Here is a 69,500-nt window from a genome sequence, read left to right on the forward strand (position 1 = left end):
TTTTCAAACAAGACAGTCATAAACCCAGATACCGATAGGTGAAAGAAGCAATGGGAGGAACCATAAATTCCATAGGGATTCCTCTAACGGACACAGACTATTGCTCACCCAAGGCCGTGCTAAATTCCTGGACTTAGAGAAAAAGGACAGAGACACAAGAAACAGAAGCGGGTGGGGGGAATGCACATTAGAAGGGGGTCTGTATTAGGCAATTCGGGAAGTCTGTACCTCTCAAGTACCTCTGCCCATGGGGAAGAGAAAGGGAAATGCGGCCGAGAAATTAGGATAAAAAAGGAAGCTGCGTCCTCCATCAGCTTGAGAAACCCCATGGGAAATGCCCCATGGCCTCTCCCTTTATTCGAATAAAGTTACAGAACTCCTCTGACTCCTTTTTGGATATAAACCTCTGGTAGTTGTGGATTAATTTTCCTGACAGTGCGATGGCCGGGCCGCCCGCGGGACGGGACAGCGGGAAAGCACCGAGCTCTGGGGGTTTAACGTGAGGCGGCCGCCGCCTTCCCGCGCGGCGCCTGAGCCCGGCCCGCGCCGCCGAGCGTTGCCGAGTTCAGCCGAACCGGGCCGAATCTAGCCGGGTTCAGCTGAACCGAACCGAAGTCGGCCGAACCAAACCCAGATGGGCCGAACTCATGAGCTCAGCCGAACCCGGCCGAGTCCAGACGAAGCGAGCCGAGCCCAGCCCAGCCGGACCCAGCTGAACCCAGTCGAGCTCAGACGAGCCCAAACGAGCTCAGCTGAACACATTCCAGCCCAGACGAGCCGAGCCGAGCCGAGCCGAGCTCAGCCGCAGGGAGCCAAACCCAGCCGAGCCCGGCCGCACCACAGCAGCTGCGGCCTGCTCTGAGGGGCCGAAACGCGGCGCTTCTGTGGCGTGTCGGGACAGCGGTACCCTGCCAGGGGCTTGGGGCAGTGGCAGCGGCTGAGGGCACAAACTTTGCCGGTGCCGCCGTTCTCGCCCCGGCGGCGGGGGTGGCGCTGGCATGGCGCTGGCGCGCGCGCGGAGCGGAGCGATCACGTGGTGCTCGCCATCCCTCCTCCCCAACCTCTCGCGTGGGCCGGGAGGAGGCCCGGGCGATCCCGGCGTGCACCGCGCTTCCCCCCCCCCGCCCGTCGCGCGGTCGGCCCGGGCCGCGCGCTGCCCGCGAGCCCCGCCATGGCCGCCGCCATCATGGCCGCGCCCTGAGGGCACTGACCGGCCCTGCCGCGCCGCCTGCCCGCCCCGCCCGCCGCCTTCCCGCCGCCTTCCCGCCGCCTCCCGCCGCCAGCGCCGACATGGAGGCCGTGAACGCCTTCAACCAAGAGGTGGGAGCCGGGGGGCGGCTGACGAAGCGCGGGCCGCGGCGGGGGGGGACACACGGCGGCCGCCATCGCGTCTCCCCTCTCCCCGCGCTTCCGGCCGGGACTGCTCCCGCCGCCTGCGGCCTACGCGGAGAGCGCCCGGCCCGGGCTTGCCGCCGGCCGGAGAGCGGTACTCCAGGGGAAAATGGAGGCGAGCGGGGCTGGGCCGTTCAGCGGCCGCTCCGCGAGGCCCCGCGCGGGCCGGGTCGGGCCTGCGCGGGCGGGAGGCGTTGAAGGGTTCCTTGGGCCTCCCCGGCAGCCTCCGTTCTCTCGCTGCCCCCCCTTGGTTTCCTCCTGGCGCCTCCGGAGAGCGGGACCCCGGAATCCTGGGCCGGATCCATGTTTCCAGGGGTTCCCAGCCGGGCTCGCTGTCACGCGGCGCCCCCGGCCGTGGGTGGTGTTCGGGAGCTGGGGAAGCCGCGTTTCGGGACTTGCGTTTCCCGGCAGTGGCTTGGCGAGAGAGCCGCGGTGCGAGGCGGCGGCGCGGGCAGAGGCTGCAGAGGGAAGGAGAGCTGGGAGGGGGCTCATCCCTGGATGGGAACGGCGCCTGGGTTGGGAGTCGGGGATCGATCCCAGTTCTGGGACGGGACAGGTTGGAAAGCGTTTACTCGCCTTTCGTACCACACAGAAAGTCCCTCCTTGTCTTCTTCTGATAGGGTTTTTTTTTTTATTATTATTTTTTAGTGTGCTGAGAGGAGTTGGAAGCAAAGCGGACTGTGGTTGTTTTTTGCGTAATGTACAGCAAATCAGTTCGGCTTCTGCTGTATAAAGGTTTTGACACGTGACTTCAATATGCTTATTAATTACTGTTGGTTATACTTCTGCCTCAGTTGGGCAGTGTGGCTTTGCAGACCCTCCATGGACAGAAAGTCACTTAGAGCTGAGCCAGAGCCTGTTCCCAGATTCGTGTTGAAGGCTGGGTGGCTGTGCCTGCCTGTTGAACAGAAACAGGAGAAATGGCAGCTGCTCCGTGTGATGGACTCAGGCTGTGTAAGGTTGACTCTCTGCAGGGGCTTGTCATACATGCACCTGAGAATGCCCTTGTCCTTACCAAAACTGTGCAAGTACAAAGGGAAAAGTGAATAGCAGGCACTTCCTGTTAATGGTTCGTTTATTTGCCTGTGTTTTGGGGGTTTTGTGCAGCTCTGAACCAGTGGTATGGCAGGGTGCAAATCCACCTTCCCAAAAAAATTAAAGCAGCACACATGTGCCATTTTCAGTGTTGATGTAAAGAGGGAGCAACAATTTTCTTAATGACCTGCCTACATATGAACCGTGGTCCTGGCAGAGCACAGCTGCCTGACAAACCTGAGTGGTACAGGCAAGTGCCCAGTGCTTCTCAAACAAGAACCTCACTGCTTGTGCTGAATGGTGACTGCAGAGAAAAAGTGGTGTTTCTTGGGATCCCATGACTAATCCGTGTCTTGGAAACGGGCATGTTTTGATCCGTACCTCTTCCTCTCCCATGTAGGAATGGTGGGATGCTTTGCTTTGATGCAGTTAGAAATACTGGGTGAAATCCTGCTGTCTGGCTGCTGGAAGAGCAAAGCACTGGGTTTCAGTTGGATCTCAGTTCTGGGGGAGAAAACTGTACTTGCTAAAATCCCTGTTCTGCGGTCCTTTGTATGCCTGAGTGCTTCTGTAGAGCTGCTGGTGTGCAAAGCAGCACATGAATAACTTCAGGGGCTGTTTGGTTCTTGCCCTGTTCCCTCTCAGGAGCTGTGTTTGTGGTGTTGTGCAGGACATAAAGTCCAGTTCTCACACCGATTCCTTCCCTCTTCCGCATGTGTTGCCTGGAGCTGTGCATGCAAAGCTGCGCAGGCTGAAATGCAGCGTGGGGAGGGTCAGATTTACAGGCAGGTATTGTTCATTTCTGGGCCTTCTCAGTGAGAGAGCAGTTGTACCAAAGGTCTGGGTGTTGTTCCCAGAGTGGTGGGGATAGCACGGGCTGCTCAGCCTGGGAGGGCTCGTTTGTCTGTACAGCCCTGCGCTGTGAAGCCTTCAGAGGTGCCACTCCCTGGTCACTGAGGAGTTAATTCTGTTATTGGGAGGGAAGCAGCTTCAGCAGTGAAGATGGGGGCAGCCACAGAATACCCTGGAGGCCCGGGATTCCTGCACTTGCTTGCTGTACAATGCCACTGTAGCCAGGGAATTGTGGTTTTACCATGGCAGCTCCAGCTGCAGTTTGGTGCTGCGCTTCCCACGTGTGCTAGAGGTGATTCCCTTCTGGCTTTGCTTCCCTGGAGGTGGCACCTGCCAGCTCTTTGCCACTCTGCCTGAAAGAGGAGATGCCACTAACTCCATCAGGTGGTCCCATCATTTGGGGTTTTTTGGGTGGGTTTGGTGTTTGCGATTTCTCGGGTGATGGGAGACCCAAGTCCAAAGCATGGCTGTAAAACAGGTGTCCTCTAAGCTGTGGGGTTGGTGTCCCCTCTTGGACAGAAGGGCTTGGGGGGGGACAGAAGTGAGTTTGGCTCTGGGAAGGGGTGGGAACTCCTGGGTTGCATAATTCCGTGGTGTTGGATTGTGGTGTCATTCCCAGTCATGTTCTTTGGACCTGCATTTTGAATGCAACTTTGCCAATAAATGTCCTCGTCCAAATGCTCGTGTTTCTCCAGGAGCTAGCAGGGGGTTTGTATTGGCTGCTTTTTTAAAATCCAGCTGTAGTTTGAGCAGGTGCTGCCAGCTGAATAGGTGGGATTTGGCCGGTCTGTAGTGTAGCGTGTTTTCTCTGAGGAGTTTACTTTCACGAGTGAGAATTCATGTGCTGTTAGGTTACAGTAATGGTACAGTATAAATAAATCACAGAAGGTAACTGGGTGATGGGACAGGACTTTTAATGTTTTTAAGAAAACAAGCAAACATTTTTCTTAAAAAAAAAAAAAATTTAGAAATCACACCTCCAAAACACAAGCAAACAAAAAGCCCCCACCAAACCCACACATCTACCATATAAATCCTTGGCATGTTTTAGTTTAGGGGATGGATGTCCTTTTCTTTAATCTGGAAAACTTGAGGCATAGTTTACTGGTTATAAAAGTTAAAAATAAAGATTTTTTTTTTCACAATCTTGCTGCTGGAAGTAGAATAAAGTCAACTTTCCTGTTTTGTAATCTTTTATTTGTATTGAGTAATGCGTATTATTCACTTAGTCCTGTGTCTCAGGTTGATAGTAGTTTATGTGTACTCCTGAAACAATTGATACCCCACCTAAACGTGCCTAGAGACAAACAGATGAGAGGTCCTGGGGGCTGTTTATTTAAAGCTGGAGCTTCACATTCCTTCTGTGCTGTTTGCCCATCCTCTGGGCACTGGACAGTTGGAGTTTGGATCCAGTGTGGCTGTTTTCTGGCAGTGGCAAGATTTTATTTTGCCTGTTTTGTGACAACCTTCCCCTCCATCCTGAGGTGCTATAAATAGAGGTTAGCAGGATATCCTTCCCAGTGGTTCTCCAGCAGTTACTGGAGCTCAGGATCTCCAACGAGTCTCCATGTGCAAGGAAAAGGAGCAAGGACACAACTACCAGCATCTGGCTGGAGTCTCTTGCGTCTGCCCTGAACTTGTTTCCAGGACTACTGGGAGCTGTGACATTCTGGTAGAGATTCCTGGTAAGAGAAATAGTGAGACACACGGCTTTCCAGGAGATGTGCTGGACAAAAAAACCCTGCACTGATCCTGAAAGCTGCCTTTCCAGAACACATGAGTAGAAAACAAAACTCTATTCTGTGCGCTTGCATGATGTCATTTTCATATGAGTATCTTTTGTGAAGATGTTTCTCCCCAGTGATTCAGGATTTGTGAATGGTCTTTCTAGGCCACAGAAGTAGCTTAGTTGATGAAGTGCTATTGAGCTTCATTGCCTGGGGGTCATATCTGGTCAAATTCGAATCTCGCTTCATTTTCCCAAGAATGCAGCCTGACAGCTATGGATGTTATGGTGATCTCTTACCTTCAGCAACACCTAATACTTGGTGTGCTTCACAGCTGGTGGTCAAGCATTTAAAACTTGCGTTGATCCTCTGAGATACGGCTTAGCAACAGATCCTTCTCCTTCCCTTAAGGAAGAACAGGGACCTGCAGAGGAAAGCAAGCAGTGACTTTTATAGGGGAAGGAAAATGTGTAGGGCTGACAGAATTCCTTTTCGTGATCTGGTCATGCATTAACAATAGAGGTGTTTTGTTAACAAAGCAGTGTAATATCTGTGCTTGTTGGTCGTGGCTTCCATCGTCCCTTTGTTTCTGTACAGGAACAAGTAACTGCAGTTACGTCTGTAGGTCACTGGTGGTTGGCTGGGTCGGGTGGCTTCTAAATGCATGAATAAAATACATTCCAAAAGACAGTGAATGAATGTACGGAGTACTGACTGTGCATGGAGCTTGCTTTGGGAAGTGTTGTTGGACACCTAAGGCATGTTGGAATGGTTGAGGGCATGTTAGACTGCTCTGGAAATTGGAGAAGGGGAGGTTGAATGAGATGTCCTGACAATGACCTGGATGCTTGATATCCACTAATCACTAACCACTGTCTGGTTCAGTAGCTCGTGCTCCTCCTCTCTGTGCAGCTGCTGTGCTCTGGGGTATATTTAGTGAGTGTATAAAACGGGCCCATAGCTCTTTATTTGTAAATACAGACACCTTTTTATGGCAGAGACACTTGAGCAAGAGAGCAAAGCCAAGGAAGTCAGTTCAAGTCCTAAAAAGTACTTTCACTGTGTTATCTCACACATAAACCAGATAGACTTAAGATCATGCATCAAGCTTGGTAGATTTTAAAGTAGCAGTTCTCCCCTTTACTTCAAAACCCCCTGGTTCTCAGGTTTCCTTGTAAACTAAACCACCAAAGGGCATTAATTATAGAATGAGAGAAATTAATAATTTGCTGCTCAAAGGACCAAGAAGTAAAGGCCATCACCACCCTGTTCCTTGTGTCATTACCTGCTCCTCCTGCGCCTCCCGGGGCTCCTGGGCTGGAACAGGGGCACAGTGGGAGCTGGAAGGCATCTCTGTTCACCCTGCCACTCCTGTGTTCTCTGTGGAACTTCTGTGCTTCGCACTGAGTTTACGTTTGGGGACAGTCACTCTGTGCTTGGTCTCCCTCTTGCTGTCCTGCCATGGGTTAATAAGTGGCTCGTCTTTGTTATTTAATAGCATTTAGTAGCCTGAAATTGAGCAGGTGAATTTTCTGTCTTGCATCCCTGGCTTTATAAAAGATACTTTACTGTGTACTTCTGTCCTGCTGGGAAAAGCACCCAGAAATACTCTTAAATTCATATTTTGTGTTGTGGCTTGAGTGTAATGGGCTCTTGAATACCTCCACTTCTTTGGTATCAACATCCTGTAAACATGCAGTTAGAGTCAGTAAAAGCAGAAAGTCATTTCTAGCAGGTCAGAGCATTCCAGGGACAGGCTCCTGTTGTGAGGCAGGACTTTGGAAACCTCTCAAGCCGTAAATTTTCTTTGCCTTTGTTACAGTCATCACTTTTTTTTGTAAATAGAATGTAAGTTTTTTGTGTCCAAGTTGTTCCTTGAGCTGATTGTGGTGTCCTTTGAGGAACTGGATGTATTATTGTGAAATAGCCCTCTGAAAATAGGGGCTGGGTGGCTTTTTTTGTTTATTGGTTTGAGAAATGGGTGTGAAAGAAGATCCAAGTGTGATTGAATGAATGCAAGTGGAAGTACCCAGGTGTCTTCTGAGCAGCTCCCGCTTCCGACAGGGAGAAGCCACGAGGAACTAGGAAGGGAGCTAAATTTTAGCTGTACCCATCTCTAAAACATGGTGTTGACACATGTAACTGGTACCGAGAATTACGTAAAAAATTGGCTATAAATAGTCATTTGGTGTTCTAAGGTCTTAGGTAATTAAAAAAAAAGGAGTAAAGTTCCGAGGTAGAATTCCAAGAGATGGTGGCGGGGGTGAAAAGAGAGCAGATAGATAGATAGATATGCACACTCGTGGATACGTGCCTTCGTTCTCCCTGGCAGTTTATTTCTCCTTGGATTTTTATTTTTGCCATGTTTCCCCCAGTTGCAATGTCCTGCTTGGGATACTTTTAAAACACTTCCTTTCATTTTTTTTTGCTGCACTTGTTTCTTGTTCCCTTGGGCCTTACTCTGAGATCTCCCAATTTCCTTGGGGTCTCTTCTTATGTCCCTGAAATACAAATGCCAGAGCAATGCTTTTATGCCAGCTCCTTTGTTCGTGTTCTATGGGACTGGATCCTTTCCTGGAGTACCAGTTGCTTCTTCATGTGTAAAGGAAGGGATATGGAGTGCCTGTCTTACTGCAGGCTCCTTTTCTTCCTTCTCCCTCTCAGTTTTTGAGCCTTCTGGTGGTTTGTTTGTGGGTGTTGGCGTTTTTTTCCCCCCTGCGCTACCTCTTAAAACAGATTTTCCTGAGTTTTAATAATAGCACTTACTTTGTTCATCAAGAGTCTGTGCACTTATTCTGAAGCAATTAAGTCAAAATTGAAAACGAGACTTTTTCTAAAACATCAGCTCACAGACCCCTTTCTCCTTCTGTCTTTTATCTGGCAGTTTTTATTTGTCCATACTGTGGTTTCTCAGTGATGTTAGCTGAAGTATCTCTTACAGCTGAAATGGCTTTAAAACCCCAACATTCTGGCACGAGAACTTGCATTTTGTGGGGATGAATAAGGAAGAGTCATGATCTTGTGTTGGGTGTTGGAAAAGGCATCTGGCTGCCACTGTCTGGAAGGACAGTTTTTCTTCTTTCCTAGTTCCTGGACTAGGAATCAAATTAAGAAAGTAAATACCTTGTTTCCTACTCTTTGTGTTTTCTAGGTGTAAGACTTCCTTTTGTACAGCTGAAAGCCCTGTTAGCACTTCCCTTGTCCTTGAGTATTTGGCCAATTTTATTTTTCCCCCCTTAACTGAGACAGTGGATAAATCTGTGTAAGTTGGTCACTTCACCAGTATCTTGGAACTTTAAATTAATTAGAAAAATAAGAGCGAAATCCTTAAATGACATCTTACTTTCCATTACACTGACAAATGAAGACACTTTGATTCTCTTACTTTGCTTTGTGGCAAATAATTGATGACATTTTTTACTAGTGTTCAGGGCTCACATTTTTCTTTACGGTAAAGAGGAAAATGAAATCATGTAACACAAACCAATTTTTTCCTGTGATTTGTGAGGAATATTTCAAGATAAAAACAATTATGTGTGTGTCCTCAGCTTTCTGTGTTCAGCCCTTCCCCAGCTCTGTGGGCCAGTTCTGGTTTTCCTCAGTTTCTGAAATGTGGAGCTAGTGCTTATTTTCAGTTATGGCCAGTGTCTCCTATAAAGATGACACATAACTTCTGTATACTTCATATACACCTCTATAAACTTAATATGATATCTATAACTTCTGCAAATGTTGTCCTTGAGGAGTGAACTTTTCCCTTGGGTGCCCTTTGGAGGGTAAGGCAGCCAAGTCTCCAGAGCAGCTGGAGCAGTTCTTTTTAGCAATAACCTGGTAAATGCTGGTTTCTGTTGGTTTTGTAAAACAGCCAGTTCTCCCAGGCCATACAGAGTGTGGGATGGCAGTAATCAGGTCACCCACCTGAAAGGTTGTCTTTGCTTAATTGCAGAACTTCACAGTACATTTTTAACGTTTGTTTTCTCTGTTTAGCTCTTCTCACTGATGGAGATGAAACCTCCTATTTCCCGAGCAAAGATGATTCTCATCACAAAAGCTGCCATTAAAGCTATTAAGGTAAAGTACAACAAAACAGAGATGAAACTGTAAGAGCAGCAATGTTTTATTGTTTCACTTGTAAGTAAATACTCAGGATTTCCCAATCTCAGCTTCAGGGATGGTTTATTCTAGTTGCTGTTAAGGCTGTTGTCTAGAAACAAGTGGGTGGTGAATATCATCCCTGGTTTTGGACTAGGAGCAAAATGCCAGCTTGATTTTTTGAGTCGTTGCTTTTTCATGCTACACCCACTAGAGTGTTGTGATTTTTGTGTGATAACACTAAATATTGCAGGATGCAGCTGCACCTTAACACGTGAAACCAGTGTGGATTGCATAGAAAGTGAATCGCTAATACTTGACAAGCTCTGTGCCTTGTGTGCACACTGACACACTTCTGCCTTGGGTCTGGGTTTCCTGCGTGGAATATTTTTCTCCATGCCTGACTAACTCAAGTTTGGGAACATCCTGCTTTTTAGAATGTGACTGCAATGTTCTGTTGCCTTTCTGAAATGTTAGTAAGCACAAAGAGTTAAAATGCTTCTAAAATGATGTGCTGCTGCTGAGTAGATGGTAAATTAATGGATATATTTATTTTCCAGCTCTACAAGCATGTTGTCCAGATTGTGGAGAAATTTATCAAAAAGGTAAAAAGGAATAAAAAAAAGTAGATTTATTGATAAAGGGATCTGTGTGCTTTACTAGATATTACTAATAATGCTAGTAAATAACCACAAAGGCTTCTGTTACTTAGGGATTGAAGGAGGAAATCCTGGTTTGTTAGGATTTCACACTTTTTGGTATCACTTTGTCCATATAATCTCCATATGTGGTTTTCCATAATACATTAGGAGCGGGGGAAAGAAGTAAATTGTGAGATTTCCCATCTTCCCTATGCAGCAGCTGGGGAGGAACCTGGAGGTGCTGAACTTCAGATTGATTGTCACTAAGACAATATGTATTTCCAGAGAATGCAGTGTTCATGCTTGCCTGGGCATGAAGAACAACAGGCTGGAATGCAGAGCTGTGTTTCAGCCTGAGAGCAGATTTCCTGTGAGGCTCTGAGGGGGATGTTACCTTGCGGTGTCCCTGCCTAACGCAGAATTCCCGTGCTGTTTGCAGTGCAAGCCGGAGTACAAAGTCCCGGGCTTGTACGTCATCGACTCCATTGTTCGGCAGTCTCGGCACCAGTTCGGAACAGACAAGGATGTTTTCGGGCCAAGATTCTCTAAGAATATTACTGCCACATTCCAGTATCTGTATCTGTGTCCATCTGAAGACAAGGTAGGACAAGCACGTCTCGAGTGTTGCTGTGCATTGATGTGGTGCTGCCTCGGTGCTTGCACTCCTGTGACGGTGATTTGGGGATTCTCTCTGACCCTGGTAGTGACTGTTGCTGAGAAGGATTATCAAAGGCAATAGTTAAATGCAAGTTCAAGTTCAAAGATGTATTTTGTCTGACCTCATCAGTTTTGTTTTGCCCGTGCAGACACTTCAGCAGTGTGTATTACTGTGCCAAAAGTTTTTCTTCTTGAGGCTCCTTCAGGAAAGCTTCCTCTGGAAGGCGGTGTCTGCCACAAGAAGAAAGTGTTGCAGGAGAAGCTTTGATTTTGTAGGCAGTGGCTGTCCTGCTCAGAAATGTTTTCTAAGAAAATCATCATGTTCTGCTCACAAATGTTTTCTAAGAAAATCATGATGTTGATTTCTTTGGTCTTTCCCAATCCCATACTCGAATTTCATTGGTGCTCTTCACTGTCAGGGCTGGTGTAAGGCCTCATTTTTCCTAGTTCTGCTGTACTTGTTGATAGAACAGAGGCTCAGAAAGTGGTGTGAATTTCTGATGGTCCAGGGAAGATGGTTTATGTGACCTCTGTCAGAACAGTTTTGAGACTCCCAAGATCCGTGTGTTTTAGAAGTTGCCAATTGGTTTCCAGAAAATCACCTGCTCCTTTTTCTTTATAAGAGTGAAATACTCCTTTTCTACCTAACTTCCTCCATAACTCTCTAAATAAGCTTTTGAAAGGCTTGGATGCTCTGTAGTTTTTCTAATGTGGAACATTTAGACCTTCCGCATTGAATCTGATATTCTGGAGCTCCTGGGTTGATAGCCTGTGAAACAGAGTAGTCCCTTCTCCTTCCTGTTTCTGTGTTAGCATTTTGTTCATCTGAACGAATGAGACTGTCCATCTCCTTCATGGCACTACTTGCTACAGGGAATATTATTATTTATAACATGCTTGTTTTAATGAATGTCCAGTTCCTAAACAACCCCTGATCTGCACATACACAGCAAGTGTGGGTAGTATCTGAAAGGGATAACTCTTAACTTTTTTTTTTTTTTTTAAACAGCCTTTCTGTGAAATTAATGTGTGACTGAAAACAAGAGTATTGCATTTGCCCATTTTTTGGCCTTTGTGTAATTTTCAAGTCTTCTGGAGAGATAGAATACCCAAAGCAAGAAAATGCTGGTGTTTTAAAGTTAACTGTTTTTCAGACCAAAACGTTCCTCAAAAATAGGCATTTCAGGTTTCTCTGCAATTGATGTTATTTTAGCAAACATTTTGTAAAATTCTTTAATCATTCAGGTAGAGGTGGATTTACATGGGTGTATATAACTGAGTCACAGTGAAAGAACAGAATCAATTCACTTGAAGTAAAAGGTACTTAAAGCTTATGTATGTGCAAGTGAATGACTAAGTCTGCAAAAAGGACAGCAATACAACGTGTGTTCTGACTTCTACCTTCTTGCATGTTCCAGCTGAAGCAGCACAACTACTGAGACATTTTTGTTTTAATGCTGGGCTAAAGAAGGAAAGGCCGATTTCCAGCTTGTTCCTGGAAGCTGCATTGTTCTTCATGTCAAAAAAAAAAAAAAAGAGCTTAAAATAACAGCTGACAATCAGAGATTCTAAATTAATCTTTCTGCAGTGATCAGTGAGGATGTTTCTCACTTGCTTTCCTCATCTTTTGGATAATGATGGAGATGCAGTTTCTGGCCTCAACACAGAATTGGTTGGGTTAGGAGTAATACCAAGCGAGGATCCCTCAGTCTGACTGCAGAGTGTTGTGGTAGCATTTTCTGGTCTAATTGTCCCTCTTCATGAAGGCTTTCCAGCTCATCTTAATTTTCTCTTTTCGGTCACATGGGTTGGTTGTTTCATCCTTTTGTGACCATCTGTGAAGATGTGGGGCTGAAATGATGTCCTGGATTGTACATCACACCTGCATTTCTGACTGGCCAGAACAGTTTTAGGGAAATGTCACAGATTGCTTGGGCAGGGAAGTAAGTCAGCAGTTTTTATCTTTGCCAGTTTGAAGGTGTTGCTGGCCTCTGTCATGACACAGGGTTTGTTAAATTGGTGTGATTGTGTCATGTGCTGTTCAAACCTTCTCTGCATACAGAAGATAAAATGGTGACTTAAGGAAGCTGCATTCAGCATTGGTGCTTCCTTTTGTTTCAACAGAGTAAAATAGTTCGTGTCCTGAACCTTTGGCAGAAAAATGGAGTATTCAAAATTGAAATAATTCAGCCTCTCTTGGATATGGCAGCAGGAACTAGTGCCACTGCACCCATGGCAGAGAATGCTACTAACAATGAAGGTAGGAATGACATTTTATCTTCTGCTCTCAAAGGGCAAGTGTTTGCTTTCAGCACCAAGTGCCTGCTCTTAGTTCCAGCAGTGACATAGCAATAAATTCAGCTTTGTCACAATGGGCAGCCAAACTCATTTTAAATAAATGCTGATACTGTACTTCAGAAATTATCGGCATGTGAATACTGACTTGGGAAATACCTGAAATGCTTATCGTGTATATGCATGTGTACATATGTATGTGCACACTTACAGGTGACTTCAGTGTCCCCTCTTAGATACTATGTTCTTCTTTTGCTGTGAAATATTTTTATGTCATTTCTCAATTTTATAATTCTGATGTTATTTTTTAATGCCAGAATCCAGGTAAGTAAGTGGGATCTTAGGTATTAAAGAGCTTCATCTTCCTTTGAGTCAAGTTAGTAGCTGAAAGCAGCAGCTGTCAGCGTCTCAGTGTGCAGCCCTGCAAGTCTTGAAGTGGTGTTTCACGTCCAGGTTCTCAGAACACTTGTGCCTGGGATTTTGCACGGGCTGCTGGCTGAGAAGCACTGACCTGCAGAGCACAGCAGTGCCAGCCTGCCCACAGTGCCTGCACTGACCTATTTAGTGCCACAGAAAAGCTGGGAGTGAGGTTACGGGGAATATGCATTCCACAATTCCCTCTTTCTCCGGAGGGCTGCTTTTTGGCTCTGCACTCTGTGTTCCACACTGAGCTTTGGTAACCTCCTTATTTACTGTGCTCATGGAGTAGGACTGGGAAAATGGAATGGAGGGGGTGAGGTGTGGTGAGAGACAACAAAACAGCGATGCACAGCAGCACCAGTGAAATCATCTCCAGCTGTGTTCAGCGAAGTGTATCCCATTAAGGGTTTTATAAACCAAGCAGGGGCAGGGAATGCCTTGGCATCCAAGCCTGGGGGCAGAGTGGTGCCCGTACAATTGAATTTTGGGACAGGTGAGGGGCACTGCCTGTCCAGCTTTCTCTCTCCTCACTGGGGGTGAACAGGTTGGCTGCCTTCTGCAGAGATTTTCAGTGCGATTATTCAGATGCACCAGAGGGGATCATTTGGCCCTGAAATAAATATGCTAATGAATAATAATAAATACATTAATGCATTATGTGCGGTAGAGTCTGTTTATCCCATAAAGACAGAGAGAAATGCAAATTTTCTCCCTTGAGCAAGCGAATATCCTTCTGAATATATACAGGAAATAATTTGGGAGTTACTTTGTATTTAAAAACAACACATACCTTTTTGCTTTATTTTTATGTTGCATTTCACTTCTGGGAAAGTATTATTCAACACATTTGCCTGTGCTTTTGCTGCCTGTCAACACTGAAGTTATTTGAAGTGCAAACAGAGGAATGGCTTTAAAGGAGTTGCTATTGCAAGGCAAACATGTTTGCTTAGTGTTTCAAACTAAATATTTCTATCTGTGGAGCTTTTTTTAACTCACTCCTTGTACAGCTTCATTATGTCCACTAACACAGATTTGCTAAAGAATAGTTACTTACAGTAGGTAGGAATTGATGGGATTATTGCTAATTTACGTGGTACTGGCAAGATGTTTATTAATAAAGGTGTTGTAATGTAAGGCAAAGAGAATGGGAACACTAATAGTATGTCTTAAATTGTTATCTCAGTTTCGCAAAGCTCAGTGGAAATGGGAGTCTTTTCCTGGAAAAATGAGTAAATACCACTTTCCTGGTGGGAGGCTTTATCCATCAGCTGCAGGTGTGGCTTGTGCACGTGCAAAAGAGACACGTGAACAAACTTTATCAAAGAAGACTGCCTGTGAAGTAATCCTTAAAAACCTTTAATTATTGCTAGACTTCTCAGCAAAAGTTCAGTTACTGGTGGAAAATACTGAGAGAAACTCAGCTGCTTTTCCCATGAGCCATGAGATGGTTGATTTGGATCAGTCATGCGAAAGGATGAGCCCAGATCTGTGGAGGCAGAACCACCACACTGAGGGTATTGAAGCTCATTGCCTAATGCTGTTTGAGTGAGAGCTTTTCTAAACCTGCACAGCTACAAACGTGGAGCTGGGAGCTAAAATTCCGTGTGGGACCAGCTTTTTTGTCTTAGTGCATCCCAAGTGCAGGTGTGAGCAGTGACCAGAGCAGTTCATGGCAGCATGAACAGAATACGCAGCTGGGGTGGTGTAAGTAGGTCCTTTTGGGTTAAATAGGGGGTTGTAGCCGGGCACTTGCTGTGAGGAGCAAGAGGAATGTTCTGGAGTCACGCAGCCCTTTCTGTGTTCCTGGGAAACCCTCAGGTTCGCCACCCCCTCCGGCCAAGGTTCCCTCGGAGCCCCCTCAAGTGACTGCGAACTCAGTGCCCAGCGTGCCGCAGCTGCCCAGTTCTGATGCCTTTGCAGCTGTAGCCCAGTTGTTCCAGACAACACAAGGACAACAGGTAACCTGCTTATGGATTCCCTTTAGCTCCAGTCTCTATGTGAAATGAGGGAGGAAATGGTGGAATTGATAGCCTGGATTTGAAGCAGAAGAGCTTCCCTAAGGTCTTCAGTGGAAGACTTGTAGGAGTTAACGTATTTAAATTCTTCCATCCAGTAATTGTGATATTTGATGATACTCAGTTATATGTTCCTAAATAGTTATGAATTGATGCAGTAACAGGGTTTTCCAGCACAGGTGGAATATCTGGAAGAAAATGGGGAATTTTATTGTTCAGTCCACTTAAATGTTTGCAGTGTTGAAGGGCCTGAATGCTGCAATGTTGGGATCTACTGAATTTTGCCACCAGCGTATTTAAAAAGGGACTCTTGGTCTTGGTGTAAATGCTCCACGGTTCAGTCAGGTTGTTGGTGTGTTCGTCCCCTGCCACAGTCTGTATTGACATAAAATCTATCTCCTACAGCTCTTTTAATACTTGGTGTTTATATGAGAACGTACACGTAATACTGTCTTACGTTTCTGTAGCTCCAGCAAATCCTGCAGACCTTCCAACAGCCTCAGAAGCCCCAGTCACCGGTCATAGATAACACTGTGATGGCTCAGGTTCAAGCTATTACTGCTCAGCTGAAAACAACAGCAGCACAGCCCCCAGAGCAGAAAGCTGCTTTCACAGCACCTGAGCAGAAAACATCATTTGACAAAGTAAGTCTTGGTTTGCATTTTCTGAAGCTGAAGAACACTGGTTTTGGACAGTTTTTATTTTGTATCGGAATACAGATTTCTATTTTTCCCCAGTTCTAATCTTGTCTTTAGTTTCAGAGCTTACATATGTTGTAAGACTTATGATAATAAAGATATTTTGGCTGCCAGTTGTGTAAGATACAGAAAAAATAGTTGTCCCAATGTGATTTCTTTCAGAAGTTGCTAGATCGGTTTGACTATGATGATGAACCAGAAGCAGTGGAAGATTCAAAGAAAGAAGATTCCGCTCCTTCCCCTTCAGTGTCTCAGCCGGCTTTGTAAGTTCTGTGTCATAATAAAACTAAGGAATCTTTGTCCTTAAACATTTTTAGGTTAGAAAGTAGATGAAAATTCCAACTTAGTTCAGTGTTTAACTGCTACAGTCCAAATTTAAAACACTGTCAACAGTTTTTGGTGGGGCGATTTTTGTGTCTTGTTACTTTGGTGATCTGGTGTAGATCTGTGTTGCCTCATAGATGGAGGACTGTGTTTTGTAGAGAAAAGCTCAGTTTTGGTTACAAGATGAGTTCCATGTTTTTACTGTACAACTGAGTGTGTCAGGGCATCACTGGATCACTTTACTGGCTGGGGAAAAGCTGCTATTCCAAACATTGTGGTAGTTTTAAGTATTCAAGAAGGGAAAAATGGCTTTACAGCTTTATGTTGGCAAACATTCAGTCCCCACTCAAGCAAGCTCAGACTCCCGTTTCCCTTTTGCTATGCATTATGATAAAGTCTGGAATGACATGACCACATCCCAGTTTTTTCCACAGGACCTCTCTCTCATTCAGTGCACAGGCTGGATGGTGCTCAATGCCGGGGTTAGTCCGTATTTCTTTTTTCCCTGCTTCAGTATGTGGCCCCATGTCTTACTCTCTGTATCTGCATCTAAACCCTGCTCTCAAAACCAGAACCACTAACTCTGTCATCAGCTTTCTGACTGTGTCTCTCACCTTGAGCACTTTATGTCCACAAGTAGTAGTTCATTTAAGTGCCTTTGAAGGAAATTGCTAGTATTTGCCTTAGAATACAGATCGAACTCTGGAGTACAGAAAGATGAGGTAGCTCAAACATAACCACTGCTTGTGTCTGCCCAGCTGGAGGCTTGTGGGCATGTGTATGTTCTGTTGGTAGTACTTCAGAGCCTCTGTCCGTAGTACCTCACAGCTGTGCAAGATGTCCCTGAGGGTGGGATTCCAGTGTTCCCAATCTGGGCATGCAAGCTGAGTAATTCTCTCTATAAAATACTGATAGGTCCAGAATCTTCTCAGAATTGTTTTTGAACGCTGCAAAGTTCCATTTTCCGTCACCATGAAATTCCTTTATCCCCCTGACATCCTGCTGAGTTTCTTGCACAGGCTGCATCCTGCAAGCAGGTCCTGTTACCTGCGCAGACCTCCAGAATTCCCTGAGCACTGTCCATTCTGTGTGTTGAATCAGGAAGCGATGGGCATCGCTGTGATCCTCACGTGATACACACCCCCTTCTCCTCTGCCCTATTTCCTCCCGAACCAAAGTATTTTCTTACAGCAGAAGTACAGCCAGTTTCTTTTCCTTGAGGAGAAAAGCATTGCTTCTTTTGTTCCCACAAGAGGAACCTCGAAGGAAGAGAATTAGCCTAAGGCAGAAAAGCTTCCTGAAATGTTTCTGTAGGCTGAGATCTTTAGCAAGCTCATATAAGTACGGGGGGAGAGAGGCTCTAACCTTTCTGTAGCATCTCTTCAAATGTGAAAGGACTACTCTTTGAGTGGAGAAAAGATGAGGAACCCACTCTTTCTTCCTTTGCTTTTTTTTTTTTTGTTGGAAATGGGATCATAGTAAAGATAATTGTTCTGTCTGAAGTAACAGCAAGAATGTGTAAGTGTGTATAGAAATCTGTAAAATAAAGACAACAAAATCTGTGCATCTACTGACTTGTCTTACCAAAATATTCGTGGTTTTAGTGGGTTTCCAGGAGAAGGCATGCAACAGCCAGTATTTCCTCAGCTCCCAAATATGGATCCTTTTCAGCAGCGGATGATGGGAATGCAGCAGGATCCGATGCGGCACCAGGTAACTCCAGGTTTTTCCCTTGTCCCCCTGTTGTGTTTTCTATCCTTTGCTGTTTTCCTTGGTGCAGAAGTAAGGAAGTGGTTTTCCTGTTGGTGAAGGGTGAATGTGCTTAGCCCTCCATCTTCCCAAAGAAACGTATTTTTGTTGTCTGTCTTAGTCAGGCTTTGAAGGACAAGATTGTTACTTCTACACCCTAATGCTTGGCCTACTTCATCTGTCCCCCTTTTGTTGTGACTTTTGAGCGGACATAAAACTTTACTTGAGCCAGCTGGGAAAGCAAATGTGATTTCTTCTCCTAGCTGGAATTCTATGTGTTTTTCCTTCTCCCAAGGTGCCGCTCCCTCCTAATGGGCAAATGCCAGGTTTTGGTCTCCTGCCTACCCCTCAGTTCCCACCCATGGCTCAGCCAGTGATGCCTCCAGCAGCACCAGTGCAGCCGACTTTCCAGTCTCCTTTCCCAGTCCAGGCTGAACCACACCTGCAGAAACCCCACCAGCAGGTGAGCAGCCGTTACAGTGAACAAACCGACTTGAATGCTCTCGTACGTGTCTTTCGCGAATGCATGCGGATTGTCCTGAGCAGAAATGCCAGGATGACCAGGACACGGCTGGCTACAAGGCTGGCTCTGCTGGGAAGACAGTTGGATAGCTCCAGGACTTAACCCCGTTCCTGTCTCCAGCGTACTTCAGGCTTCTGAAAAGTTGCGGTAGGCCTCACTTTGCCTGGGATTTTGATGATGGAGCAGGATTCACTGACTGAGCTTAAGGAATAAAATCATATTCTGTGGAGATGATGCAGGTGGTGCTGAAATAGGGTAAAATGTGAAAAAGCAATAATTAGCAAATTGAAAATGAGAATTGTGTAAATTATTTCCGTGATGTCTTTTCAGTGGCTGTATTAAGAACATGCAATACTGGACCCTCTCCCTGTTAGCGACCACAGAGTGAAGCTTTTGAGTCACGTTACTCTTTAATTTCACACATTTGAATATTCAGTGTATTTTTAGTGCTGTTAATTTAGTCTGAGCATAAGAAGAAATAAAATGCTTGTGCTGCTCGCCCATAACGCCAGTCAACTTTGTGTTTTAGGATATGGAAGTGGAACAGCCGCCCATTCAGGAGGGAAAACGGCATGTTTCTGACAGTAGGAAATCAAGATCTAGATCTGCATCAAGGTAAATGAGTGAAAGTTCTTTTAGCGCAGGAAAGAAAAGCGGATTAGCAACTCTAAGATACATGAATCTGTGAAAGTCATCTCCCTTCCAGGGAAAAATTGGTGTCTGTGCAGTTCTCTCTTAATGGGAGAGAGTAACTTCCCTGCCTGTCAGTCCAGAGTAAATTTTAGGGAGGCAGAATGGGATAGTGAATTTTGCCTGTGCTCTAAAAACACTTTCCTTATGAAAACATTTGTGATCTGCGTGCTGTGGGACTTTGTGTGTCACATCCCAGCTGACCGAGCAGATCTGGCTCCTCTCTCCACTTAGTTGCAAGTCTTCCTCCTTGCAGAGTTCCACATGATTTCTCTGAAGACTTACAAGGTCTTCCACACCTGGAGCGGTTTAGAACTTGAACAAGATGTAAAATATAATTTCAGTGGCAGAATTTATTTATAATCTCCTTTTCAGCCATTTTTTTGTAAAAGCTCTAAATATTTTCCTCGTTGATGCAGGTGTAACTTCTTCTGTGTTGAAGTGGACACAGTTTTGGTGGTCAGCTTCAAGACAAACTTAATGGATGATGAGAAATTGGAAAGGAATCAGCTGTTCAGCTGAAGTGCACAAATAAGCTACCGCAGCAATTTACTGTAGTTCTAAATGCCTGTGAATGAGCTTGGATTGATTTATTCCTTTATGGACAGAGCTCTTTGGGTATTTAAGCAGTTAACTGAGGTGGTGTGTCAGTGCCGGGGTGACAAGCACTGACCATCCGTGGCTCTGGTCTCAACAGGTCCCCCAAGAGGAGACGCTCGCGGTCGGGCTCGCGCTCGCGGCGCTCGCGTCACCGCCGCTCCCGGTCGCGCTCCCGGGACCGGCGCCGGCACTCGCCCAAGTCCCGCTCCCAGGAGCGGCGCGAGCGTGAGCGGGAGAGGGAGCGCCGCTCCAAAGGCCTCCCCCAGATCAAGTCAGAGACTGTCAGTGGTGAGTCTGCTCCCTTCGTGGTTGTGTAACTCTGTGTGTTCCAGTAATGCCATTTTCTGGGTGATAGTTTCAAAGGTTTTGTGTTCCTTGGATATAATGCTACTTGTTGTGGTTTCCGAGGCTCATCCAAACAGAATAGAAATTAACAGCCTTGTGATTCCTGGTAGGAATTTCACCGCACTTCCTGTACTTCCTTTACTCATAACAGACAGTTTAGCATTTTTGGAGTATCTCCAAGTTAGAAATATCTTGGCTGTAAAATGAGAAAAGGAAATACTGAAACCCCATGTTCTTATTTTCCTTCCTTTGAGACATATAAGGTAAAGCAAATTGAACAAAAAGAATTTGAGTTAATTGTAAATCAATACAGTTTTTCTAAGTATTCAGTCTTGTGTGTCTCTCCAACCTGAAGGGGAGCTTTGACCTGGAAAACACACAGGCTAATGTTTGGATTTCTGAAATAATCCTGGCTTTGCCAGTGTTTATAGACCAAACATAGTAGTTGTCTTCTGAATATTCCTTGGGAGTGTGGAGTCTTCTCCAAGGTCATCAAGGACAATAAAAACATTCTTTCTTATATACAAGAGACAAAAACCTGAGCTATTTAATGAGCCAAGACCTGGTGAATGAGAGTCCCAGGGGTGTAAAGGCCTGCGGAGCCCTGGTAGCTGTTCAGTGTAAGCTACCTGGCAGTGCTGTGAGATGTGCTGCTTTCCCAGAGTCTGTGACATTGGCTGTCAAAGTTTGCAGTTCTGTATCTCTCACCTGGAAAATCTGGATGAGTATTAAACGTTGCTGCAGTCATCTGCAGCCAGTGGGATGCCTTGAGCTCCTTCCCTGGTTACTACCCTGAATTTAGCATGGGCTGAGATAAGTGTTGGTTATCTGTCCTGTAAGGAGCTTGTGTCAGTAATGGCTCTGGCAACCTGTGCTAACTCCTGGTTGTAGTTTGCAGTACCACGCTCTGGGTAGGACAGCTCGACAAAAGGACAACTCAGCAGGATGTGGGAAGTCTCTTGGAGGAGTTTGGCCCCATTGAGTCGATCAATGTGAGTATAAGGGGTGCAGTGAAAGCCGCTTTGATGTGCTTGGGTGCAGAACATCTCTGCAGGCTGCTGTGAGGCAGAGTTATTTCTGACACACTCCAAAGAGTTGGGCTCTTGTTTCCTGTATGTTGTGCTTTCAGTGTGTACACTCAATTCATGTGGCTGAGTTATACACAAACAAGAGGGAAGCTGCTTTGGTTTCCTGCAATATAAAAATGCTCCTGAGGTAATACAGAAGATTATCCCATTTTCATAAAAATCCTGCTTTCTCTGGAGAACAAGGAATGGCAAGTGAGGAGGTGGCTGCAGAATTACATCCCATGCTTCTGAGTTCTTTGGCTGCTTCATTTTATTTGATTATAGGAATGTGGACTCTCAGCTGGTGTTTTTGCTGCTCTTCTGTCATTTTAGCCATAAACACGGGGAACGATTGTTTTATTTTGCTGTATTTAAGGATATTTTATATATAAATTAGAGCTGTTCCGGTAACTTCAAAAATTTCATTCATTCAAACAAACGAAAAGAAGTGCCTAGTTTTCTTCCTATTCCCAAATTTTGTAAAACAGCATAGGAATTTTTTCCTCAAATTAATTACAAGTAAAAATTATTCCGAATCTGGAGCTAGAACTGAATGTGAAGGTGCAGCTGGCAGAATGAAGGGGGATACTAGTGTGCATTCCAACAAAATAACTAATTGCCAGACCTTAGAATTTACATGAACACTATTGTTCAGCAATTTGAAAGGATTAAATATGCAAAAATCAGCTGTATTTTAGAGTTGTGGAAGTTTTCAGAAGTTGTGGAAGTTTTAGTTCACTAGAAATGTGTATTTCCAGAAGATAGGGGCTTTCTTAGCCTCTTAAACCAACATTCCCTTCCATACTTCCATAGTCCCTTTTGGAACACCCGCTGATGTCCCATTTTGCTGTAACTGAGCATTTGTGTGTTGTTCACTGGTTTGTTACTTGCAAAATGAGCTTTTTCCCTTAAACCCCACCCAGATGATACCGCCCAGAGGATGTGCCTACATTGTCATGGTGCATAGACAAGATGCCAACAGAGCCCTCCAGAAACTGAGCCGAGGCAACTTCAAAGTCAACCAGAAATCCATCAAGGTACTGCTTGGAAAACGTCAGGCTTTCCAAAGCTGCTGTAATTACTGTCATCCTGTCTCGTCTGTGCTGGGCTTTGGGGGGTTGCAGACGTGTATGTGTTCTGGAGATGGTATTCTGTAAAATTCTGAAAAAATACGGGAGTGAACCGGTTTTTGAGAATTGCTGTTCCTGGTCTGTAGTGGGATTTTCAGTGGAACTTGTATCAGTTTCCTTGAAAGATTGCCAGTAATTGTCTGTTTAATCAGCAGAAATGGTGTTCTTTTGCTCGTTACAGGGGACTGGCACTGTGTGTTTCTTGTTGCCAGTTATTTGTCTCATAACAGAGTTTCATTGCATCTGATAACCCTAAAAGAGTACTAATAAATAAGGAAGTATGCATTAATTAGTAAACTTCTTCCTTCTGTAGAATGTCATATTAGTGTGACACTGTCCTCCAAAGGGAAATGGAATTAACTGTAGCGGCTGGGGAACATCAGAGGAAGCTGGCTTTATACATTTTTACAAATGGTGTGCAAGAGTCAAGCCAAGGAATAGGAACTAAGTCTGCCTTAAAAAAAACTAAGTTCAGAGTTTTGTAGCTGTTTCTCGTGTGCTTTTTGCTTTTTACCCTCAAATGCTGTTTTGTGCGAATGAAATATTAAATCCATTAAAATGGAAACATTTTGCTGACCACTGTTATTTTCACATCCCCCAAGATTGCCTGGGCTCTGAATAAAGGAATAAAGCCAGACTACAAGCAGTATTGGGATGTAGAATTGGGTGTGACTTACATACCATGGGACAAAGTCAAACCTGAAGATCTTGAAAGCTTCTGTGAAGGAGGAATGTTGGACAACGAGACCCTTAGTCCAGGTACAGTGTTACTGCATGTTCAGTTCTGTTACTGGACCTTCATTTCAGGGTTTGGCAATTTCTGTCCAGTTTGCCCAGTTAGCTGGTGATTCTTGTATATATGCTCTAATTGTAGCATCTCTTCATGCTGAACACACAAAAATCAGTTCAACATGTGTGTTTTAAATGGAAGTGTAACGGATGATGGACATAATGTCGGTGTGTTCCAGTCTTCTCAGTGCTTTTCTCTTTCCCAAAGTGCCCCCTCACTGATCCCTCTTTGCGCTTAGCTGGCTTTTCCCAGGAAGTTCTGACAGACAAAAGGAGCTCGATTTCTTCCGTAAATTAAATTTAAAGCTATATTTGATGTTTCTCTTATTTGCTGCAATTCTTTATAGTTGTATTCTCCTTTCCTTTGTTTTGGACTTGAAGATGTTGGGTTTTTTATAAATGAGTTCTCAAATTAGTGAAAAAGCTGCTGCCTTCGTGCCCGAGAGCAATAGAATGCACCTGTTGGAAAGCTTGTCCCAAAAAGCCTTACAGTTTTTGTCACAGATAACGTAGCAGAGTCCTGGGCATGTGTAAACACTGTCAGTGCAAAGGATTGTTAAACGACTACGGAAAGGAACAATTTTATTTGCTGTTTCAGATTTTGCTGTGTTTAAATGAATTTGGGATTTTTATTGTCAGAAATCTGTATCGATGCATCTTAGCTCTGTGCTGCTTATTATCCGAGTATTTTCAATTAGGTCATTTTTGTAAACGTGACCAAGCATGTTTCACGTAGCACTGCTTGTCTGACCCATGTCTGTTGGGATCTTGTTTTGGACAGAATGGAAGGGAATTCCCAAGAAGTCTGAGAATGAAGTGGCTCAGAATGGAGGCGCAGAAGCTGCACACAATGAACCAGTGTCACCTATTCCCAAAGCTTTACCTGTCCCAATTCCTGTTCCCATGCCTGCACCAATAACAGTACCTCCTCCACAGGTCAGAGTTGTTCCACATAAATAAACAAGATCTCACTTAAAGTAATAATTCAGGGAGGGGGGGAAATGCCATGAATGGTAACTCCGTTCTCTCAGTCACAGAGAAATCCCTGCAGTAGAATGTTTGTTAGAGAGGGCTGAATTGCATCTTCAGGTTTTGTGATTGGCTTTTTTTTATTATTTGTTTTACTAATTAATTTTCCTCTAAAAGCTTTTCTTATTGACAGATGCTCCACTACTTTTATATCAATAGCTTCTTGTCAATATTAAAGTAGTAGAATCCCTTGAATCAGAGCTTATTTAAATTCGGAACTTGATATAAATCAGAATTAAAGAAAAAGGAAACACGAGTCACTCTAATGTGCAGACTCAGGTAGTGAGAAAGAGACGGGCAGAGGTTTTTAATTGCCCTGAAGTTGTGAGTATGCCAGTGGATCCTGTATGGAAATCCATGCTGGTGGATGGAAATGAATCCCAGGCACTGTGTGAGGGGTATGTGGAGGTGAGTTACTGACATGCACTAGTACCCATTTAGCACAGAGGAGAATTTTTCTCTTTCAAAGAAGTTACAAAGGCAGACGGGACTGGTGTTGGTATTTTCAGTGATAGGAGAGAGCTAATTAGATCTTTTGTGCAAGTCCGCCCCCCTTGTTCCCTTGTTGCAGAGGAATTTGAGGTCGCTGAGGTGTCCTGGTGGAGCTGGACAAAGGCAGAGGTCCCCAGCAGGACAGAGAATCATTTGGGCGCTCTTGGGGTAACCCATCTTTCCCCTTCCTTTTTCCTAGGTTCCACCCCATCCGTCAGGGCCTCCCGTGGTTGGTGCACTCCAGCCCCCTGCTTTCACAGCACCTTTAGGAATCCCCCCTCCTGGATTTGCCCCCGGGGTGCCGCCGCCACCGCCGCCTCCGTTCCTCCGGCCCGGCTTCAACCCGCTGCATTTACCTCCAGGTTTGTGGGGCTGCACCAGCCCGGGCTCTGCTGGGCCCGGAGCTGCACCAGCTGCACAGGGTGCTGGGCCACGGGGGCACTCAGGGCTCTCCTGTGCTTTTTGTAGGATTCCTTCCTCCCGGGCCACCGCCTCCCATAACTCCTCCGGTCTCTGTCCCGCACACTCCGGCAGTGAACATCCCAAACTGTAAGTGTTGGGCCCTGTGGAAGGCAGGGATCCTGCAGGAATTGCTGGATGGTGTTCAATGTGTCCTTGCCTTGTTCCTCAGCTACAGCAACTGGTGGGAATGAGGACACTACAAAGGAGTCGAACGTAGGAAATCCCATCCCGACAGTAGTTTCTGGAGGCAGAGGGAATGCTGAAAGTACCGACGCTTCCAAAATCTATGGCACTGTTCCACCTCCTGTAGCACCTACCAATGTCCCTGCTCCTGTCACCCAGGCTGTTCCACTCCTTGGTAAGTTCCTCTTGGGTAAGTTCTGCACTTCATTGTTCCCTGCATTTAAAATACCATTTTGACTTGGCTACTGACTTACACTCCAGGGCAAAGGGAAGCATGTTTTTCTCAACTTGCTGAAATTTCTGTCCTACTGTTGGCTTTGAAATCAGTTTTAGAGGCTTAGTTTTGCAGAGAAGGAGCAGTCAATAATTTTTATTATTGAAGATCTGTTTTCTGAAGAAACAAAGCCATAATGTGTAAGTTACAAATTCAAATGCTGTCCCACTTTTAACAAGTGAAGGTTTATATAGTGTAGAAAATGAACTTACAGCAGCACATCTGTATGACATAGTGACCAGGTTTTAGACTCAACTATTACATATATAAAATTAACATGCAGAGAAACTATTTTTAGTGTGGTTTTGAAATCTCTGAGGATGGGGTACATTCTTTTTATGTAAGAAATAAATCATTTTGATAAAACAGAAAACCAAACCCTTTTATTCAGCCCTGCGGTAGGACAGTTTTGAAACCTTTGTAAGAATATATTATTTAAATATTAGCAAATGGTTTTTTAACTAGCAAACCCAAGTTAATTGGGGGTAGGTTGTATAAATTACTTTTCCTAATACGACACAGACTTGGTCAGATTTTGACAGGGAGTGTGAACTGCCCCAGAGCTCTGCTAAATGCTTATTTTATGATGGCTTTGGATGGGCCAGTGTCAAGAATTTACTCAAAGACACTTGTTACCTACAAATTTTAGTGAGATTACTGCATTTATGGGATTTTAGGTCTCTAAACGAGAGCGTAAGAAATAAATGAAAAAGCTAATTTTGTGTTAGTGGGGTTCTGTCCAGAACTTTACAGTGATCACAGAAGAAAACCAAAGATTTGTCTCCCTGAGAGGTCACTGCTCTATTGGATGTGAGGGCTGAATTTTCCATCCATGCCTAATGATTTATGTATCCTTCATGTTGAAAACTTGACAGATACCCTTTTCAAAACAGAGAAAAGCTTAAGAAACTCTGTGTTGACACCATGGAGCCAGGGAATTTTGTTAGGAGTTGCAGAAATTCACACCTTCCTGCTGAACGACACTTTCTGTAAAGGTAGCACAGTATTGCCAGAGTTTTGGAGTTTCACAGGACTGTCTTGGACAGCATAACCTGAACTTCATATTCCAGGCCTTTGGAATGTATGAGGTTCCTCTGCCCTTTGCTGTGTGTCTGCACACATAACGAAAAAGTTTTAGAAAATGAAGACTGAACTCAATTAGACACCCAGATCAGTTCCTTGGCCAGCAGGTGCCTTGTATTCTTAAAAATACAAGGAAGCTGAATGTGACAAAGTTGGAAATCAAGAACTACCCTTTGCTTTTGTTAACTCGTTCACTGAGGATTTGAGGCAGATAAAGTTCTCCATGTGGTCAGAGTGACTTCTGTCAGTGAGGGCAGGGGTTTTGAGCTCACAGAGCAGTCCTGGAGTAATGGCTGAGATCCGTGTGTTTGCCTAAGCAGTAGCATCTGATGTTCGGGAGTGTCTAATTTCAAGAAGTTATTTATAATTAAAGAGCTATGTAAAACCCGTCCTGAACATTCTGGAGTTGCAGGGCACTGTTCAATCTGATAAAAGAGACAGGAAAAGCAGAAGACACAGATTATAATATTTTATGCTATATAAAGATTAATGCAATTAAAAGGTTAATATCAGTTGTTGTGGCTTTCAGCAGGTTAGCACAAATTAAACTTCTCAAAAGCACTTTGAGTCACTCATGCACTGGGTGTAGCTGTGCATGTGGGAGGCCAGAGAGTGTCCTGGGAAGGATGAGGAAATGTGCTCCGGGTACTTGGGCAGGATGGGAGAGCTCCTGCAGCAGGCTGGACTCAAGGGATGCAAATTGCTGGGACGAGGTTGTGGGAGAGATCCAAACTTCTTCTGGCCTGGGAACACTTCCTGCAATCCCTACAGAACACAGGAGCTCTTTGATAACTTCTGTAACTTCAAAAAATGCTGCTTCTCTCTCTGAGTTCAGCTTTTCTGTGGAAGACGTGTTAAAAAGTAATTCTGAATGGATTTCATACATAACATTTCATACCCTTTCATAAGTACTGTCTCAACTCCACTGATTTCCTTTGTTGCTCCACTGTAATTCCTTCATCCCTTCCAAGCAGGACGTGGTTGTGCTTCAGAGGAGTGATGCCTCTTGGACATTGGGTCTGGATTTTTGGGGTTTTTTTCTAAAGCCCACCCTCAGGCTGTTGTGATTTAGTTGTGCCCTTGACCTCACTCTCTGCTGTTACACCTTGTTGTTCATGGGAACAGGACAGTCCAGGCTGTGATGGCTCAATGAGTGTGTGCCCAGGGAATTTAAAATTATCTGCAGAGCAGGTATTTGTAGGCTCCTTTGACATGTGCCCGCTGCAAGAAATGACAGCCTTTAAATCCTTTGGGATTGGCCAGTGTGTTCCCAGCACTGAGCAAATGCTGTAACTCAGACCAGTAATAAACTGCAGATGCTGTATTTGGAATATTCAGATTCTGTGATGTATTATCCTGATGAAATACACCCTATAGCAGTTGTAGGTCCTGATCCTGGTGCTCTTTTTAGCCAAATTCTTACAAGGATCATAACAGGTAACCAAAGTTTAGTTATTCTGGAGTTCCCATCGAACTTGGCATTCACTTCCCGGTAGTGCAAGCTCAGTTATTCTTCTTTGTTCCCCTGGCGGTTTGTTCTGAAGTGATTTCTGTAGTCTGCATTAAATCATAAAACACAAATGCAGCATTCTCTGAGCCCCTCAGACTGTGACTGTCACAAAATGTTGGGATTTTTGGCAAGTTATTTCAGCTGTAACTCCATACTTAGGCCCTTTCGTTTAGGCTTCTTTCTTTAGTCTTGACCTGGTCTGAAAGATCCTGTATCAAACTCCAGCAAAAATCCACCAGACTTAAAACATGGTCCCTCTCTCAAGAATTCCCTGGCAGTATTTAACGTTCTAGCTGTAGGATGCCACATTCCCTGCTGGAGAACATGCAGAATGTTGTAGGGCAGCAGCTTCAAACTGGAGTGAAAACCTTATGCTATTGTGCTGGATCCATGACCTTTTGGCTTGTTCTGTGTGTTTCCATGAGGTTTGTGTGCTGGGACAGACAGAAACCACAGAGCTTCACCTGCTGGGAAGTGACGTAAGGGGTTGTGAGTTACTGTAACTGCTTACTGAGCAGAGTTTGTGTAAAAGTAAATCAGGTGTGTCAGCACTGGTGACATGGGAATTATCCCAAGGGAATGTGGGCTTTGTCCAGCTGGGAGAGATGATGATCAGCTCTGGATCACAGTGACATGGAAATCTGGCTTTATACCTAATTTATCAAAGCAGTAAGGACGACTACTGTGCCCTCTCTGGACAGAAGAGACTTGAGGCCAGCCAGAGCACTTGGGCTGTGTTGTAGGAGTCAAGTGATGAAATTTGGGACACTTTGGCGTGTGATGGTTGCTCCTCCGAAACCAGTAAAATCTGTTGTGAAGGCAAGGTGTGGTTTTGCACATTGGGACAGAGGAGCAGGTGTCAGGAATGAGGGAACCGGCTCCAGTTGGAGAAGCTGGGTCAGGAAATCGCCTCAAGCTTTCTCCTGGAGCTCAGGGAGTTCTTACCCAGTTACTCCAAAGTCAGGTACTTCCTAAACCAACAGAGGGCTTTAACTTGCCCCAGACATGGTGTGTCTGTACCATGAATTTCCCTGGGCATTTTCAGTAAACTGGGATGTGTTTCTGGACAGCTCTGTAAGTTTTTAATTGGTGCCTGATTTGTCAGCACAGTTCTGTAAGTTTTTAATTGGTGCCTGATTTGTCAGCACAGTGAGGAAACTCCAGTAGTTCTACAGTTGCTTTAGCCTCAGCATTGAAGGAGGTTGATATTTAAATTTAAATAAAGAGTGTGCAGCTCTCTGGCTGATGCAGTTCAGAATGAAAGAGTTCCAGGTACCATTATGTCGCTTCAGTGCTGCAGTTTGAGTAGAAATAAGGCTGAGAAATTAAATGACTTGTACTTAGTAAATGTGAAACTTCTCTCACAAACCTCATGTTCATGCTCTTGAAACCCACATCTGCTCTGCTGCTTCTAAGCAGAAGCATAGGCTTAACTTCTTCAGCTCTGTAGTTCTCAGTTACTCAATTCTGTCTTGTTTTAATCTTCTGAAGAAAATTAAAAGGTGTTTGTAGCTACAAGAATGTCCCCATACCTCAAAATCCTGGGAGACATCATTAGCTATGTGTCTTGTGTTGTAAAATCTGTACTTCTGTCATGGGGCGAGTTTAAACTGGCTCATGACAGACCTGGTTATTGACCAGGAGGGGGAAAGGCTCTACATTTCAGAGGCAGGAAGGGGGAAGACTTGCTGTTGGTACTGGACCATTTCTCTCCAAGAGTGTGACCCATGGAGCTGTGTCTGACTGTTTGGAGGGGGAAGGGGAGAGGATAGCACAGACTGGAAGATGCCACACGAGTCTTCTCACTGGCAAAACACCATTTCCTTCCAATATGAATTTATTTAAAGAGCACTCAGGTCAAAAGGTTTCTGTCAAAGATGTCCCTAAAAGTCAGTGGTGCGGTGAGCAGGCAGCACAGAAGGCTCGGCTCTGTCTGGGGGACAAATGCCGAAGCCGGAGGAGGGAGGGAGAGAGGGACACCACGGCAGCTGAGGGGGAAGTGGTGTGGCTGCTCATAAAGCTGCGCCCACGTGCAGTTTTCACTGCTGGCACTAATTCCAGCGTGAATTTCCACAGTGTTTCCCATTCTGGTTTTACCCAGGCAGGGGCTGTGTTTCCAGGGCAGGAGGTGCTGGTGAGCAGGAGCAGATGGGAGCAGTGTGAGGGCTCTAGGAACACCGGACAGTGTTCCTGGTTCAGACTGAGGAGGCACCTGCCCAGGGGTGGGAAGGCCTGCGCTGGAGCTCAGAATTCCTCCTTCCTTCTGGCTCGTGTTGGTGTCTGGGAGCTTCGGGTTGAGCTTTATCTGACAGTGTGGTGGAGAGGGAGTTTTTTCCTCCTATGAAGAGTGTGGGAATAAAACTGGAAAGTAGTTGGTGCTTGGATATGTGCTGTAAAGGATGAGACACTACTAAAAAAATTAGAATCCAGGAATGACCTGTTGTGTTACCTTTTAGTTTACCTGGCGAGGTTTATTCTACTGAAATGAATCTTTGTTGTGCCCCTTTTCTTTGGGATGGCAAATGGAGCTGTGCTCCAGCCCTATTCCAGCCTCCTCTCTGCTGCCTCTGTGCGTGAGCCTCTTGCTGATTCCCTGCGGCTCTGGGGTGTTCAGCTGCTGTTTGTAGCAGAGGGAAATGTTTCAATCCGACTGGAGGGGGCGGGTATCTTTGCCTGGATGCAAAACAGCTGTAGAGGGCTGAGGGGGCGCCCTGACCTGCACAAGGGCAAAGGCTCTCTCCGAAGGAAGCCTCTGGGATCAGGGATGAGATGCTGCCCTGGGCACGGTCATTGCTGCCAGCAGCACACAAAGGGGTGTTTGCGGCTGCTGCTGCCGGGGCAGTGCGTGGAGAGCACAGGAAGCTCCGCTCCAAGCTCCAGAGTGCTGTTTTCCCGGGCTCCGTGCAGGTTGGGTTTGAAGTTACGCGTGTTCCCTCCTGCCAGCTTCTGACTGTCCCTTGTGTGTTCCTTGCAGGCACCCAGGGCGTGGCCCCGCCGCCGCCCGCGCCCGTGGTGGGGCTGCAGACTCCGTCCACGGGGCTGCTGGGCGCCCGGCCCGGGCTGATCCCGCTGCAGCGCCCGCCTGGGATGCCTCCGCCGCCGCTGCCGCGCTTCCCGATGATGCCCCCGCGCCACATGCCCCCGCACATGATGCACAGAGGGCCCCCGCCGGGCCCCGGCAGCTTTGGGATGCCTCCCCCACACGGAATGAAAACCCCCTTCCCTCCTCCCGGCCACTTCGTGCGGCCCGGGGGTGGCCCGGGCAGCGGCGGGCCCAGCGGCCCTGAGGAGAACAGGGACGGGCGGCAGTTCAGGAACGACAGGCAGTTCACGCCCAACAGAGACCAGGAGCGGTTCGGGAGGAGATCCTTCGGGAACCGAGCAGAGAACGACCGGGAGCGCTACGGCAGCCGCGACGACCGGGAGCACGAGCGGCTGGGCAGCCGCGACAGGCGAGACTGGGGACGCCGCAGCCCCGAGCGCGACAGGCACAGGGACTCGGAGGACAGGAACAGGCGCTCCAGCGGCCACCGAGACAGGGAGAGGGATTCCAGGGATCGGGAGTCTCGTAGAGACAAGGAAGAAACCCGTGGCAAGGAAAAGCCAGAGGTGACAGACAGGGCAGAAGGCGACAAAAACCACGAGCCCCACAGCAGCAAAGCGGAGGGCGCGGAACTTGTTTCAGAACTTGCTGCAGGAGACGCTGAACCCGCAGGTGTGAAACCTGCACCGGAGTCAGCGCCCGAGGCTACCTCATCCCTGGAACAGGCGGACAAGGACACGGGCTCCGTGGCGGAGGCGCCGCGCTAGGGCTGCAGCCCGGCTTGGAGTGTCGAGCTTTAGTTGTACAGTGCTGTAAATCCGCTTCCGCCCCTGCGCCCCCGATGCCGGGGCACTGTGAGCAATTTGATTGCTTCCCTTCTATTTAAAATAGCCACAACATAACATAAAATACTGAAGAGATGATTAAAATATTACCCATTTTTGCTGTAACTTTTTTAAAGTTTTGACTTTAAAAAGTTTACGAATCAGAAGTAGAAGTGCTTTCTATTTTTTTTTTAATTTAAGAAAAGGTAACGGTGAAAGCTCCTCAAAACAATAGGGATGTGTTTTTAATAAACTCTATTTTCGTAACAAACTTTTAACGTGTGCTATTCTTCCTACGCTGCACTGAAGTGGAAAAGGAGTGTTCAACAGCCTAAAGTTGGAACTGTTAACGCTGTACTGGAGTCTAAATTAGACTGGTTTGGTTCTGTTTGTTAAAAGAAATCCATCTGTTTGTGTAGCGATTCACAGAAGTGAATTTTTATTTGTAACAGTCCTCTGGAGTTTTAGATTGCTGCATTTTAATGAGCTACTTGACCACCCCGGGTAAAAGTTAGTTTTAAGATGTTAATTGCAGAGTTACCTGTTTCAGTGTTTGCAATGCAATCCATTCTTTGCTTAATTTTTTTTCCACCCCCCCGCCCCCGGTTCCGTGGTTCCCGTTGCCCTTAATTTGCTTTTTTTTACAAAGTGACCCCTTCAGGCAATGACCGTCTGCTCTGATGTTACCAAGTGTTGCTGGGCTGGACAGCACCCACTCCACAGCTTTTGTACTCGCTGGGAAGTGAGACCTCGGAGACACCAGAATTCCAGCCTGGCTCTCGAGGTGAGGCTGGGACAAGGACTTGGCCCTTCCTCCATGGAGATGGGGCTGCTCCTGCAGGAACGCTGACCCCTCCTCACCCTGCCAGAGGTAGGTTGTGCCCCGCCGGGCTGGGGACAAGAGGGCAGCTCCTGGTGTTCCTAGCATTGTGCCACCTCCTCTCCAGAGCCACTTCTGTGTCCTGCCACCTGTGACGAGGGCAGGTGCCGTTTCTCTGTGGCCAAGCCCCAGGGCAGGGACAGTTTGGGAAGTCCTGCCCGCCACACACGGCTCGGCCGTGGCTCAGAGCCCCCTTAGCTGCAGCAGCACAGGGGCACACCTGTATGAATCCTGTGCATATTCAGTGGTTTTTTTTTTTTTCTCCTTGCTGTAGGTGTGTTCTACCTTTAAAGTTGGGGATTTTTCCCCAAAGGAAGGGCAGCTGTTTCCTTACATCAGTCCTTTTTCACAGATGCCCTGCGGCAGAGGGAATTGTCTCGGGGTGGGAGAGGGTGGGAGAGCCACTGTGGAGCTCTGGACTGGGGAGAGGACATCTATTTTTATGTTCTTGCAATGGCAGAATAAAGAGAGAAAGAACCTGTTTACAGATTGTAGTGAACTCAACTTCCATGTGTTAAAACTTGTGTCCTCACTGGTTGTTTCCTGCCAGGCCCAGGGGACATCCCCTTGTCCCACAGATCGAGGTTTGAGCCTCGGGAAAAGCTGCTCCAGCTCTGTAAGGTGGGTTTATTTCACTGAGAGCACCTCCTTGAAGAGCTGGAGACAAGAATGAGAGACACAAGGCTGCTCTGTTCACACAACTCCCACCCCTATTTTCTGCCTCAGTAGGGATTTGAAAGCAGAGCCTGGAAAACTGTGGAACAATTCCTTACCACCTTCTGCAGCAGTGGCAGCCCGCTGGAAGAGGCACAGGGCGGTGAAGACTCACACAGAGGTCTGGCAGCAGCAGGGAACGTAAGTTCAAAGTATCTTTACAGTATTCCTGCTCTACTGCCCAGTTCCCTTAGTAATGTGCCTTGGTTGAATGGGGTTACCTAGAACTACAGCCTGCTACTTCCATGAATATCCTTAAGTACCGAAGAAAGGAACATGGATACACGTCCTCATTAGAATGACTCATTTTCTCCATTGAGACCCTGAAATCTGTTCCAAAAGGACACACCAGAACAGGATGGAGGCTGGCACTGGCACACAGTGGTCACGCCTGGGATAGTGCCTGGAACAACTTGCTGGATGCAATTTAACCACCCCCCTGCTGAAGCCCAGGCAGCCTTTCCCACCAGGGGCAGGTTTGGGGTGATTCCTTGGTCACAGACAGCCAGAACCAGGAGTATCTGCCCAGAACATTTATTACACAAGTTTGAAGCCTACAGATGCTGCACCTTCCCCAGGATGAAGCCCTGACACACCTGGGGGCTGCTGCTCTTTGCCAGAGCGCGTGGGACTCATCCGGGGTCTGGGACAGGAGCACTACTCACATCTTCCCTCCGACAGCAGGGAGTGACACGGAATGGTGACAGCAGGAGCGTGAGCAGAGACCACAGAGCTGTTCCGTCAGGGACACTTTAATTGAATGTACATCATACAAAACTCTGTCAAGTCTCCAGCGTGTCAGTGCTGCTCGGGATGCAGAGGAGCAGGAGATTAATGACAATCTTGAGCTTGCACGAGGAAGGGCAAGAGCAGCAATGGAAGAGCACTGCAGGTACCGCACTTAGCTCTTGGCAATCCCAATCACTCCACAGGCCAAGCGGGGCCCTGCGTTTCCAGTTAACTTGCTCTCATTATCTCCCCCTCTGCCCAGGTCATCCCGCTTCTCATGCACCTGGAAGAGAATTGAAGGGAGCTTCAGTGATACTGCTCTGGATCCTGTCATCTCTGCCCCTGGTAGCAGCAGCAGCACCAGACTAATTACACAATGCCCAACTGATATCCATGCTAAAAACTTCCAGTTGGACCTCTCTGAGAGATGAGCTGCCTCCAGCAGCTCCAGGGCCATGCAGGCATCCACAGCTGGCAGGGGCAGAGTCAGAGAGGGCTGGCAGGGACTTGGGGCTCACAGCAGTGAAGTGCCACACTAAGACACAGAGGGATCTCTGTGCATCCCCAGCAACAGCAAATCCCCTCTCCCTGCTCTGGAGTTTCCCGAGGCCACTCACCACCATGGTACGGCCAATGATGCAGTGTGGTCCAGAGAGGGAAATGACGGGATCCTGGATCTCCACTTCAGCCACGCCTCCTTTGGCAGTCACATTGCCCAGGTCTCCCACGTGCCTGCATAAAAACACAGGAAATTCACAAGAGTGGCCTGGACTGAAAACTCTTCCAAGGGAATGCTGGGACTTCATGTTACAACATAACAAAGGCTCCCAAATCCAGTGGAACAACCTTTCTGGTGGAACACTGCTGCTGTTCCCAGAGCTTTTGCTGTCCATGACAGCTCCGCTATTCCCCAGGCAGCTGCAAGCTTTTGGTTTAAGGAGGATTAGGAAAAGCAGTTTGTCAGGCAACAGGTCAAAGGCAATGCAGGAACTGCTCAGTTCCAGCCAGTACCAGGGATGATTATTCCGGTTTGGCATTGCCCCATCACTTGGCATCTGGCTCTCCCACACAGCTTCTATCAGAGCTACATCTCTGCTAAGGCTTCCCTGGAGAACTGAGCCTCCAGCAGTGGAGTTTTCACAGGACTTCTGGACATTCCAGTGTGTTGTGTCTCCTGCACACCTGCCCCAAGCACAGCATTCCCCCAAAATGCAGCTGATCCAGTTCTGTCAGGCTCCTCTATCCAGATCCAGAACCTGGAACATCGACACATCCCTGCTGGCTGACCAGCCCAGCCAGCCCAGAGCTGACCACTGGCTTCTTACACAGCACGAATTCCTTATTTTTAACCAAGTCCTATAAAACTGGGTTAATGGCAGCTTTCCCTTAAGGAATTTGCTTGATTTACGCTTCCAGGAAGCTTCACTCTAATTGTTTCTATATACTGATAAAAGCAGCATCCACTTCTTGCACCCCCCCCTAAGGAATTCCCCTGCCCACAGCCACCCAGGCAGGCAGGATGCAGCAGGTGTAGGATCTGCCAAGCCTCCAGCAGCCACAACGTCCATGCAATCCCAACCTTTAGCCCCGAGCAGTGGCTGCCAGGGCCCCGACACACATTTCATGCTGTGTCATGCAGGAGCTGGCCCGCAGCCAGCTCTGCCCGGCCTGTGGCTCAGGTGGGATTTGTCAGCCTCACCAGGAGCACTCACGGACACCAACGTGGGCATTCCAAGGCTGATCCCGATGCCAGGCTGGTCCCTGTGCAAGGCCAGGCTGCCTGAGCCCTGCTCCCAGCTCCACTCCCCACACCCAGCACGCAGAGCCACAGGACTTCCTCTGGCACCCACCCAAGAGAACTGCTCCCATGGAAGAGCCCAGTCTCACATCCCACTGAAGCAGAGATATCCAGCATGAGCATCAGGCCCTCGCTGTCCCCTCCTCCCAAGCCATGACAAAGCCAGGAGCATGCCCAGGAGGATACTTCACACCACACTCTCAGAGAAACAAACTGCTGGAGTTACCGAAGTGTGGCTAAGTGACCTCGGGAACCCTGCAGGAATTACCGGGGTTTTTCTGGCACGTCCCAAGCCCTCAGCAGTGTCCGTGCCCTGGACTCACCTCTCGGCATCGCTGGGCCCCCCGTGCTGCTTCCGCTCCGGGTTGAAGTGGGGGCCAGCACTGGTGCACCCTGGAACACAGCACAGCATCAAAGCAGGATCCCAGGATCAACCTGCTGCTCCCACACCGCTCCCGGCAGCAGCAAACAGCTCCTCTCCTGTTCCGTGCCCTGCTAATCCCCCGGAGATAAATCACCTACTACAGACTTACAAGTCCCACGCTCAGCCAGCAGCTTTATTTCATAACGCTGGGTTATCCAAGCGTTCAGGTAAGTGCTTGACCACCAGCCTCAACATGCTCAGAGTACTATCCAGGGAGCAATTCCTCGGGAAATGTCTCAATCTCCTCACACAGATTTGCAGCCGTGAGACCCAAGCTGGTGCTGCATCACCACGAGCAGCTCTTTGGAGCTGAGCAGCCACTTCTCAGCCGTGACCCGAGGGCCTGGAGGGACATCTTACCATTGGTGTTGTCACCGAACTCATGGACGTGGAAGCCGTGCTCCCCATCGGCCAATCCAGTGATTTTCCCAGTGACTTTCACCGGTCCAGTACCCTTCAAAGGAGAGGATTTATCACCACAAGCACTTTGGCATTACACGGCCCCGTGTCAAACGAAGGTGACAGAAAGCACTGGAGGCCGCGCCACAAGCCCACAACATCGTCCAGAATGTTTGTGTTCGTTTAAGCCCCTCAAAGACACTCCTTCCCCTGTTTTATCACTAAGCGCAAGGAGTACCCGTTATCTGGCGGCGCCTTCCAGAAAGATCCCGTACTTTCACGGAGGAGTGCGAGTGACGCCGCGGCTCCTGAGGCGACCACGAGAGACGGCGCAGCTCCAGAGGGCCGCGGCCATTTAGATCCGCAGCGCCCTCGAGCTGAGCCCGCCCCGGTTCCTCCCGCTGCACCGGCCACGGGGAGAAGGATGAAGAGGGAGACCCGGGGGGCTTCGCACCCGCCGGCGGTGGGTCTCGGCGCCGCGATCGTGCCCTCACCTGCTGCTCGAAGTGGATGACGCCCTCCACAGCCCCCTCGCCCCGCATCACGCACACGGCCCGCACCGTCGCCATCTTGTCCCCACACGGCCCGCAGCACCCGCGGACTGCGGGCACGCCCCGCCCCCGCTCCCCTTATATAGGGCGGGCGGCCGGCGGCGCGCGCGGCCCGGCCAATCGCGGCGGGGGGAGGCGGGGGCGGCGCGGCCGAGTGGCGGCGCGCGGCGCCCCCTGGTGGCAGGAGGGGAGAGGTGAGGGAGCGGGACCGGGAGCGGGACGGATTGAGAGGGAGCGGGAGCTGCCGCTCGCGGCATCGCTCACAGCTTTGTCCCCGGGACCACCGGGCGCCAGCGGCTCCATGTCGGCTGTCCCGGCACGACGAGCAGCAGCGCTGTTTCCCTGCCCGCACCCCTTCCCCTCGCACCGCCGGTGCCCTCCCTGTGGCAGTTCAGCCGCGCTGGGTCCGATGCTGAGCTCTCATCCGAAACTGGAATGCGCTTGTGAGGTTGCCCCTGAATAGCTCTGCGTTTCAATAGAGCTGCTCTGCCCTGAGGGTGTTTTGAACTGAAATCAGAATCATAGAAAGATTTTAGAGTACCTGAGATTTCAGGTAATCACGGAAAGGTTTGAGTTGGAAGGAACCTTAAAGCTCATCCAGTCCCACCCCTGCCATGGGCAGGGACACCTCCCACTGTCCCAGGCTGCTCCAAGCCCCAGTGTCCAGCCTGGCCTTGGACACTGCCAGGGATCCAGGGGCAGCCACAGCTGCTCTGGGCACCCTGTGCCAGGGCCTGCCCACCTTCCCAGGGAACAACTCCTTCCTGATATCCAGTCTAAACCTACTCTCTCTTAGTTTTAAGCCATTCCCCCTCTGGCCTGGCTTCAGCAGCTTCAGGTCCTCCTGCTGTTGGCCCCAGGGCTGGGGCAGCTCTGCAGGTGGGGTCTCACCTGAGAGGGGCAGAGGGGCAGAATCCCCCCTCCCCTGCTGCCCACGGGGTTTTTGATTAATCTCTGTCTATAACCGAGATATAATTGACTTAAAGCCCAGGTGGTTTTAAGTTACTTGTTTTGGACTGTGTTAAGGCCAGGGGAGGATACAGAGGGGTTGTGGTTTTTTCACACATCAGACTCATACAAAACACTTGAGTCACGGCTCAGGTGGCATTACTGAAGCTGAGATTTGTTTGCTTGAGAACACAGAATCAGGTGAAAAAAACTTGATCCACATAAATACATGGAAACTTGTTTGTCTGAGAGAAACACTGGGATTTGTAGTGTAACCCTGGAAAGACGCTGGGAGGAGAGCCAGCCGGAGCTTCCTATCTAGGAGGCACCTTGGCAATGTGAGATAAACTCCTTGGAGTTTCAGTCCTGATGTGCCTGGATAGAAGAGACTCAGTAACTTGTGAGCAAACGGGTGTGTGCTTGTGGCACAACAGCAGCAGCCTGAGCCTTGCTCCATCAGGAGGAGAGATTCCAGTGCTCTCGAGGTGGCCCTTGTTTGATTTAAAGAGGTTTGTAAACTTTTTTTAAATGGTAGTATCTCATTTTACTTTCCTTATCACCCTTCTCACCCCTCAGGGCCCTCTCATGCAAGGCTTTCTCTTACTTTTAGTCTGATCTCCAAACTCGCCCTGATGTTTTTATCAGGTTTATTCTTTCCTCCCTCGAAGTAAGTTCCAAGATCCATCCTTCTTCATGTCCCTACACGAATGTGGGACAAACAGATGGACGAGAGCCAGATCCGTCAGGTTTCTTCATAGGTGTAGTGAAATAACCCGAAGCAATTTCGGAGACTGATGGCATTAGTAATCCGTGTCAGCATACCGTTGGAGGTCCCCTGAGCTGCCCCAGTTGGGCAGAACTCAGCTGACAAAGCTGTCATGCTCAGGGACACCCCGGAGAGGTGGGGATTTCAAGGATTAACACAAGAATTCGTGTGGTTCCTGCAGAAAGAGGTCAGTAACCTTATACAAGTCACAGCCTTGAGAGTGTTCTCTGTGGTCCTTTTCTTTCACAAATATGATAGAAATACCCAAGTATCAGTTACTGCTGTGCTCATTCACATCAAGAAGCCAGGGAAACGTTTTTGTTGTGTTTTCTCCCACATACTTCTTTTCAACTCCTTTATTTTCTTAAATCTCGCCAGTAGGTGAGAAAATCCACCCGCCAGTGCAGCTGAATGGGGTGTTTGACAGCAAAAAAAATCATAATTTGACCCCGTCACATCAGATGGTGACATCATTATTTTGTTATTTGGAGTGTCACAGTAAAGCCTGGAGGAAAGAAGAGAAAGAGCATCTTGATTGTCTCCTCATCTGCCAGTTTAAAGGCCAGATGAAATAACTGCTGTGTGATGGAGGTTAACAGCAACCCAAACTATGTGGAGAAACGTAATAAACTTCTCAGCAAAATGTAACAAAGTAACAAAAATTCCAAACCCTTAGGTCCTGTAAAAAGGTGGCCTAGAGCAAGGATAAGGCCCTTGAGGGAGCAATTTCTGAGGGAGGTTTTATGTGAATTAAAAAATAAGAGGGAGTTTTGAGAGTTCCGTTTCCCGTGGCAACCATACATCTGGTGCAAATCTATAGCATTTCCTGCTTGTGGTGATTCTCTGGGAAAAATACGGGGTTGAACTGAGACTGGAATGTCCGTAGCACTCTGGGTTGCTGGAGCTCGTGTCCTGAGCGAGTGGTTGTGCATCATGAACACTTCCCTTGGAGCACACGTGGGTGACGCCGCTTCCCCGCCTCCGGGGGATGCTGCCAGAGGGCATTCACTGAGTTGGTGCTTGCGCGGCATTCCCAAGGTGAAATGTGCCGTGGAAATTATCGCCGCACTACAAACTGGCGGCTCCCTGGTGGAAAGCCTGCTGCTGGAGTGGGGGGAAGCGGTGCTGATAACCGAAGTGTCCATGTAATTAAAGGGGCGTCAGCGGGGAAGCCTTTGCATGGAACAGGCAACATTAAAACCAACTCGCGGCTGAGCTGAGCTGATCTTTGTGTGCCGCGAGTCCCCCACCCCGCGCGGCTCCCCGAGCTGAGCAAACCTGAAACACGAGACTCAGAGGAGAGGTTGTGTAAATGTTGATTAAGAACTTTGAACCCGGTGTGGGGTGTGACCTGCACTTCTCCACAGCCTGCCAGGGCACTGGAGCTGCTCAAGGTCTGCCCACTGGGATCTTTAATTATTGTTTCATTACTGCTGTTTTTGCTTGTTCATCAAGTGCTTTAAATATTCCGCAGTGTACCCCGTGGAAACAGCCTGAGAGTCTGAAACTGCGAGCACAAAGCCAGGAAAGCCAGGGTGGATGAAAATAGGGATTTTGAGGATTCCCCTGCGTTTGCAGAAACAACAATCTGCTGAGGGCTTCATGGGAGCCGCTGCTGCGGCACAGAGGGATGACTGCAATCCAACTGAAATTTAGCTGGAGTTTCAAATGGTTAAGTTGTTAGAGAATGGAAATGTCACTTCTGAAACTGGCCGAAGACAGAACACTGTCCAGAAAGCTCGTCTGAAAAATGTTTCTTTTTTTTTTTTTTTTTTTTTCGAATGAGAGTCTCTCAAAACGTTTATGCATTCAGGAATGTTATTTTGGCCACTGAAAGGTGCCTAAAGGAATGCAACCAAAACACTGTGTGTCTGTGTACAAATATATATATATATGTATATATATATATATGGAATATATATTTTAAAATATCGACTTGGATAAAAATCAACCAAGTCCAAAGAAAGTCTGTACCTTGTCATGCTTTATATATAATGACTGGACAAGGATTCCATTCACAGTGATGAAAAAGAAAAGCTTGGTCTTAGATTTTATTGCCAGCTTTTTATTTGTAAAAGTCCTTACAGTGGTAACTAAACTAAACAGAAAGCTTTGCAAATCCCATCCCACCTGAGCGTGTGCCAGAGGTAAGATCCAGGGGGCTTCATTTGGATTTATTTCAGACACAAACTGCCCTGCACTCTCATTTTTGCCACATACGCAGTTTAGTGGTACAGCAGGTGTCAGGACACCCAGGGGCGAGGTGGCTTGGATTTAACTCAGCTGTGTTGGGTAATCCCTGAGATGCAAAGTGCAAAACCACAGAGAAAATGCTAATTAATACACAATTAGAAAATAAACGCTACAACAGGGTATAAACTACCCTGTCTCGGCAGGAAATCAGGGAGGACAAAAAATATAACAGGCAGGTGTCCAGAATAACAAAGATGTGGCTTTATTTGGAGTTTTGCACACGTGCTTTCTTCTCTGGGAGCTCTGGATGGTCAGGGAGTGGGTGAGTTCCTTTGCAAGCACCACGCTGGGTTCGTAGAGCTGTCAGTCAGACAAGGCTTTGGGGTGCTGGTTTAATACAAGCAATTAGTAAGTGGGAATGCAGCTGGAAAACGCACCAGCCATGTATTGCCATGTATTTTCATACAGTTTCCACAGCGCCGTGGAGTATTTATTCATTAATATTTATGTGACCGCCCCGCATCTGTGTGGAAGTTTTCTCCGCAGTCTCCAGCCGTGCCAAAGGGCCGAAGGGCGCTGCAGGATGCAGACTTCGCACCCGGTGTGCCCGCTGGGAGCCACCGTCCCTGCGGGTTCGTGTGGCTGGAACGCCTTCCTGAAACGCGCTCAGAGCACCTCTGTGTGCCTGCAAGGCCGGGGCTGGGCTGTGACTGCTGGAGTTGGAGGCAGGAGCAGAAGTTCATCCACACTGATTCGTGCGGAGAGACTTCAAACCCTGCCTGTGGGCTCTGCCGGGGCCAGGCTGTGCTGCTGCTGCTGCTGCTGCGGAGCAGGCTGTGGCACTCTCCAGAGCCTGTGTCTGTGCTCAACCACGTCCAGGCCTGGCAGTCCGGGGAATCCGGGCGGGCACGTGCGCCTGGTGGGACAGTTTAAGCCTCCTGACAGTCCCTGGCTGGCAGCCACCGTGTCACAGCTTGGGAACGCTTGGCAGTGCTGCTCTGTCCGCAGCTGGAGCAGGGGGAGCTTATGGCACCCAGCTGCTGGAGAGCAGCACTGACTGCACGTGTGCTTATTCCCTAATCCCGGCCTGTCGCTATGATCCCTGCTAAGCCACGCTTTGAAGAGCACGGATTTTGTAGCCAGGATCACTCTGCCGTGCCGTGCTTAAGGAGCAGCTCCAGGTGCAGTTATGCCGGGAGGTCTGAGAGACTGAAGGAGCTGCTCAGTGCAGGCAGGTGCGTGCAGCCCTGCTCTGGTGTGCCAGACACCCTCCCGAGCCGAATCCTCCTCACTGCAGCCTCACGGCACCTTTCCTCTTGTGCTGTCCCTGAGCCGGACCCCCACCTGGCTGCACCCTCCTGGCAGGGAGTTGTGCAGAGCCACAAGGTCCCCCCTTAGCGTGTACATTTTCGGGTATCACTTCAGAGACTGAGCTCTAGAGGACAGTTTACAGAAAACAGAGGTACGAAAGGAAAATGTGCTGAACACAAGGTAGAACCAACATGTTGCTTCTTACATTTTTTCAGGATAAGTTGGGGCTCTGATGGGGACAAAAAGCCGCAGTGCGAATGACTGCGAACAGCTCGAGGGGAAGAGTTTAATGGTTGTTGCAGGCAGCTCGGGGTTTGTTAGCGCTGGCAAGTGTCAGTGAGTGCCACTGAGTGGCGTTAGTAGTCCAGGTTTGGTGGACAGACTCTCCCACAGTGCTTCCCTTCTTTGGCAAAATACTGTCAAACTGGACATAGCAACAACAAGAAGTAAGATACCTTTATGAGTGTGGGTTCTGAGGAAGCAAAGGGAATAAATGACGTAGGCTGATCAGCTCCACCAAAATAAATGTCTTTTCCATCTAGGCTTGTAGATTGGGTACCTTGATGAATCTTGGCCTGTGTGACAGCATAAACTGTGGAAAGAACACAGGGATTGTGGAGGACAGCTCATAGTTTTATGGGAGAGAGAATCTGTCTCGCAAGGGTTGAAAACAACTAGTCTGGAAAAAGATCCAAAAGCTTTCACATGGGTAGAAATGATTGCTCTAATTTCTCTGGGGACATGGAGCAGGTGTTTATACAGCATCTTGCATAGAGTGTGATAAAAACAAGGGGCGTAAGGACTGGCTTGTGGGGACAAAAACCCCATCCACGGACATGAAACCAATCTGTCTGGGGAAGAAGGATTTTAAAGTGAATGGCACAGAAGTACTTAGGGAGTTTTCAAATATTGCAATCATACAGCATCGAGCACCTCAGGGTGTAGAATCTGAGCAGACAACTCAAGGCAGAATTCACAAAAGTTGTTTAAAGCTGCTCCATGTGCTTGTGGCACCACAGGTAGCAGGAGGAGAAATGGCCCAGGTTTGCACTGCTGGTTTAATTTGTTTCTTTGGAGGCAAGGCAGTGACCCCATTGCTCACAGGCCCTGCAGAAGCAATGCTGCTGAGTGTGGCTCAGAAATAGAGACAAATCAAAGGGCAGCTCATCAACCTGCTTGCCATCCCTGCCTCCCACTCCCCCCTGCAATTCCTGCCTTCCTTCCCCACTCCACACCAACACACATGGGGACAAGATGCTCTCTAACAGCTCTGACACTGGTTTTGCTCTCCACACTGCTATCTCCAAAGCACTGGGATGCTGGGAATGCTTCCCAGTGCTTCCCTCACTGGACAAGGATGGCATTGAACAGACCATTCTCCAACCCACTGTTAAGTAAAAGGTCACTTCTGTATGGCTTTAATATTTTAAATGAATTATTCAGAGAAGTACACAGGCACAGTCACCTTCCCATAAGGAGCAGTAATTAATATTTGAGGAAGAAAAGCTCTGGGCTAATGATTTAGCCAGGAGGGGTGGGGGTACTCTCTCCTGTGCCTTTCACAAGCAGCTGTGTGCCTCCGTGTGTCTCATGGGCATAGACTCATGGAATTGTTTAGGTTGGAAAAGTCCCTTGAGATCATTAAGCCCAACTGTTTTCCCATGGGAGAACTATTTAATGTCTTTGCTGGCGACAAGGACAGTGGGACTGGTGCACCCTCAGCACGTTTGCTGATGACTCTGAGCTCTGGTGGAGTCACACACCGGAGGGAAGGGATGGGGCATCCAGAGGGACCTGGATGGGCTGGAAAGGTGGCACTGTGAGAACCTCATGATGTTCAGTAAAGCCAGGTGCAGGTCCTGCACCTGGGTCAGGGCAATGCCAAGGTCAATCACGGGCTGGGAGAGAATGAACTTCCCACTGCCAGAGGGCAGGGCTGGATGGGATATTGGGAAGGGATTCTTCCCTGTGAGGGTGGTGAGGCCCTGGCACAGGGTGCCCAGAGCAGCTGTGGCTGCCCCTGGATCCCTGGCAGTGCCCAAGGCCAGGCTGGATGGGGCTTGGAGCAGCCTGGGATAGTGGATGGGGTCCCTGCCCATGGCAGGGGGTGGGACTGGATGAGCTTTAAGGCTCTTCCCAACCCAAACCATTCTGGGATTCTCTGAAATTAGCACTGACATTGAAAGCAAGATTTTCATAGAATGGGCTGACAACAAACAGGATTGGAAGCCAAGGCTCTTGCCTGCCTCATGTGTGTCCTATGGGATGAGCAGCAATACCCCTGGGAAAGCTCTGGCTCTGCCATTATCCAGAGAACTCTGATTTCACAGACCACTTCACCTGCAGCAGCAGTGAACACAGATAACAGCGTTGCTCAAAAGAGAGGCTGAGGTGGGCAATAATTCATCAAATGGATTTCCCTCTTTTGCATAATCCTAGAGGCACCAGGATGTGATCCCACTATTAGCCTTGCTGCAGCCTGACAGAAATACCAGCTGAAAAACACCTGGGAAGGCAGTATTATGATTTTTGAAGCATGCAGAGGCCTGGGAGAGCTTCTCCAAGGGACTGAAAGGGCTAATGGATATTTTGCACTTAGGGGAGTGGACTGTCCTCACTAAAATTCCTACTAAGCAGGAATACTTATTTTCTGTGTATGGAGTTGGCAGCCAACCTGAGTCACTTACATAAAATCCAGAAACCTTCATTATTACATGGTTATTCCTGTTTTCAAAGACAAAAAGAAGGTAACAACTTCTGGGATGCGGTGAACATCTTCTGTAAACTACAGGGAAACCTGGCAGGAAAAAAAGTGTTTCAACAGTACAGAACAAGTCCTGATTAAGACCAGTTTGGATGGCCTGGTTTGAACAGGTCACAGTCTACCACTATTTTTCAAAGAAGTTTCCTCGATTTTTTTTTTTTTTAGAACCCTTTTTCCACCTTCCCACTTGAAATGTCCCCTGTGGTTCCTGTCTCTCAGGTACTGGCATGCACTGCTCCGGAGCAAGAGCATTCTTTTGTGTGGAGGAGAAATATCACAACATGCCTTGCAAAGAGAAGAAAGCTGTATTTACAAAATTTAACAAGCGGAATGTCGGCAGTAGAGACAGAACTTTTCTTTTGAGCTTTCCTCCTCCATACAGATTCTTCCATGAGGAATGCTGTGCCGTGTTTCCAATCATGGAATTGCTGCCCTTGCAGTTAAGTTTTTCTCTGTTCACGGAGAATTGCCAAATTGTTTCTTTCTGACTGAGCTACTCCCGCATGCCCCCATCAGAAACAACTCTCTTTTGTGCAGCTCAATCATTCATAAACTCAGGATCTTCCTGGAAGGTGATTTACTCCTGCTACATTCCCTGAAAACGAGGCTGGGCTGATGTTGGGCAATTGACGCGTAGCAAGAGGAATTTTCAGCTCAGGCCTGTCTTCTGCTTCCTTTGAAAACATTTCGAAGAAAACGGAACTTTCTATGTGCACAATCACGGTGAGACAAAAATAGCAGTTCCCAAATTAGCCGTGAGTAGGTGGAGGGGGACAGCCAGCACACGGCTTGGCACAACAGTCTGGGTATGCAAATGAAGAGATGGGACTTGACATGCAGAGTAACTGGAACTGTCAGATGACTAATGAGTCTCACCCATTATCTGCTGAGGCTCTGGAAAGGTAGCAAACTAGGTGGGATTAGTTAAAAATATGCCCATATTAGCTGGCATAAGCTGCAGGTCTGCTGGGTTGCGGATGCCTGCCCGCATGTGCCGGATCGTGGGAGCCGTGTCCGGCACGTGCGGGGCTGGAGCAGGGCAGGGGGGCAGCACTGGGGGACACACGGCTCTCCTGCACTCGTCTGGTGGGCACCAGGGCACAGAAGAGCAGTGAGTGCCTGCAGGGGTTTCAGCCTTTGGCCCCTCTTCCCACTGCTGGTGTGACACCCTCCCAGGGCTGGAGCCCCTCTGCTCTGGAGCCAGGCTGGGAGAGCTGGGATTGCTCAGCCTGGAGAAGAGAAGGCTCTGGGGAGCACTTACAGGCCCTTCCAGGGTCTAAGGGGGCTCCAGGAGAGCTGGAGAGGGAGAGGGACTGGGGACAAGGGCTGGAGGGACAGGACACAGGGAATGGCTTCCCAGTGCCAGAGGGCAGTGTTAGATGGGCTATTGGGAGGGAATTCCTGGCTGTGAGGGTGGTGAGGCCCTGGCACACCTGAAATCAAAGTCAGGAAAGGACCTGTGTTTAATCTTGCTGATTAAATGCTCTGCCTGAAGTGCTTGGTGTGGTAATGCCATTTAAAACTTGCCATTAATTAGTCAATGGCTTGATGAAGACAACTAACTAAATTTAATATTTGGACTTGATTTGCAAGCAACATGTGATTAATGATAGCTGCAATTTTGTATTTGATTTTTAAAGGCAGAACAAATACACAGTACCAGAAAAAAAATATTCTTTATTAGATACACATTGGGTTGGTTTGAATTTCCCCACTCTGACTCTGAAAGGTGTTGGGGAGGTGATCCCAGTTTTTTGTGCTGAAAAACATTGTCAGTTCAGACACAGCTCCTGTTTATTTATTGGTGCATTATAAAATGTGCTTCTCCAGGCTGGAGTTGAGTCATGGCTTAACAAGATCCAAGTGCTTGCAGTGCCCGGGTGCTCTCTGCGGGCTGACCCATGTCCTGCCGAGGGGGGGCTGTGCATGATGCAAACAAAGGCACTCATGTTCACTGGCTATGAGTTACACAGTTCTCTCATTAATTAGTGTTCTATCATCTCTTGGTTAATGATTCTCTTGCTTCTGCTCCTTCCCACGCTCGGTGTTCCTCTTCTTTTGGGTCGGTGGGGTTTTGGAGCTGGTGGTCATGGTCTGCCCTCCCCAAATTCCCTTTACCCCAGTGGGAGCTCACTCAGCACAGTTACTTTTATTAGTTTCTTCCTTATCTTGGGGGTTCTGCCAAATGTCCTTGTGGCCTGTAAATCCTGCATTCCTCGTGTCCGCTATCAGAGGCACATCCTTCTTCCCAAGCTTTGTTCACCTCCCTTAGTTCTGACATCATGGAAACATGTCCAGTCCTAAATCTTAGCAAGTAATTTGTTTTTCTAACACCTGGATATCACCTAGAGCTTGTTGGCTGCTCTCTGTTTCTGGGATTAAATCTCCTTTTTTGCTGATTAGGCTTGAAAGTGTTGAACGATCAAACATCACAGAACATCCTGTTTAAGGGAACTTTTGCACATTCCACATTTTGGGACAGAGGCAGACACAGGGAAAGCTCAGCACAGGTCCTAGGGGCTTTGGAGGGGTTGGGAGCCAGGCAGGAGAGGGTGCCTCAAGCAGTTCCCCACTGCATTGTCAGAAACGATAGAGCTTTATAATTTTAGTTAATGGCTTTAATTAACTTTTAAATTAATTGTTTTAATTTATCATAACCAATATGTACATTAATTATCGTGTGTTATTCTTAGATTAATCTCAGCAAAGTTGTCATAAGCTACTTTTGTGGGAACACGGCTGGGAAAAATAACTGAAACTTTGACTTTTGATAAACTAACTGTGATGTGCTCCGATGAACAAAGCCTGGGAGAGGAAGATGGATTGGTGAGGTTGGACATCTGGAACGCAGAATTTATGGACCACAAGGACATTTTGCAGAAAGCAGAAGATAAAGAAGAGACTAAAAAAGACTCAGTAGATGTGTTGGAAAGGCCCTGCTGGAGGAAATAGATACTAAAAAAGACTAAAAATATGGACTAATTAGCATGAAGTGAGAAATCAATAACCAGTAGGATAGAATACTAATTAATGAAAGAGAGCTATGTAATTTAGAAATGCCATTATTTGATGAAACGTGTATGAATAGGTGAAAAAGTTCTGTATCCGTGTCGGCGTGGAGGCTGGAGTTTTGCCAGCCACACACTCACTCCCTGCCCAACAATAAAGCAACGCCTGACTCGCTGGCGCTAAAAAAACGGTGTTAGAGGGTTTTATTCATCCCGACGATTTCGGAGGTTTTGGTAACAGCGTGGGACATCGTGGGGGCAGCGGGGGGAGTGGAGAGCCATGCGGAGCCGGCGGTGTCGAGGGTCTGGAGCCGTGAGGAGCCCTGAGGGTCCGTGAGGAGCCCTGAGGGTCCGTGAGGGGCGGCAGAGGCTTCGCAGCCCCACGCGCCCGCCGCGCGCACCGCGCCGCGATTGGCCGAGCCCCGGCGCGCGCCCTGCTCCCGCGCCCCCCGCGTTGGCCGGCGCGGCGGCCCCGCCCCTCCCGCGCGCGGCCGCGCGCGCCCATTGTCACGCACGGGGCTCCCCGACTCCAAAGGCCCCGCCGCCGCCGCCGCCGCCGCCCATTGGCTGGCCCGGCCCGGATTGACGCGCGCCGCGGCCAATAAGAGGCGCCCGCCGCGGCAGGCGGAGGGATCAATATGGCAGCGGCGCCTATCGGCGGCGGCGCGCGCTGAGCCGCGGGCGCCCGGCGGGCACCGGGAGAGGTTCCCGGGGCGGGCGGCGACCCCCGGCCAGCGACCGGCCCGTGGCCACCGGCTACCACCCAGCACCGCCCGCCCGCCTGCCCGCCACCCCTCACCGACCGCCCTCCACCGCCCCCCAGCCGCGGCGGCGGCGGCGACCGCGACCCCGGCGCCGTGCAGGTGAGTGCGCGTCCGGTCGCGTCTCCGCATCCCCGCGCACGCCGGAGCGCCCCGCGCCGGGGCATCGCGGGCACCCCCGTCTCCGCTCCGCCGCCGCCCGCTCCGCACGGCGGGCGCGGGCAGGGCGCGGGGGGCGTGCGGCGCGTCCCGAGCCGGCCCTGCCGCAGCCTCCGGGGCTGCGCTGGAAATGGCATCATCGGCCGCCGCTGGGGCTGCGGGACCCGCAGAGACCCCCGCGGCCGGCGCCGGCCGGTGGCTGCCCCGCCGGGGGATGCCGCGGGCGAGCGGCGCGGGGCACTGGGGGCGCGCACAGGTGAGCGGTGCGGGGCAGGTGAGGTGTCCGCCCTGGCCGCAGGGTCACTGGAGGCAGGCGCAGCCCGGAGTTACGGCTCCCGTGGGATGCTCGCGGACGGGAGATGCACGGGAAGCGCTGCCCTGGCAGGAGTTGCGGGCTCCCGAAGGATGCTCGCGGGCTGGGGATCCGCGGGAAGCGCTGGCACAAACGCGGTCCTAATGGAATTGCAGGAACGAGTGCGTATTTCCAGCGCTATCACGTTGGATTGGGAAGCGCTGGGAGAAACTGACGTGTTGTTCCTCTTGAATGGTCCTTCATTCCCACTTCTTCGGGGCATCCGGAGGACTGGGCTAGTGGAAAGCGACCGGGGCTAGGGAGTAGGTAGCACTCGGGACTTGCTAATAATTTTGAAATTCTGATTAAAAAATGTATTGGGCTAAATTAGGGGAAGCTGAGATCTATGGAGTGATTAGTCGGGTGTCTGTGATGAGAGCATCTTCCCCCTTCCTGTATTATTAAAATGCTTCTGTCGTTTTCAATGACACTTCAGTGCTGTGATGTAAATTATTGAGCAAGGGCAGACGAGACCTTCTTCACCTGTGCTGTAAGGGCCCAATCCCGCAGAGAGCAACTTCCTGCCACCCTTCCTTGCTCGGCAGCTCCTGGAGATGGTCTGCTGCGTCTCTGCTCCTGTCCCTGCACAATCCTTGGCTGCCCTTCCCCTGGTAAACCCTGCCTTGGGCGGTCAGAGTCTTGTTGTTGGACTGCATGGAACTGCTGTACTTGCTGCTTCCCGGGGAGCCCCATAGATGGGACAGTCCTGTGGGATTTTGAAGGTGTGAGTGACCTTGGCAAGTGTGGTTCTCTCTCAGCTTTTGCCTTCTTTGCTCTTCTACACTGATTTGGGGACTGGTAAGTGCCCAGGTGCTGGGAGGTGTCTTGGAATGGGATAATCACCCTGGGATAGTTACTGGCTGTGCTACACTTGCACCTTCATCCTGCTTGGGGGAAAACAGGATTGAGGAGTGGGTGGGGAATGAATGGGGGTGTTTCTTCCCTTCCAGGCCCTGGAATGGTGGAGGTGGAAAAGGAATGTGACATACTTGGCTCACCTCAGCTTTGGTTGCAGGCAGATGACTCCTGTTCCCACTTGGGCTGCAGGAGGGAGCACTTGCTGCCCCAGAATCACGATTCCCATGGAGGAAAAAGCCATTTCCTTCTCCAACAGCAGAGCAGCTTGAAAATGTGTGTTGTTACAGGGATTCTCCCCGAAATGGTTTATTCTGCAGCCTTTCTGTTGTTGTTGTTCTTGCATTAATGACCCAGTTATGCTTTCCGGGATATTAAAGGCAATCTTCTGGAGTCCTTGCACAAATGCTCATCGTCTCTAATGATAACTGACTTTGGGCTCTGGCCCTGCGTAATCTCAGGTGATGCTGCCTGGAATTTGCCTTGAGGAAGACAAGATAAACTGCTGTTTGAAACGGCCTTTTTGGTGTCTCTGGTTGCTCTTGACCGAAGCAGAATCCAATGACTCCTGCCCGATGTCCGTCCAGGGATTCACCTGGTCTTGCTTGGAAGAGGAAAGGCAGTGGTGGGGGGTTTTTTGCCCGTCAGAGGTGATTGTGCTGTGTAGCCCTTCAGTGGCCAGGAGCAGTGGAAAAACCTTGTGCTGCCTGGTTTGAGGGGATCAGTGTGTGTAATGGGGGGGAAACCATGTTTGTGAGTACCAGAGCTCTGCTTTCGAGGCGAAGTTCTCGTGCTGTAGTGAGGAGCATGGTATAAATAGCAGTGCTGGGTTTTAGCCACTGAATTCAAAGTTATGGTTTCCACAGCAACCAGCACTCAGGCCGTCGTTTGTGTATGGAATATTTCCCCCTGTTTTTAAAAGGCCCATGTGTCTGGCATCTGCTGTGGTGCTGTGTCCACTCCTCCTCCGTGAACACCCCTCACTCGTTCCTCCGGCTCGGTGTTTGAGTGTCCCCCCACTCCCGCTTTCCTTCTCCCAGTGGCTGTTCTTGCTCTCTTCCCAGCTTCCCACTGCCTTCTCCTGGGCCAGGAGTGTGTGCACCAAATCCCAGCCAGGCCACCGTGTCCCTTTGTCTTCCAAGCCCTCCTTTTGGTACTGGTGTTTGCTCCCAGCTGTGCTGGGGTGTGATAGGCGCAGCCCTGCTTTGGATCCATGATGTGTCGCTCAAACACCCACCCATGTTCCCCCTCTCTCCCTTACCTGGGGGGTTCTTATTTCAGTGGTAGATCCACGGCCCCCCCGGCTCTCCAGCCGTGTCTCTTACAGCTCAAAGGAAAACAGAGCTGTGCACTGTTGTGGAGGACCATGGGATGTGCCCTTCCTATAGGAGGATCAGGATGCAATGCTTGCTTTAATAAATGTTTGTCATACAAATGTGCAGTGTTGCTAAAGTGGTTTCATTTATAGCCAGGGGGCTGATGTATCTGCATGGTTGTGTCCAAGTTACAGTTTCCAGAGCAACTGGAGCAGCTTTGTGTCTTGGAAGACTGTTAACTAAAGCACGAAACGTTACATCAAATTTTCCTTTCTTAAATTCTGTAATTTCAGCTACTGTTGCAAATGCAGCTGTGCTTATCTGGGAACGTGTTTAAAAGCCTTGAATGACCAAGCAGATCTTCTTCAGATGTGTACCTCTGCCACGAGAACAGGAATGGGAAATGTCAGCCCAAAGAAATTATGCTTGGAGTTACAGCAAAAAGCACTTTAATTAAAAAACCCCAAACAATCCACAGAAGAAACCCCAAGCAAAAAAGATAGAAAAGAATGACATGTGCCCTGCTGAGTGGGGGTAGTTTTGGGACACCACAACATAAGAAAGGTCTCAAGCTGTTGGAGAGTGTCCAAAGGAGGGACACGAGGATGGTGAAGGGTCTGGAGGGGCCACACGAGGAGTGGCTGAGGGCACTTGGAATGTTCAGCTGGAGCAGAAGAGACTGAGGGGAGTCTCATTGGGGTCTGCGACTTCCTCCGGAGGGACAGCTCCGATCTCTGCTCTCTGTGACAGGGACAGGACCCGGGGAATGGCTGGAGCTGGGCCAGGGCAGGCTCAGGCTGGAGATTAGGGAAAGGTTCTGTCCCAGAGGCTGCTGGGCACTGCCCAGGCTCCCCCAGGGAACGGGCACGGCCCCGAGGCTGCCAGAGCTCCAGGAGCATTTGGACAGCGCTGCCAGGGATGCTCGGGGTGGGATTGTTGGGGGGTCTGGGCAGGGCCAGGGGTGGGACTGGATGATCCCTGTGGGGCCCTTCCAGCCCACCATATTCTGTGGCTCTGTGATCTTGTCTCTGACCAGAACTAATGACAAAAGTATAGTCTGGGAAAGCAGTGTAAAAAGGCTGGTGTCAGCTGAAAACATCAAATGAAGACTGGAAATAAGAAGCAGTGGGGCTCAGGACCCCCTGGACCTGGGGGCAGTTGGGCAGACCATGGTGCCGAAGGCAGATCTGTTATTATTTTTTTCCTTTCCTGCTCTTTCCCCTCCCCTTTGGCTGCTGCTCCTTGTGAAACCGTGTTCCTCTTGCAGTGTCTCATGGACACTTATCTGAGCAGTAATTTCAAGGACCTTGGGCATAGCAAGAAGTCACTTTCCCACTGTAACTCAATTAGAGCCTGTGTTACTTTCAAAGCAGTGGGTGTCACTTCCTAGTCGGTGTCTCCTTGTTCAGTGAGGTGTTTTGTCGGTAACAAACATAACATTCCCCTAGAAATGGACCTGCTGGGTGCTTGTATTGGTTTGAGCAATGATGCTGTAAAGTGCTTTGTAGGTTTCTTGGGGAAACTCAGCCAGGAGACTTTTAAGTGTTGGCTTGTGTAAAAAGAAATTACAGAGAGTGTCTCAGGGGTCTTCCTCTCTATTTTTATTAGTAGCTCATTGTTTTCCTCTTTACATATTTACCGTGTATATAGTGTCCCATTGATGCTGCCGCCTGCAGCAGCCCTGTCAGCAGCCTATGGGCTTTGCTTAATAAAAGGGAGGAATGATTCTTCTCCTACGAGATGTTTCTGAAATGAAATTTAAACTCGAGCCTTGTGATCTTTGGTGTGCTGCCCAGATTAGGGAAACAAAATGATTGAAACAGCAGCTGGCAGTGGCTGGAAGTGAGCTGAAGTACCTTGAACTTCTCCTTGAGTTGCTTTAAGGAAAGGTGGAGATTTTTATTTCTCTGTGCTCAGCCTGAGCTTTGTGATACGGCATGGACTGGGAAGGGATTTTAGTTTGGAGCTTGTTCCCATGAGAGCCAGGCTGCAGTGGGCTGGAGCAGGATATGCTGTGTACCTTCCAACTGGAAAGTCTTGCTGCAGCTTGGGCAGACCCTTGGGTTTGGCAGGTGAGAGAGAGGAGGTGAAGGCTCAGATCAGAGAGGAAAGGAGAGGCTGTTTTCTGTGTGTCAGTGATGAGGGCTGGGCTGGTCCAGAGCACTGGATGTGGCACTCCCTTGGGGCAGAACAGTTCCTGAAGTGCTGTGTTTTACCCCAGACACTGGATTTGGGTTTGGAAAAAAACAGTTTTAAATAAAGTTCTGGCCTTTCCAACGAGGGAAAGTACCAACTTTGGACTAGGGCTTTGTGCTTGCTGAAAACAATCATTTCACCTCTCAGTCTGGAAACCTTTCTTCTGGTAGCAGCAAATCTCTGTGTTTTGAGCTTTGCAGCCCAGGCTGCAGTAACAAACACTTGGGACACCTCTGGCCAGTTACCTTGTTCGTGAGAGGATTCTCTGCTGCATCACAGTATTTGCCATGTCTTTGTGTCTGTTTTTCCCCTTCATATGCGCTGTGCCTAAGATTAGTACCGTTTTCTTCCTCGTGGATAAATAATTTAAACACCTGGACTGATTAAGTTTGTGCATCTCAGCTCAGAACAGTCGTGACTTTTCTTTTTTTTTTTTTTTCCCCCTTATTCCAAGACTGCCTTTCCTGAAGAAGATTCAAAGCAACTGAAAATAGCTTTATCACAGAAACATCAAGCACAACTTGAGGACTGTTGCACTTGTGGCAGGGATTCTGACAGTGTGCACTTGCCCTCCCCATTAGCAGCATCTCATTGAATGCTCAAGGGTTTATTGACAACTCGTTTGCTTTGCCTAATTGTGCACCTTGCTGCAGGGCAGGACTGCCTTCCTTTGGCGCTGCTGGGGTGAGGGGTTGAGCAGCCAGGAGCCAAGTCCCTGGTACCCCAATCCTGCTGCTGTGGGCTTGTCCCAAACCAAGCACCTAAAGAAAGAAATCTTTTTCCCTGATGTGTGATCCGTCTCATCCTGCCTCAGTCAGCGCTCAGACTGGCCGACAAAAGCACTCTCAGATGACTGGAGTTTTCCTCTGTCTTTGTTGTCAAAAAGTGCTCTTAGGAACTACCTCTGTAGAGCAGCTGAATGTCTCTGGGCTCCAGTTAAACCACAGCTGGAAAACATCTCTCATCTCTCACTCAGAACATCTTCTATCTAGAGATGTGAAACCTCGTGCCAGAAAGCTGTGGCGGAATTCTTTGCCCACGATTTTTCCTGCTGCACCAGCACGACTCTGCAAGAACATGGATATCCTGACTGCCCGTGTCTTGTCTGTCTGATTTACAGGAGGAAGTGTGCAGAAAGCCAGCGGTGTTAGGACAGTTTCGCTTGGCTTTTGGGGTTTTGATTCCCCACCTCCACTTTTTAAATATTTTTATTTAGTTTTTGTGTTTTACAGTAACCTGGTGGATTTGTCAAGGCTTCAGCCCTCTCTGTGGCTTTCCAGCCTCCCTTAGAAGCAGTGCTCAGCCAGACACCCAGGTCTCAGCAAGCCAGGGCAATTCCTGCTTGGACCCAGTTCCTGCTTGTCTGTGGGATGCATCCGTTGCTGTAGCAGCAGGCAGGTTTTTGTTGTTTCAAATTATCCCCTACCCCAGCCCATCACACTTTGCCTCTTCTAAGGCAAATCTTCGCCTGCCTTTGCCCCTTGGCATGGCTTGGGGAGGAATGGCCTCTCCAGCCCTCTCGCTCTATCCCTCTGCTCTTCTCTCTGCTGGGATTTTCCCTGGAAATTGCTGCCCTCAGTCACCAGTGAGGTCTTGGACAAAAAGCCTCTTCCTCTGTGTTCCAGCACGGCTCTGTTTGGCTGCACCAGCCCCTCAGCTCAGTTTGCTTATGGAAAGCATGTCTGAAACCTTGAGAGTCCTGCTTCCTGACCACCCAGCGAGTTCCTGGGGAGTTTCTGTGCTGTTTGGAACATTGATGAAAGCCTAAATTCATGCCCTACCTGCATTTCTGCATTCCTACCTGCAGGACTTGCAGGAGGCCTCCATGTGTAGCTTGTTCCCTCTCCACGAACCTCCCCTGATGTCTGGGCAGGTGTGATGCAGCTGCAGAGTCCCTTTTAAATCTGCAGAAGCACAGGAAGGAAAAAAAAACCCACAGAGAGAGCTGACTGCAGTTAACTTTTCCACTTAATCTCATGTTGTGGTCCCATCAGGCTTTCAGGAGGTGGCAGTGGGTTTTGGTCCAGAGGATTTAGTGTCTGTGATCCGGGAGATGGGGAGCTGTGAGTGATGGCTGTGAACTGAAACACAAGTTCCACCTCGACGTGAGGAAGAGCTTTGTTCCATGAGGGGGGCAGAGCCCTGGAACAGCTGCCCAGGGAGGGTGTGGAGTCTCCCTTTCCGGGGACATCCCAAACCTACCTGGAGGGTTCTGTGTCACCTGCTCCAGATGACCCTGACTTGGCAGGGAGGTTGGGCTGGGTGATCTCCAGAGATCCCAACCATCCCTGTGAGCATAAATCCTGGCTTGTTTCTAGTAAAACACATCTCCTGGACAAGTCACACTGGCACCTTGGCAGATCTTCGAGTGAAGTCAGTGGCTTTGGGATTTCTCCCATGACTCAGAAAACTTTGTTTGTTCTGTGACTTCTAACAACGGGGTGGCCTCATGCTGCCCCTTTGCTCAGGGGTGGTTGTGGGAAGGACACTGGAGCTGACAGAAGCACCTGCCAGCATAAGGAAATGCACAGCTAAGTGAATATGAAAACACCAGACAAGTGAGTTGCTTTTGTACAAATCCCCTTTTGGCTTTGCTTTTTTATTGAGGCTTGCTGAAGTGCGAAGATCCCTCTGTGAGAATAAGGTGAGCAATTAGTATTAATTGAGTTGGGTTTTCATACGGGTTGGGATGAGCTTGCTGGGGCTCAGTGTGGCAATGTGTGCAATTCCAGGAGAAATTGATTGTGTTTTGTCTCTTACGTGTGTCGCTTTCCCTTAAGCTGCTAATGAAATTCCATCACTAATGAACAGGATGTTCCATTAAATGCGCATTCAACTCCTCATCGTTAACAAGTGTCTTTTTAGGATTCTTTTTCCTTGATAGCCCCCTCCTTTGCTGGTTACACAGTATTGGATTTTACTCTTGGTTTTTTAAATCTGTGAGTGGAGATAGCAAGAGCTGTGTGTCCATTCCTGTATTCTTCTTTGGAGAGTTATTTTGCATGGCCTGGCTGGGCTTTTTGTGTGTTTTGCCTTTGGTAGCAATTACTGCTGCTTGCATTTGTGGCTTCCAGTGCAGAACAAAGCTGGTTTGTGTGCCTGGCCAGTAGCAATTGTTGGCAGTTGATAATGTTGGAGACCTCTCATTGTGGCTGGGATCTGAATTGTACCAACTTCTGCTGAACCCAAATTACAGGGGTTTAATTTTAGCTTCAGGGCTCCCATGCTGGAATATTTTCTTTCCTCTGCTAATAAAGCAAAGAAAAAGTCGGTGTTTGAGGTATTTCCTAAACCTGCCACGTGAGACAGGGAACTGAAGTGTCGCAAAAAGTGCCAGAATTTCTATTCTTACCCTTGTCTGCTCTCAGACTGTGTTGGTAACACGGAGTTACTGTGTCCCACGGGGTGGTTAAACTCATTCCCTGCCCGTTTAAATCTGTGTGTGTTAGGTGGAGTATACTGAGTAAGAGGGAGTTGCTGGGGGTTCTGCATATCCAGTTACGGGAGCAGCTTGTGGACCATGAACCATTTAAACCACAGCCCAAGGAGGTGGACAGGAGGGTGGGACCCCCAGTGTGCGGAGCTTCTGGGTCTTGGCTGAGAATCTGCTTTTCTTGGAGCTTTGAATGAAGTAACTGGTGTTACCTGGGCGTCTTCCAGCTTCTTTCTTGGTGAAATTTTCATGAGTAGGAAGGTTTGAAAAGGAATGTGTCATTTAGGGAGGTTCAGGTTGGGCATCAGCAGGAATTCCTTTACAGAAGGGGTGATTAGACATTGGAATGGACTGTCCAGGAAGGTAGGAAGGCCTGGATGTGGCACTCAGTGCTCTGGGCTGGTGACAAGGTGGGGATCAGACACAGGTTGGACTCCATGGTCTGGGAGGGCTTTTCCAACCCAGATGATTCTGTGGTTTACCAATGTCTGAGAATGGTGTTTGCCCAGAGGTGATTAGGAGATTAAGTAATGGATTAATTGTAATTATTGCACTGGAACCCTCCTGATGTGCCTGTGTCCTCTCTGAAAGGGTTGTGTGAGAGAGGCTAAGTGCCTTGTTTGACTTCGGGCAATTATTTGTTGGCAATGCACCGTTCTTGTCCTTTTTTCCCCACATTAAAGCTGTTTAGCTTTCAGCTTGGAATTGGTGTGAAATTCTTACTTCTCTTCTACACGTGGAAACTGTTGGCAGCATGTGATTTCGGGGGAATGCTCTGATTTGCATCTCACAGGAAGGCTTCAGAAGGTTGGGAGAATGAAAGGACAGTTTTCCTTTGGCCACTTGTAGGTGTTTGGAGGTACCTGCTGGGGCAGGACTTGGGGTGAACTCAACCTGGATGAATAAGGCAGCTCTTTGTGCAGCCTCCTCTTGCCATGAAGGCATTCTCACATCACACTGATTTTTCTTCCACTATGAAATACATCTGTATTTCTGTACTCATAATATGAAGGTACTAAATAGAGCCAGACCATTCTGTCCTAGGCATGAGGATAGACCAGGGCAGGTGCTGCTGACGCTTCTCCAAAACGCTTCCCCAAAACGCTTCGCCAGCTTCCAGTAATGTGCATTGGGGGGGATTTTGCAGCCTATTTGTATCTAGCAGATTTCTTTTTTCCCCAGAGGAAGCCTTTCACTTGGTTTCTGACAGTCTGCACCAGGTTTTGTGAGGGCTGCATGCTTTTCTCTTCGGGTAATATGAACTTGCACATTGGCAGTGCCATCATTGTATCTGTCAGGGGTGTGTTGTGTGAGGCTTGTGATGGCTCAAGGAAAGGCTGGGAAGGTGCAGTTCAGCTGATGGCCAAGTCCACGGTGTGGGTGGGGTGGCTTTAGTTTGGTTTGATTTATTTCTTTGATGTGTGTGCGTGCCTGAGGTGAAGGGTGAATGGATGGCAGCGCTGAGGGCTCTGGCCCGGCCGCGCTGCCGCTCACGGCCCTCAGGGGCACTTGGGGCTCCCGGGCTGCCTTACCCACTGCAGCTGGCCGGGCCACCTCTGGGGAACACGGGCTGCCTCTGAGGCTGTGGACACAGGGAAGGGTTTGGGTGGGAAGGGACCTTAAGGATCACCCAGTGCCACCTTTCCAGCCCATCCAGGTCCCTCTGGATGCCCCATCTCTTCCCTCCGGTGTGTGGCTCCACCGCAGAGCTGAGAGTCATCAGCAAACGTGCTGAGGGTGCACCAGTCCCACTGTCCTTGTCGCCAGCAAAGACACTAAATAGTTCTCCCATAGAGAGGGAAAGAAGTTCCCCCAAAGCTCTCAGAAGCAGAGCTGGGCTCTGTTTTTTAAGACAAAACCTGTGAATATGGGCACCCTTGAATCAAATCAGGGTGAAAAATGTACCTGTGCAGTGCTTGGTTGCAGTTGTGAAGTCAAATGCTTGACTTAACTGACGGATCCCACACGCCATCCCTTTTCCTTGCCTTTTCTCCCCACTGAGGTCGGAATCTTCACTGGTGTCCTCCCCCTCTGGCCTTGTCCAGGGGTGAAAGCAGCAGGGGGACATGGAGGAGACAGCTGGAGGGGGGAGTGGGAGGAGTGCTTGTAGGTTCAGCCAACGGAGAATAGGTCTGCTCTGTATTTTTTAACTAAGAGTGCCAAAACCACTCCCCCCTCCTTTCTCTTCCTGGAAAAAGAGGAAAAACATCCCTTAGAAGGGACCCCCCCTCCCCCCCTCCGTGATGTGATAGATAAGCTGTCTGCATTTTTGTGGCAGGGAGTCATCTCCTTGCCTTAGCCCCTGCTCCAGGTGGGCTTTATCTGCCCTCCATGCTCTCTGGTTTCACTGACTGGTTCACAGAACTAAACTGGTGGCCCAGTCCCGGGGAGCTCCTGGGGCAGATGGATGTGGCTGCTGGGGGGCTTCTCCCGTGTCCCCCGGTTCTGTGTAGGTCTGGGTAGGGCAGGTGTGTCAGGACTGCTGCTGGAAGGAAAGTTGGCACCCTTCCTCCTGCTGGACACCTGGAACTCCGGCCAGGTGAGTTTGCATGCTTCCTTGGCACACTTGCTCCCTCCTTGCTGAGCTTCAGGGGCCGTTTCTGGCCCTGGCCCCTCCAGTTTGGTTTCTTGATCTGGCCCTCTGTTCCTGCAGAGCTCAGACGTGAAAGCAGGGCTTGCTGGGGTAACAGGTACCCTCTCGCTGCCTTGGATTGTTCCGTTCCAGTGCAGCCTGTAAGTTGGTTTGGTTTTTTTGTCAGTGCTTTCCCCATTGCCTCCTTTTGCCCTGCACTGGGAGCAGGAGAGGCAGCAGCCAAGGGGATTGAACCCTGTGCTTGAAACCAAACTCTCGACTTGGTGTAGCTGTAGGAGTAAATCCATAATTTTTCTGCAGAGAACCTAAATTTTCTTGAAGAGAAATTATGCTTCAGGTTGTTCCTTGTGCTGGAAGCGTGGAAGGACATCCTTGAGCCTGGCTCTTGCCTGACCTGTTTGCTTTATCCTGGGGTGGGGGACAAGAAAACAAGGGATATGGGTGGACAAGAAAGAGGAAGAAATGGTTTTCCAGAAGGACTGGAGCTCTGGCATGCTGTAAGGGTTGGCAGCAGTAGTGGAAGCTGAGTTTTGTTGAGAGCCCTTAGGATCCACTGCAGCTGAAATCCTGCGGAGGAGGCAGGGGCACCCTAATGGGAATCATAGGGAACTGGGAATGGCAGGACGTGAAATGCCTCAGGAGATCTGCCTGCTGCAGATGCTGCAGGTCTCTGGAATCAGTGAACAATGGAGTCTCAGGCACAGGGAAGTAACTGATTCCCTGTTTGGATGGGCAGGAGAGGGAAGAGCTCATGCATGGTGGGAGTGAGCCTCGGGAGAATGTGAGCAGCTTGGGCTGGGGATCCTCTCTCAGATCATCCCAAATCCTTGTTGACAGAAGGAATGTGTGGATTTCTTGCCTCATGGCTCATCTGCCTCAGCACAAGCAGACAGGGACCTGTTTATCCCGTTGGGCCACCAATAATCTTTTAGGTGTGGGGAAGTCTCCTGCTGGGTTTCTGTGCCCCACTTGAGGGGAATCTTCATGTGAAGGGGTTTGTCAGCACTCAGCTGCAAACCTGGGTGGCTGCTGGGTGGGGACCTTGGGAAGACATAGGTGTTCTTGACCTTGTTTGTGCAGAGCTGGCAAGGAGGGTACCTGCTGAGGGGAAACCTGGGTTAGAATGAGGGGAAAACAGTGGCACCGATGACAAGTCAACATAATGTCAACAGAAGTCTCTCTTTAGGCTGTCCTAGAAGGAATCTAACCCTTCTCCCAAACAGAAGGTGGGAATTCCTATATTTTTTGTACTTTTGAAAGTTTTCCAAGGAAGCAGTGAGAGTCATCAGGCATTTCTGAGAGTTACCCAGGGGTGTTGCTCTGCCTGGGGTCTGCACAGGGCTTTCCCAGCACCAGTGTTGGGGTGCTGATCTGCCAAGCTGAGCATGTCTCTCCATGCAACTAAGTTATTTTCTTGATCTGGGCTGTCAGTTGTACTTCAGTGGTGAAACTGCTTCCTCTGGAGGGCTGTGCCAAAAATGGACAAGCCTGTGCTTGGCTTGTTCTGGTTCTAGGCCAGCACTGGGCTTTGTGAGAAGGGATCGTTTAATTACCAGCACCATTCCCCGAGGGAACGGCTGGAGCTGTGTCTGGAGGGGTTTATGTTGGATATCAGGGAAAGGCTCTTCCCCCAGAGGGTGCTGGGGCACTGACCAGGCTCCCCAGGGAACGGGCACGGCCCTGAGGCTGCCAGAGCTCCAGGGATGCACAGGGTGGGATTGTTGGGGTGTCTGTGCAGGGCCAAGGGCTGGACTGGATGATCCTTGTGGGGCTCTCCCAGCTCAGGAGATTCTGTGATAGGTGATTACAAAAATACAGAGGCACCTGGGGAGTCAAAGTGTCTTCACTCAGCTTGGGCTGGCAATTCTGGATTGAAAGAACAAGTTGTCCCAAGGGAATGATTCTGTATCAAATTAAAAAAACAAAACAAAAACCAAAACAAACTAAAAGCACCCCCCCCCCACTTTTAAATAATTCATTTCTAGCATATCTATGCACTTAATCACCTCTTTAATACAGGGGACAGACACAGAGCTGTTCGCCTCATCAAGGTGCCTGATGTGAATGTGCAATATTCTCTCAGCCCTTCCTTCCTTCCTTCCTTCCTTCCTTCCTTCCTTCCTTCCTTCCTTCCTTCCTTCCTTCCTTCCTTCCTTCCTTCCTTCCTTCCTTCCTTCCTTCCTTCCTTCCTTCCTTCCTTCCTTCCTTCCTTCCTTCCTTCCTTCCTTCCTTCCTTCCTTCCTTCCTTCCTTCCTTCCTTCCTTCCTTCCTTCCTTCCTTCCTTCCTTCCTTCCTTCCTTCCTTCCTTCCTTCCTTCCTTCCTTCCTTCCTTCCTTCCTTCCTTCCTTCCTTCCTTCCTTCCTTCCTTCCTTCCTTCCTTCCTTCCTTCCTTCCTTCCTTCCTTCCTTCCTTCCTTCCTTCCTTCCTTCCTTCCTTCCTTCCTTCCTTCCTTCCTTCCTTCCTTCCTTCCTTCCTTCCTTCCTTCCTTCCTTCCTTCCTTCCTTCCTTCCTTCCTTCCTTCCTTCCTTCCTTCCTTCCTTCCTTCCTTCCTTCCTTCCTTCCTTCCTTCCTTCCTTCCTTCCTTCCTTCCTTCCTTCCTTCCTTCCTTCCTTCCTTCCTTCCTTCCTTCCTTCTCACCTTGATGCTGGAGGTGGTGGGAGGAATTGCATGTGCAACACTTCATCTTGGTAGGAGAAAGTGTCTGAATGTGTTTGTACTTCAGGGGCAGGGACTGCATGTCCTTCTTTATCTCTGTGCAAGACCAGCTTTTCTTCTGTGTGTGGTATGCTTTGGGCTTTCCTTTTGCTCTGTACCACTGCTGAATGGGAAGATGCCAGCAATGAGGGAGAGGCAAGTGTGTGTGTGTGTGTGTGGTGTTTTCTGCTTCCCCGCAGAAGGTGTGTGTGTGTGTGTGTGGTGTTTTCTGCTTCCCCGCAGAAGGTGTGTGTGCCCTTCCTTCCCAGTCTTTAGGTACCTGTTAAAGAGAACTGGTAACCTTTTTCTTGTCTTTCACCAAGTGCAGACAGCCAAATGCTGCTGGAATGGCCTAATTTTTGAGGCATTAAAGGTTTCTGTCTTTGTGAAGAAATTTAAAAGTGCTGGGCTCTGATCTGCCTCTCAGATCAAGTGGAGCGTGCTTCTTGCATGTGCCATTGCATGTTTCAAGACCAGGATGGTAATTGTTGCTGGTTTGACTTGGTGGCAGATTGAGAGGGAAGGTTTGGATGAGTCCCTGGGCTTTAAGTGCCTCCGTGGGATGCGCTGTTCCTAATGCAAGCTCGGAGCCGAGGTTGCTCTGTGTGGTGCCATAAAACACGTCCTGGCTTGGCCTGAGTGTGTAGGACAGCTGATAGTGATGGAGCTCCTGTGGCTTGCCAACAAAACTCAATCTAGCCTTAAATCTTGTCTTTCCAGTTGGGTATGGCAGTGTCACTCCTCCGTGGATTCCTTCCTTTAAAATTATCTCTGTAAGCTCAGTGGAAGAAGATAATTCCTACCCTTCTAAGCTTTTGAAGGAGATTCAATCAATTTGTCTTTTGCTAACCTGTGCCAATGTTTTCTCTGTTTGAAATACTGTTTCTGCTAGCTGAGATTAAAATTTCCCATTCTCATTTAACTTTAGAACGTTCTAAAATTCAGGGCCTGAAAGTGTGCCAAAGTAGAGTTGTTTTGTGTAACTGCTTTTTACAGAGTAAGATACCACTTGCAGAAATAGTGTTTAAGGGAATTTAAATGCTGCTAATGATCTCTCCATCCATACAGCTCAAATCACAGTGATGTCGCTGTGGTTGTCGGACCCTGGGTTTCTCCTTTCAGATCTGCTGAAGGTTTGTTCTGTTTGGGTCTGTTTTCATCTCCCTTTCTCATTATCAGAGTGCTGCTGCCACTTACTCTGCCCTCTCTGTACTTGGGTTGCAATACCTGCTCCCACTCCAGAGGCTTAAAGTAAACATGCTGCTATTCTGGTTCAAGTGGTGTCTTTAGTTGTTTTAGTGCTTTTTATTTTGAGGTGACTATAACCCAGCATACCCCTCAGTATTTATTTGTGATGAAGTGGTGGCCAGCCCGTGACCCGAAGGCCCGGTGTGCTTAAGCATTTCATGTACAATAGTGTCTGCCTCATAAAGAAAACACTGATAAAGAAAATAAATCCAAGTCTAACTAGGAAGTTGTGAGTATCACAGGATGCTGCGCCCTGTGGTTCAGCTGCAGTGACCCTGCCAGGGGCTGTGAGCTCCCTGTCGCACTGGATAATGGGAATAAGGAGTCAGCTGCTTGCCCTGGAACTTTGGTTACCTGCCACAGTGAGCGAGACTTCTCCTGGTCTCTGGAATGTGGCTGCTGCTCCAGGTGTGGCGTTCTGCCCCAGCCAGGGCACAGGGGCCTCAAGGCAGCCTGTGATGTGGGTTTGCACGGCCCCAGGGCTGGTGAGGGGAATCAGTGTGTCCCTGTGCCTGTGGTCTCCAGGGGGCTTCTGCTACAGAAGGAAATGGGTTTGGATTTTTTTCCTCGTCTTTTAGAATTGCTGCTGGTGATCCCTTGAGTTCTGGAAAGCTAGTCCTAGAAAGAGACTACTGAGCTTTCTTAAAATAGCTAATTAAGTATGTATTTAAGCTTGTCTGTGTTAGAAACTATCCAGCCTAGCTGTAATAGGATTGTTCTGGCTCGTTTTAATTGTGCTGGTCTAACTTGTGTGGATGCTTCAGTGCAGGGTAACGTCTAGGAGCAGATTTCCCTCAGAAACCTGCAGTCAAACCAACCCCTTCCCCAAATCACAGAATCCAGGGTGGGTCAGGCTGGAAGGGACCACCGTGGGTCACCTGGTGCCACCTCTGTGCTCCAGCAGGGCCATCCCAGAGCACAGGGCACAAGATTGTGTCCAGAGGGGTGTGGAATATCCCCAGGGAGGAGGTTTGTTCAGGGCTTGGTCGCTGCCCAGGGGTGTTCGTCATCCTGGGCTGAGCAGAGGGGAGGATCACTCCCTGACCTGCTGCCAGTGCTCTTCCCGATGCCCCCCAGGACCCCCATCCCTCGTGTGTGGCTGTTTGGCTTTGCTGTCTGACCCTGTGACTGTGGGGACCCTCCTTTTCTTCCTGGTGGCTGAGACCCACCTGATGCTCCGAGTGATCCAGGTGGCAAAGAACGTTCCTGATGCTCATCCTCAGTGGCCTTCGCTGCTGTGGATCTGGATGTCTTGGCGCTGCGGATGACCCGCATCAGGGGCAGTGAGAATAGTCTTTCATAAATATTTGAAGTCAGGAGTTACTCATGTGTACAGCATTCAGTTTGATTTATTTATTTGATGCAGTGTTAAGAGCAGAGGAGTTGAACACTCGGAAGTGCAGGGGAAGCCCTGCCTGAAGACTCCTTGTGTGCGTTCAGCAGAGGGGTCTTGAGTCAATGCTGTGCAATTGTGGCAGGAGTTTGTTTTTATTTCTTCCTAAGGCCTTCGTTCAGGATGTCTCCTTTTAACAAAGAATTAATAGGGTTTTGGTGTTTTAAACATCCCTTATGTAACCTCCAAAATATATTTTAAGCACAAGTTTGCCTTTTTTTTCCTTTTTCTTTACAAAAGGAGCTTGCGCTGAAATAGCGGGACAGGTCTTTGATGGGAGGTTGTTGCTCTGCTTTGCGCCTCTTGTGGCTTTATGGAATTGCTGTTGCTCTCCCTTTCTTGGCTGTGGGAGTTCCCATTGGAGATGGTTTAGGTGCTGGGGGAATTTGGGCTGTGTTTCATGTCAGACCTTTGCTGGGCTACAGAGAGAGTTGTCCTTCTCACTGTTAAATTCCTTCTCCACAGGCAAGGAGATCAGGACTAACCCCTAACAAAAGCAAGGAGGGCTTGCATGAGCATCCCACTGACAGGAGAAGCTTTTGGCTTCTTCCCTGGGAAAGCAGCCTGACTCTGGGGCTGCTGCCTTAGAGAGGGTCCAAAATCTCCTCCTGCCATTTAAACAGTATATAAAAATACAATAAACTGGCATTTTTCCCTTTGGGCTTTAGATTGAGCTTTTGATATAACAGTGTCACAAACTGGGGAGGAAAAACATGAATAAATACACGTCCAAGCTCCCAAAAACCCACTCCCTCTGAACCCTTCACTGCAAAAGTATTTGACTTTACTGGCTTGTTTTAAGCCTTGTCTTCTGAGCCCCTTTCAAATCAGCTGTATTGCTGAAACCAGCCTGCAGTAATTGGGGAGTTTGGCTGCTGACTTTGCTGTGTGTGAGAGGGAATCCCTTTTATCCTCACTGCAAATGGATTGCTATCAGGTCGCTTCTCCTTTTTCTGGAAGAAGGTTTGCTTCAGAAGACTTGAAGTATAAATTCTCTGTCTGATATTTGCCTTGAATGGGTAGCACTGCTTAAAAAATTAATGGAGTGGAATAGCCTGGATGATGATTTCGCCTCTGATGTGAAGAAATTTTATATTCTTCTTTTCTTTTTAATTGCTTGGTGCGCTTTCTTCTTAACTATCTATATATCTATCTCCTTTTTCTTTTTTCCTGTGCATGCAATTCCCTGGGATCCTGGTGATCATCGCTGGGTTAGCAATTTAGTCTGGCATTGCTGGGACTGGGGCAGCTGCTGACGCACCTAATGTGGCTCCGCACGTTTGATGTTTATGCTGATAACCCCAGGCAGCTTGGGATGCTTCAGCTGGGTAGAAATGGAGCTGAAATTAAAAGTTTTTATGCTTGAAGACAGTTTTCTGAAGTGGGGGTGACAGTGATTTCCGCCCTTTTAGTTCCTGGTTGCCACACCGCGAGTGGCTGCGGTGGCTTTGCCGCTGGTCCCCGTGGGAAGGGGCAGCAAAGCTCTGCCAGGTGTCCCAAAGCCACCCAAAGCAGCCCCAGGAACCTCTGTGACAGATGACTGGGGCTGGACTGGCCACTGGTCCCCTGCCAGCCTTGCTGGGTGCCTTGGCAGTGCTCCCACAGGGAGCCAGGGATGGAGAGGGGGTGCCCAGTCTGGGAATTGTCTTCAGGAGCTCACCCACTTCTCTCAGCTCATGTGCACATGTGGATTTTTCCAGGGAGAAATCAGGATGGGGTAGAGACAGATTTTACTCTGGAGCAGTGTTTTATGTCACTTTGCAGTAGTGTTTATTTCCCCTGGGCAAAACCAAATGGTGAGTACCTTGTAGAGATTGCAAAGAAACATTAATTACTGTGGCATATTCCTGTCTTCGGCTCAACTCGTGCCATTTTAAAAGCGTTTTCCATAGCCGGGATTTGTTTGTGTGGGAAGTCAGTTACATAATTAAAACAAATTCTATTCTATGATTCTATGTTTTTCAGCCAAATGCTTTCCCCTTATATCAGTGCTGTCTGTAGCTGGGTAAAAATGAGGAGTGTCTTTGTCGAAGGTTTTTTCTCCTTTGAAGCTTTTTTCATGTACTCTTCCTAATGGGCATTTTCCAATATTATTCTTTGTAATTGTTTTGTGGTCATTGTCTGCTGTGGTTTGAAAAGGCTCATTAGGAAACAAAGCCCTTGATGCCCAGCTCAGGAGTGGTATTTATGATGTGTGAGGTGCCCTCACTTTGGTGCGGGTGGTTTGCAGAAGGTGTTTCTGCTGTTTTGGGTCCTGCTGTGAATGGAAGTTGTTCTGATGAGGAAATTGCTGTTTTCCTGCCTGCTGTGCTCCAGAGTTCGTGTTGGTGCTGCTGGGAAGTGTCTGGGGTCTGGGCTGTCCGAGTCAGAACCCTGGTGGCTTTTCCTTGGGGAAAGCCTGACCCAGTGCTGGGGACAGGAATGAGCGTGGCAGCGTTCAGACTGAGCAGGGAGCTCGGGGGGCTCTGAGCACCACGGTGCCCACGTGGTTGGGATTATCTGGTATTAAGTGAAGCAGCAAATGTGCAGACAAAATCCAGGAGCTGGGCACGGTGCTCCCTGCTCACACCACCCAAAGGCTTACGGGGTGCCAGGGCAGGTCTGAGATGGTGTGGCACACCCATGGGTTTGGAAGCAGTCCCGTTAGGTTTGTATGTTGGGAACGGGAAGCGAGGACGTGTTTTGCAGGAGTGGGGTCTATTTAAGCCAGGCTTCACAAAAGTGTGTTTTGCAGAAAAGAGCTGTGCTGGCAAGGGAGTGTGGAAGCATCTCCTTTCTAGAAACATCTTTCTCCTCGGTACCTGGGACACAGCTGCAGCTCTTGAGGTGTTCGAGAAGAGGTCTGCCTGCAAATCATAACAGAGCTGCCTTTGGAGGGGCCTTTGACTGCCCTCAGTGTGGGAGGGATGTTTCTGTGCAGTGCAAGTTGTGAGGTGCACCTCAGCTCACTTCTCACCCATGTCTCCTTCCTTTGTCCTGTCTTGATGCTGGCATCTCTGAATCACGGAATTGTTTCTGTTGGACAGGACTTCCAGGATTATCAAATCCAAGCTGTGCCCGATCCCACCTTGTCCCCAGCCCAGAGCACTGAGTGCCACGTCCAGGCTTTCCTTGGACACCTCCAGGGATGGGGACTCCAAACCTCCCTGGGCAGCCCCTGCCAAGGCCTGAGCACCCTTTCCATGGGGAAATTCCTGTTGGTGTCCAACCTGCCCCTCCCCTGGCCCAGCCTGAGGCCATTCCCTCTCCTCCTGTCCCTGTTCCCTGGGAGCAGAGCCCGACCCCCCCGGCTGCCCCCTCCTGTCAGGGAGTTGTGCAGAGCCACAAGGTCCCCCCTGAGCCTCCTTTGCTCCAGCCTGAGCCCCTTTCCCAGCTCCCTCAACCTCTTACCTCAGACTTACTCTTTGGACCCTTCACCAGTTTAGTTGCCCTTCCCTGGACTCAGTTTGAGCTGGATCTATAAAATTGTGTCGTTCATTGTGGCTGAAATCCGAGAGTTTTGTTCAGCTCCACTGTGATCACTGAGCTTGCTGGAGCTTGGAGGTACAGATGAGAGAGATGATCTCCCTTGGGTATGGCACTGAAATACCAACTGCACTTGGGGCATCTGCTGAACTCTTACACTTGTGGTGTGTAAATACAGAACTTGGATAGACTTGCAAAGCCTTGGCCTCTGTGGGGCTGAAACCATCAGCAGCTGGAGTAGCCTGGACTGGAAGGGAGAATGGAACTGTGTTTGCATTCTGTCTGCTGGGTATATCGCAGGGAACAAGCCGTGGGTTTTCCCTGCCTGTTCCACAGGAGTTGCTTTTCTTTTGATGCTCAGTTTTATCTGTGTGTGTGTGCCTGCAGGCACTTGGGAAGTGCTCACCTCTGACTGTGTTCATGGAGCAGCCACCCCATAGGAACTGACCTGGGCTCCTGTGGAGCTGAAGGCATGAATCACACCAGCCTGGGAGATGTGGATCCCTCACGGAATCCCACATCCTTCGTGTGTCAGTGGCAGAAGGGACTCACCAGGTGGCTGGAGTCACACAGATAGCGGGTTCGTGGCCATGGGCGCCTGAGGAGGAG

The 69,500-nt window shown here is 48.8% G+C and overlaps 2 protein-coding genes across 3 annotated transcripts; one reads left to right on the top strand and one right to left on the bottom strand.

Moving 5' to 3' along the window:
- Nucleotides 1-1,137: 1,137 nt before the first annotated feature.
- On the top strand, nucleotides 1,138-32,212 carry SCAF4 (SR-related CTD associated factor 4). Of its 2 annotated transcripts, XM_082278631.1 has the most exons (21): nucleotides 1,138-1,320; nucleotides 8,994-9,077; nucleotides 9,659-9,703; nucleotides 10,179-10,340; nucleotides 12,521-12,656; nucleotides 14,930-15,069; nucleotides 15,594-15,770; nucleotides 15,987-16,087; nucleotides 16,583-16,630; nucleotides 17,753-17,861; nucleotides 18,193-18,360; nucleotides 18,950-19,035; nucleotides 19,808-19,998; nucleotides 20,947-21,047; nucleotides 22,046-22,159; nucleotides 22,855-23,011; nucleotides 23,823-23,977; nucleotides 24,762-24,924; nucleotides 25,031-25,111; nucleotides 25,194-25,382; nucleotides 31,049-32,212. In XM_082278631.1, the coding sequence occupies exons 1-21, from the start codon at nucleotides 1,291-1,293 to the stop codon at nucleotides 31,882-31,884; spliced, it is 3,273 nt and encodes a 1,090-aa protein (XP_082134757.1). In that variant the 5' UTR covers nucleotides 1,138-1,290; the 3' UTR covers nucleotides 31,885-32,212. The 2 variants fall into 2 exon arrangements, with proteins under 2 accessions (XP_082134757.1, XP_082134758.1); XM_082278632.1 differs by lacking the exon at nucleotides 16,583-16,630.
- Nucleotides 32,213-34,053: 1,841 nt separating this feature from the next.
- On the bottom strand, nucleotides 34,054-37,477 carry SOD1 (superoxide dismutase 1). The gene is made up of 5 exons (XM_082278249.1): nucleotides 37,380-37,477; nucleotides 36,847-36,940; nucleotides 36,386-36,455; nucleotides 34,882-34,996; nucleotides 34,054-34,547 (listed from the first exon to the last, which is right to left on the bottom strand). Exons 1-5 carry the CDS (start codon nucleotides 37,452-37,454, stop codon nucleotides 34,437-34,439), a joined length of 465 nt encoding a protein of 154 aa, XP_082134375.1. The 5' UTR covers nucleotides 37,455-37,477; the 3' UTR covers nucleotides 34,054-34,436.
- Nucleotides 37,478-69,500: the final 32,023 nt, after the last annotated feature.

The sequence above is a fragment of the Coloeus monedula genome, assembly GCF_965178545.1.
Source record: "Coloeus monedula genome assembly, chromosome: 3".
Classification (NCBI taxonomy): domain Eukaryota; kingdom Metazoa; phylum Chordata; class Aves; order Passeriformes; family Corvidae; genus Coloeus; species Coloeus monedula.

Bases quoted from the DNA above. Each gene is read 5' to 3' on its own strand.
- SCAF4 (XM_082278631.1), top strand. From the start codon at position 1,291: ATGGAGGCCGTGAACGCCTTCAACCAAGAG. The intron at 19,999-20,946 runs GTGAGTCTGCTC...TCCTGGTTGTAG, and splicing joins CAAGTCAGAGACTGTCAGTG to TTTGCAGTACCACGCTCTGG. The intron at 23,978-24,761 runs GTCAGAGTTGTT...CCTTTTTCCTAG, and splicing joins TAACAGTACCTCCTCCACAG to GTTCCACCCCATCCGTCAGG.
- SOD1 (XM_082278249.1), bottom strand. From the start codon at position 37,454: ATGGCGACGGTGCGGGCCGTGTGCGTGATGCGGGGCGAGGGGGCTGTG. The intron at 36,941-37,379 runs GTGAGGGCACGA...TCTCCTTTGAAG, and splicing joins TCATCCACTTCGAGCAGCAG to GGTACTGGACCGGTGAAAGT. The intron at 34,548-34,881 runs GTGAGTGGCCTC...ATTCTCTTCCAG, and splicing joins TCATTGGCCGTACCATGGTG to GTGCATGAGAAGCGGGATGA.